Source organism: Coregonus lavaretus (assembly GCF_964263955.1).
Source record: "Coregonus lavaretus genome assembly, chromosome: 6".
NCBI classification, from domain to species: Eukaryota; Metazoa; Chordata; class Actinopteri; order Salmoniformes; family Salmonidae; genus Coregonus; species Coregonus lavaretus.
In genome coordinates, this window is record NC_139993.1 from 34,626,831 (window position 1) to 34,698,919 (window position 72,089).

Genomic DNA, 72,089 nt, shown 5'->3' on the forward strand with positions numbered 1-72,089 from the left:
TAAAACAAAAATCCAGAAAATCACATTGTATGATTTTTAAGTAATTAATTTGCATTTTATTGCATGACATAAGTATTTGATCACCTACCAACCAGTAAGAATTCCGGCTCCTACAGACCTGTTAGTTTTTCTTTAAGATGCCCTCCTGTTCTCCACTCATTTCCTGTATTAACTGCACCTGTTTGAACTCGTTACCTGTATAAAAGACACCTGTCCACACACTCAATCAAACAGACTCCAACCTCTCCACAATGGCCAAGACCAGAGAGCTGTGTAAGGACATCAGGGATAAAATTGTAGACCTGCACAAGGCTAGGATGGGCTACAGGACAGTAGGCAAGCAGCTTGGTGAGAAGGCAACAACTGTTGGCGCAATTATTAGAAAATGGAAGAAGTTCAAGATGACGGTCAATCACCCTCAGTCTGGGGCTCCATGCAAGATCTCACCTCGTGGGGCATCAATGATCATGAGGAAGGTGAGGGATCAGCCCAGAACTACACGGCAGGACCTGGTCAATGACCTGAAGAGAGCTGGGACCACAGTCTCAAAGAAAACCATTAGTAACACATTATGCCGTCATGGATTAAAATCCTGCAGCGCACGCAAGGTCTCCCTGCTCAAGCCAGCGTATGTCCAGGCCTGTCTGAAGTTTGCCAATTACCATCTGGATGATCCAGAGGAGGAATGGGAGAAGGTCATGTGGTTTGATGAGACAAAAATAGAGCTTTTTGGTCTAAACTCCACTCGCCGTGTTTGGAGGAAGAAGAAGGATGAGTACAACCCCAAGAACACCATCCCAACTGTGAAGCATGGAGGTGGAAACATCATTCTTTGGGGATGCTTTTCTGCAAAGGGGACAGGACGACTGCACCGTATTGAGGAGAGGATGGATGGGGCCATGTATCGCGAGATCTTGGCCAACAACCTCCTTCCCTCAGTAAGAGCATTGAAGATGGGTCGTGGCTGGGTCTTCCAGTATGACAACAACCCGAAACACACAGCCAGGGCAACTAAGGAGTGGCTCCGTAAGAAGCATCTCAAGGTCCTGGAGTGGCCTAGCCAGTCTCCAGACCTGAACCCAATAGGAAATCTTTGGAGGGAGCTGAAAGTCCGTATTGCCCAGCGACAGCCCCGAAACCTGAAGGATCTGGAGAAGGTCTGTATGGAGGAGTGGGCCAAAATCCCTGCTGCAGTGTGTGTAAACCTGGTCAAGACGTACAGGAAACGTATGATCTCTTAATTGCAAACAAAGGTTTCTGTACCAAATATTAAGTTATGCTTTTTCGATGTATCAAATACTTATGTCATGCAATAAAATGCAATTTAATTACTTAAAAATCATACAATGTGATTTTCTGGATTTTTGTTTTAGATTCCGTCTCTCACAGTTGAAGTGTACCTATGATAAAAATTACAGACCTCTACATGCTTTGTAAGTAGGAAAACCTGCAAAATCGGCAGTGTATCAAATACTTGTTCTCCCCACTGTATATATATATATATATATATATATATATATATATATATATATATATATATATATGTTTTAACTTAGGAAGAGTTCAGAAATCAATATTTGGTGGAATAACCCTCATTTTCAATCACAGCTTTCATGCGTCTTGGCATGATCTCCACCAGTCTTTCACATTGATGTTGGGTGACTCAGAGTTGGGGAACAATGTCAGAGCAAAAGGAAGCAAGTTTTCTTCCAGGACAACCTTGTACGTGGCTTGAGTCATGCGTCCTTCACAAAGACAAATCTGCCGATTCCAGCCTTGCTGAAGCACCCCCAGATCATCACCGATCCTCCACCAAATTTCACAGTGGGTGCGAGACACTGTGGCTTGTCGGCCTCTCCAGGTCTCCGTCTAACCATTAGACGACCAGGTGTTGGGCAAAGCTGAAAATTGGACTCATCAGAGAAGATGACCTTACTCCAGTCCTCTACGGTCCTTATGGTCTTTTGCAAACCTCAGCCTGGCTCTTCTTTGCTTCTCATTGATGAAGGGCTTTTTTCTAGCTTTGCACGACTTCAGTCTTGCCCCTAGGAGCCTGTTTTGAACTGTCCTCTCCGTGCACTTCACCCCAGCTGCCGTTTGCCATTCTTTTTGTAGGTCAATTGATGTCATCCTACGGTTGTTGAGTAAAATTCGAATGAGTTGGCGGTCATCCCGGTCAGTAGAGAGTCGTTTTCGCCCTCTGCCAGTCTTTTGCTTTGTTGTCCCCAATGTCTGCTGCTTGACCTTGTTCTTATGAAGCGCCGTCTTTGAAATGTTAAGGATGGAAGCAACCTGACGCTCACTGTATCCCTCTGCCAGTAAAGCCAGAATTGAACCCTTTTTTTCCTCACTCAAAACTTTCCTTTTCAACTCTTTTAGCATGGTCAATAGTTATTTTTAGATTAATATTACTTTTGAGGTACATACACTACATGACCAAAAGTATGTGGACACCTGCTAGTCGAACATCTCATTCCAAAATCATGGACATTAATATGGAGTTGGTCCCCCCATTGCTGCTATAACAGCCTCCACTGTTCTGGGAAGGCTTTCCACCAGATGTTGGAATATTGCTACGGCAACTTGCTTCCATTCAGCCACAAGAGCATTAGTGAGGTTGGGCACTGATGTTGGGCGATTAGGCCTGGCTCGCAGTTGGCGTTCCAATTCATCCCAAAGGTGTTCGATGGGGTTGAGGTCAGGGCTCTGTGCAGGCCAGTCACGTTCTTCCACACCGATCTTGACAAACAATTTCTGTATGGACCTCGCTTTGTGCACAGGGGCATTGTCATGCTGAAACAGGAAAGGGCCTTCCCTAAACTGTTGCCACAAATTTGGAAGCACAGAATTGTCTAGAATGTCATTCTATGCTGTAGCGTTAAGATTTCCCTTCACTGGAACTAAGGGGCCTAGCCCGAGCCATGAAAAACAGCCCCAGACCATTATTCCTCCTCCACCAAACGTTACAGTTGGCACTATGCATTCGGGCAGGTAGCGTTCTCCTGGAATCCGCCAAACTCAGATTTGTCCGTTGGACTGCCAGATGGTGAAGCGTGATTCATCACTCCAGAGAACACGTTTCAATTGCTCCAGAGTACAATGGCGGTTAGCTTTACACCACTCCAGCCGACACTTGGCATTGTGCATGGTGATCTTAGGCTTGTGTGCGGCTGCTCAGCCATGGAAACCCATTTCATGAAGCTCCCGATGAACAGTTCTTGTGCTGACGTTGCTTCCAGAGGTAGTTTGGAACTCGTTAGTGAGTGTTGCAACCAAGGACAGACCATTTTTACGCGCTTCAGCACTCGGCGGTCCCGTTCTGTGAGCTTGTGTGGACTACCACTTCGCGGCTAAGCCATTGTTGCTCCTAGACGTTTCCACTTCACAATAACAGCGCTTACAGTTGACCGGGGCAGCTCTAGCAGGGCAGAAATGTGACAAACTGACTTGTTGGAAAGGTGGCATCCTATGACGGTGCCATGTTGAAAGTCACTGAGCTCTTCAGTAAGGCCATTCTACTGCCAATGTTTGTCTATGGAGATTGCATGGCAGTGTGCTCGATTGTATACACCTGTCGCAACAGGTGTGGCTGAAATAGCCGAATCCACTAATTTGAAGGGGTGTCCACATGCTTTTCTATATACCTTCGAAAAGTATGCAGACTTTTTCCACTTTGTTACCTTACAGCCTTATTCTAAAATGTTTTAAATTGTTTTTTTCCTCAATCAACACACAATACCCAATAATGACAAAGAAAAAACAGGTTTTTAGAAATGTTTGCTAATTTATGGAAAAATTGAAACATCACATTTACATAAGTATTCAGACCCTTTACTCAGTACTTTGTTGAAGCACATTTAGCAGCAATTACAGCCTTGAGTCTTCTTGGGTATGACGCTACAAGCTTGGCACACCTGTATTTGGGGAGTTTCTCCCATTCCTTCTCTGCAGATCCTCTCAAGCTCTGTCAGGTTGAATGGGGAGCGTCGCTGCACAGCTATTTTCAGGTCTCTCCAGAGATGTTCGATCGGCTTCAAGTCCGGGCTCTGGCTGGGCCACTCAAGGACATTCAGAGACTTGTCCCGAAGCCACTCCTGCGTAGTCTTGGCTGTGTGCTTAGGGTCGTTGTCCTGTTGGAAGGTGAACCTTCGCCCCAGTTTGAGGTAGTGAGCGCTCTGGAGCAGATTTTCATCAAGGATCTCTCTATACTTTGCTCCGTTCATCTTTGCCTCGATCCGGACTAGTCTCCAAGTCCCTGCCGCTGAAAAACATCCTCACAGCATGATGCTTCACCGTAGGGATGGTGCCAGGTTTCCTCCAGATGTGACGCTTGGCATTCAGGCCAAAGAGTTAAATTTTGGTTTCATCAGACCAGAGAATCTTGTTTCTCATGGTCTGAGAGTCTTTAGGTGCATTTTGGCAAATTCCAAGGGGCCTTTTACTGAGGAGTGGCTTCCATCTGGCCACTACCATAAAGGCCTGATTGGTGGAGTGCTGCAGAGATGGTTGTCCTTCTGGAAGGTTCTCCCATCTCCACAGAGGAACTCTGTAGCTCTGTCAAAGTGACCATCAGGTTCTTGGTCACCTCCCTGACCAAGGCCCTTCTCCCCCGTTTGCTCAGTTTGGCAGGGCAGCCAGTCTTGGTGGAGGCCACTGTGTTCTTGGGGACCTTCAATGCTGCAGAAATGTTTTGGTACCCTTCCCGAGATCTGTGCCTCGCCACAATCCTGTCTCGGAGCTCTACGGATAATTCCTTCGACCTCATGGCTTGGCTTTTGCTCTGACATGCACTGTCAACTGTGAGAACTTATATACACAGGTGTGTGCCTTTCCAAATCACGTCCAATCAATTGAATTTACCACAGGTGGATTCCAATCAAGTTGTAGAAACATCTCAAGGATGATCAATGGAAACAGGATGCATCTGAGCTCAATTTCGAGTCTCATAGCAAAGGGTCTGAATACTTATGTAAATAAGGTATTTCTGTTTTTAATTGTTAATACATTTGAAAAAGAAATGAAAAACCTGTTTTCACTTTGTCATTATGGGGTATTGTGTGTAGATTGCTGAGGAAATTGTATTATTTAATCAGGCTGTAACGTAACAAAATGTGGAAAAAGTCAAGGGGTCTGAATACTTTCCGAAGGCACTGTATAGTGTATTTAGAAAATAGGTTTCTTCTTTTACATGTTTGATTTGGTTGACTTGTAATTATTGGTTTTACTATCTTCACCTGTGTTTAAGTGTCTATTTGACATTGATTTAGTATTTGTTGATTTCTCCGTAAATGCTTTTTGTCCCAAGTTGTTGTTAGTTTTATATTTTGATATTGGTTAAAGTCTATAGAGTTAGAGTTTTTCCAAGGTCCGTGTCCAAAGGTTTCAATGTTTTTGCAAAACAGAAAATAAAAATGTTTTTGGATTCTATGGTTTCCCTATGGTTGTTGCTATTTTAAGGCATATGGTTGAATGAGAGAAGTTACTGACCAGGTCTTTGAGGAAAATATAATAATAAATAATAATAATTAGGTGGATGCTTACATTTGTCCTATTTCACACATGTACAAGTGTGTATTATACACGTGTGAATTGGATATATATTTTTTTGCTGTATCCCACTCCCCGAGACACCCTTGGAGAGTTCGGTCACGGCCAGGGATCAGCCATTATTGACGGCGACCCTGGAGCACTTATGGTTAAGTGCCTTGCTCAAGGGCACATTGACATATTTTTCACCTAGTCGGCTCTGGGATTCGAACCAGCACCCTTTCGGTTATTGGAGAGAGAGAGAGATTAAAGATTCTTATTCTGTCCTCTTACATCCTCCCTTACATTTCATTTCAGTACATAATTCGTAGCTTGAGACTAACTTCACTAAGCTGGTTTTACTCCAATTGACATTAGAAATCCTTTGATAAACCTGTTTCAGAGAATTTGGATTGTCACAGGAGCAATTAAATAAGAGGTGGAAATCCACTTTCTCCTGGTAATCTCATTCACCACCATATGATGTGCTGAGACCTGCATTACCAAATCCACCTCAATCCAATTTATTTTGTGTGGAACCAAGCTTAGAGTGTTTACAAACAGTCCACATGAATCCATCTGATAATGCTCCTGTTATAGCTAATCTCTACACTGACTTAAAATAGTAAAAACACAGACGGAGATATTTACCCAACACACTAAACTAATCCAAACACAACCGTATCACAACTACCATTACAACTCAATTCATTATCCAGCTATTATTTGAACACTTATCCTGTAAGGAAATATCTGTCAAGGAGAAATACAATCTTCATGCAGCATATAAATCCAGCCCGATATGTGTCCACATGACTGTAATCTAATAACTGGGAGCATGTCACTAAGATACAGAGAGCAAAGGATTCTGTAGATTAGAAAAACAAGATCAGCAGAGAGGTGTTTCACAAGACTACACACAGACACACACACACACACACACACACACACACACACACAGACACACACACTCACACACACACACACAGACACACACCTCAGGGGGAAGGAGGGAGGGGTGCACACTCACCCATGCTTTAACACAGCAAATCATTTCACTCATTCTTCCACATCCCAGTTTTCCACTCTGTGACCCTTCCAGCCTAGTGGTCTGTATACTGTTCAGGAATCCTCATCCAAGCCCAACATGAGCATGTCAACCTAAATGGCCTGGGCTGAACTTACATACTGCCTCTGAACACAGCCTGTTACAGACCACTTCAAGACATCATCATCATCATCATCCGCCCAAAGTTATTAATGTCAGTCAGGGTTTGTTAAGTGAAGTGACATTTATTTTCCACTCCTGAATTACCTGAATTGAAATAGAATCGACCCAACCCTGGCGTCACTGTATTCTTTGCTGTGGTAGTTGGTTATTGTTTGGTTATGTGACTTACTGCCAATAGCTTACATTACAATAGCTTCAACATGCCACGCAAGTAACTGCACTGTACAGCACAATCCAGTGAGTGCCTTCACCACATGGTACATTGTTTGGTGATGTGACTGGCTGCCGATACCTCAGAGTTCACTGAGCCCAGTGGCTCCAATATACCACGCAACTAACTGTACTGTACACTATAGCACTATCCAGTTCCTGCCTTCATTCCACCACTACACAGTACAGTAACAAGCTCTGCGGTCAGGGACTTGTGTTGGGTGATAAGCGCTGACTGGGCTGCTTGGGAAGAGACGACCTGAGATAGATGGATCACTTGGAACCACTTGTCCTGATGGATTGCTCATTTGCTTTTTGATGCAGGAATTAATTAGGATGGCCGAAGGGTCCTCTGTCAAGGGGAACCCTCCATACTATAACCCATTCAGGAATAATGGCTCATATTTTCAGCTCATCAGCTTCCTGTGTGAAGAATAGGAAGATGATTTAATGACATAGGGGATGGGGTTAGAGTATTATTTTAGGTATTAGTTGAATGATTCTCGTTTTGTTCTTTTAATGCTGTAGGGAAGGTTTGTGATATATGTGATGTAATTTCCCTCCTACTATACCAAGAGTGTGGGTATGAGGAATTCAGATCAACAATCTGCTATGAGCAACAGGATGTGCCAGCCACTTGAGGACAATGGAGGTTGAATATAAAATGCTTATTTCTAACAGCCTTCACCAGGGTGCTTGAGCAACGGTACTATGTGGTCATAAGATTATAGTCACACCACACACTTATATGGATGGATGAATGCATTACTATGTCCCCACAGTATACCAGTTAATACCACAATCTATGACAGTCACATATAATAATTCCATCAAATTTAGGCCGTGGGGATATATGCTATTCCTTCTTGATTTGTGACAAAAATGTGTATAAAATGACAACTTACACTGAGTATACAAAACATTAAGAACACCTGCTCTTTCCATGACAGACCGAGCAAGTGAATCCAGGTGAAAACTATGATCCCTTATTGACTGGAAGCATTGGAGTCAACATGGGCCAGCAACCCTGTAGAACGCTTTCGACACCTTGTACAGTCCATGCAGCTCAATATTAGGAAGGTGTTCCTAATGTTGGTATAATCAGTGTACATATGGATGCATATTTCATCATTACACCACAGCCTCTCTGATTGATACCCATATGCAACCACTCAATCTTACCTAGAATGTGGGGATATGAAAGGCTATTCCTTGTATATTTTGTTGTGAAAGTGGCTCCAGTACAGAAGCCTAGCTTACAGTAAGACCTCAGAGCCAGTCTGCTGCTGGGCTAACTATACGACAGAAGACAAATGGGCAGTGTCTTGATTTCTAAAAGCCAAATTTTCATTCAGAGCAGTGGCACTTGTCTGGAGGGTTCATCTTTGCATTGGCGAGGGGGGTGCAGGGGGGAGAGGAAGAGAGGTCCATATTATGGGAGGCTAAGGCACCTGGATTGGATTGAAAGTAGAACGGTTTGAACTGCATTCGAATGGAAATGGGGAGGGAGCATCACTTATGGCCCGAGATTGTAATCCATTGAGACAAGATCTCAATTGGATTTGACCAGATTGAGCAGCTGAATAAAGGTGGGACCCAAGAAATCGACTCAGACAATGACTTAGTGGGTGGTGGAGGCAGCCCCAGGAACCCCGCTCCAGGAACCCCCCCAGGTCTCCTGTCCTCTGTCCCCAAATAACCCTCCTCCCACCCCACCTCCACACCCTGGCTATATTATCCGCTTCTGGCTTGGCTCTCCTCTGCTCTCCTCTCCTCTGCATGCAGTCTCCCAATTACAGGGCAGCCTGCCTGTTCTGAAAAGAGATACCCCCCACCATAGAGAGCAAAAAAGAGAGAGAGAGAGAGAGAGAGAGAGAGAGAGAGAGAGAGAGAGAGAGAGAGAGAGAGAGAGAGAGAGAGAGAGAGAATGAGGCAAGTGTCTGGTGCTCCTGTCTGTCACACCATCTACAAGAGTCAGTGCAAATTATCATTAATTCACCTAATTGGGGGTGCTATTTGATTTTATTTGCAGTAAATACAATTTGGCGGGGTAAAGCTTAGTGGCCTTGTTCAGGTGTCTAGACGCAGGCAGAGTGATGTGTCGTCTCCAGCTTGCAGCCCTGAATAAAATAATCGTTCTGAGAATATGGCTATGGTTCCAAAAACAGACATTAAACCAAGCCACTGACCTCTCTCTTTGTCTAGTATTAATATTTCCAAGAATAACGGATCTTTGGAAATGCTATGTGCATTCGGAAAGTATTCAGACCCCTTGACTTTTTCCACTTTGTTACGTTACAGCCTTATTCTAAAATGGATTAAATTGTTTTTTTCTACTCATCAATCTACACAAAGCAAAAACAGGTTTTTAGATTTTTCAGCAAATTTATAAAAAATAAAAAACAGAAATATTACATTTACATAAGTATTCAGACCCTTTACTCAGTACTTTGTTGAAGCACCTTTGGCAGCGATTACAGCCTCGATTCTTCTTGGGTATGACGCTACAAGCTTGGCACACCTGTATTTGGGGAGTTTCCTCCATTCTTCTCTGCAGATCCTCTCAAGCTCCGTCAGGTTGGATGGGGAGCGTTGCTACACAGCAATTGTCAGGTCTCTCCAGAGATGTTCGATCGGGTTCAATTTCGGGCTCTGGCTGGGCCACTCAAGGACATTCAGAGACATGTCCCAAAGCCACTCCTGCGTTGTCTTGGCTGTGCGCTTAGGGTCGTTGTCCTGTTGGAAGCTCTGTGTGACCATCGGGTTCTTGGTCACCTCCCTGACCAAGGCCCTTTTCCCCCAATGGCTCAGTTTGGCCGGGCGGCGAGCTCTAGGGAGAGTCTTGGTGGTTCCAAGCTTCTTCCATTTAAGAATGATGGAGGCCACTGTGTTCTTGGGGACCTTCAATGCTGCAGAAATGTTTTGGTACCCTTCCCCAGATCTGTGCCTCGCCACAATCCTGTCTCGGAGCTCTACGGACAAGCCCTTCGACCTCATGGCTTGGTTTTTGCTTTGATATGCACTGTCATCTGTGGGACCTTATATAGACAGGTGTGTGCCTTTCCAAATTATGTCCAATCAACTGAATTTACCACAGGTGGACTCCAATCAAGTTGTAGAAACATCTCAAGATATGATCAATTGAAACAGGATGCACCTGAGCACAATTTCAAGTCTCATAGCAAAGGGTCTGAATACTTATGTAAATAAGGTATTTCTGTTTTTTATTTTGAATACATTTGCAAAAATGTCTAAAAACCTGTTTTCACTTTGACATTATGGGGTATTGTGTGTAGATTGATGATATTTTTTTTATATTTAATCAATTTTAGAATAAGGCTGTAACGTAACAAAATGTGGAAAAAGGGAAGGGGTCTGAATTCGTTCCGAATGCACTGTATGTGATTAATATTCACAGTCACGCAGTACCTTTCACTGCCTTTGACCCTGGACTACAGAATATGATAAAGTGAAATATACAGCTAATACATGAATAGCCTTTGTAATATCAATGGGTGTATGGTTGTATAACTGAAAGGATGCTCTACAGTCAGTATTAAATCACAATCCTGCGTTCTTCATTGCTAACAATGGCACATACTACTCACTGTTTATATGTGCTTGCCTCGCATAATAACATAATAACACAGGGTGCATAACCTCCATGTATCCATGACTCCACTTCTAGCCCTCTTATAGTACATATCCTCTGTCCTATTTGGCTTACAAAATCTGCATTAAAAAGAAAAAAAACCTGACCCAACTCATTTGCCACTGGATTTTGCAGATTCGCTCATATAAATCCATACGCGTTAGAGAATTTCATGCTTCAGGTGTTTATCTTGCACCTAGCTGTCCCTGGTGTGTGGGCATGATCACGATGCGCCGTCTTTGCAAGCGAGGTTCCACTTCTCAAGGACATGTTGAGCAAATCAAATAAAAATACAATTTTATTTGTCACATGCTTCGTAAACAACAGGTGTACACTAACAATGAAATGCTTACTTACGGGTCATTAATCAACAATGCAGAGTTCAAGATTTTTTTATATATATATATATATATATATATTTATATTGATACGAGGAATAAATACACAGTGAATAACGAATATAAATAACATGGCTATATACAGGGAGTACTAGTACCGAATGGATGTGCAGGGGTACAAGGTAATTGAGGTAGCATATGTACATACTGTAGCTATCAAAACTTTAGGACATCAGAGGCGCACAGAGGAGAGGAGGGGGAGAGAAGGATAGGAGAAGAGAACAGGAAGAAATGAGAGGAGGAGAGGATGTACTAAGACCTGCAGTAGGTATCTCAAGTCACGGTCAATGAGAGGGATTAAAGACATATCTCAGAAGGGATTCAGCTCCTCCCTTCGGGATCAATGTTAGATGCCCTAACTACCCCAGCACAGTAAAGAAACAAGCCCGAGATTGTTTCTGTGATCTCCACCTGTTATGAAACTCTTGTTTTTACCTTGAGAGAGGTCATTGGTACTGAGAGAGAGGGGCTTTGGGTGTCTGGTATCCAAGTCTGGTCCAAAAAAGGCAGTGTGCCTGTGAATAAAGAGAGATAAAGAGATAATGGGGAATAGGGAGGGGATAAACCATGCTACAGAGGTTGTCCCTGTCTGGAATAATAACACAGAGGAAAGGGTTAGTTCTTTAGCACTCTCAATTGGCAGAATTGGCTGTGACAGAGGACACCTTTCGATTGACTTCAAAGAACTGATTGCAAATGCTAAAAACGGCAGGAACAAGCAGTGATCATCATGTTAAATTAGGCTTATATCAAAACTCCTCCAGTTAGTTCCAGATAGATTAATATCCCCATACAATCCAGGTACTATTCACCAAACATGAGATCAAGATTAGATCCCCATGACCACCTCCATGACCTTAACATAAAATGCTATGCTGTACATGTAGGTGTATTTCAGCTAGATCCCCCAGTGAGAGCTTCTGTAGAGCTCCTGGCATTACGACTAGTCCTATTCCTCCCACGGACGTCAGCTGAGGATAAGGTATATCCTGTGGGTATCCAACCACATCATGAACAGGTGGGGATTCTAGCCTGCTGGAGCGTGAAGTTAGAGTTAGAGCAGCCATACTTCATAAATCCTGCACATGCACTGCTTTTATTCAGGGAAAAGGGAATGGAAAGGGAAAGGGGTTACCTAGTCAGTTGCACAACGGAATGCATTCAACCAAAATGTGTCTTCCGAATTTAAACCAACCCCTCTGAATCAGAGAGGTACGGGGGGCTGCCTTATTCGACGTCCACGTCATCGGCGCCGGGGGAGCAGTTGTTGTTAGGGGTTAACCGCCTTGCCCAAGGGCAAAACGGCAGATTTTTCCACCTTGCCAGCTCTGAGATTCGAATCAGCGACCTTTCGGTTTCGACCTTTCGGTTACTGGCCCAACGCTCTTAACCGCTAGCCTAGAGGAATAAAGGCACATTTTTCCACACAAGACTAATCTTTTTCACACCACAGAGTCAAAACATGTCATTGTTAAGGTAAACTGTGAAGAGCCTTGTTGCACGCTTCACAGTAAGCACAGTTTGGTACAAGGTCAGCACTCAAAACTTTCACTTATCCTTACCTCAGCTAATATTGACCTGCAGTTTTTCTTACTGATACATTCTGTGTTGATGTGAGGTAGGCACTTGACAATGACTTGGGATTGACCAAACTGAGTTCATAGATATGTACATACAAAACACAAATAATCTCTAATCAGTCTCTACTCCTGTAATCTTATTGTATGGTTCAGAGAGAATATGAGGTTTTGCATAGAAGGCAGGAACTCAGAATTGCACTCCACTAGCTCTCCAGTAACCATAATGGTCTAAAATTAGCATTTTGTTTTTCATCATTGGGGAAATGAGGCACACGCTCCACTGTCAATTTCAAAATCATATTTTGTCTGACTCATTATCATACAGTTTTTGGTAGAATAATGAGATTTGGATGAATACAAGCGTGTGCAGAACCATAGTATTCAGTTGTTCAAAGTCCTTCAAACATATCCCTGAATATACTTCCAGTTTCAGGTATCATTCTTGATTTAGCCATATTTTGACTCCATTTGGCATTGTACTTTCTTGTATTGTACAGAACAGTCTTTGTAATTTAGAGCAGTGCAGGCATGCATGTCCACCTTGGCCAATAATGGAAGCCTGCTAAGTGCAGATACAGTGCCTTCGGAAAGTATTCAGAGCCCTTGACTTTTTCCACATTTTGTTACGTTACAGCCTTATTCTAAAATTGATTAAATTGTTTTTTTCTCCTTTTCAAGCTTGTAGCGTCATACCCAAGAAGACGCAAGGCTGTAATCACTGCCAAAGGCTTCAACAAAGTACTGAGTAAAGGGTCTGAATACTTATGTAAATGTGCTATTTCTAAAAACCTGCTTTCGCTTTGTCATTATGGGGTATTGTGTGTAGATTGATGAGGAGAAAATACAAAATGTGGAAAAAGTGAAGTGGTCTGAAAACTTTCCAAATGCACTGTATACACAATAAGACAGAGAACGCCTAAAATCCATTGCTTGCAGTTGTAAGCGAATAAATTACAAATGATTACGCTTTGTAATGAAGGCAGCAGAGAATATTGTGCAAATGCTTTGCTTCTTAATGGTTTAATTAAGAACCTCACTCAAATTGGAGCAGAACATTTAGGCGTTGAGATGAGCGAGCAGCTCTGCCAGGAACAGCAGCACTAACTCAGACACACGGCTAATTGCTCCGGCACAAGCAGATGTGTCTTACATTTCTCCCCATTTTCTGCTTTATTAAAAAGGGAAGCCTCAGAGCACACCAAATGTTGTCTAAACCAAATTATTTACGACTACATCAAAACATTGTGTCACTCTCATTCCTTCCCCAATTCAATGAAGACCTTAGTCTGGGCCTCTGAGTAACTGTGCTTTAGTTCATATCATTAACTAAAAGCTTTCACAACTGTCTAACTTAAAACTAGTAGGTAACAGTCTCCCATATAAATGGGAGAAGGTGCGTAACCTATTTGTTTTGTCTCAGAGTGTTTCCAATCCACACAGTCCAGCCTCAACGAATACCCCAATTCCCTCAAAAGCATTCAGGTCTCCCCTCCCAGACAATTTTTATCAAGCAGAACTGCAAAGAAGGTTAGTTCCTTCAACCGGTCAGCTAGTTTGTCATTTAGCCAGGCGCTGCAGACCTAAATCTGTTTCCTGCTGCCAGGCAGCCAGGAAGAGTGTTCTGTCCCTCAGCAAGGAGCTAGGATTAATGACCCTCCTCATCAGGACAATCTGCACAAGTGCCCATAGCTCGTAAACCCTGGCTGGGATAGATCAAACCTCAAACCGGCCCGTAAGGCCAGGCTTATTTACCTCCCCAGTGATGGTTAAACAGACCTCTCTCTCGGTCTCCCACTCTACAACTCCATCTTTCTCACTATCTCCACCCGCCACCCCCCAATAACTGTGTGTATGGTTCAATACACAGGTTGCAGGGAATACCATTTACTATCATAGATTTAGATCTCTCATTCTCTATCTCTGTCTCTTTCTCCCTCCCTCCCTCACACAGCCCCAGGTCTTCTTGGCTTGAGCCAGACCATTGGCATATTATCAAAATCACACCCAACCCGTATCTGGCCAAACCATAACTCTGGCCACTCACTGTTGTTGAATCGTTGTGGTGCAGTGCAAGTGAAGGTGTGAAGGTGAAAGTCCCTGCAGTTTTGCTGGCCAACCCCTATAACCTCCACCCCTCACCAATGGCAATGGTCACACAGACTTGACTCCATCAGGTTTTGTAATTCAGACTTATTGATTATCTGCAGAGTGGAGAGCACCATGACCAAATCTCAGCAGGAGGTCCATCTGGGGTAAGAATTAGCTCATTCGAAAACAGGACCTCCTCTATCACCCCTTCCCCTTCAGGTGTTGTTATATTAACCCTTTACACTTGTGGGAATTGGCGTATATGGATAGGCCTACATTGAAATGTTTCTTACAGAAGAAATATGAAATGCATAACCATGGAAGCAATTGAAAGGGAACATTTTGGCGATTATGGGAAAATTATTGGAACAAAAGGTGACTTCACAACAGTTCACCTGACACAAGACTGAATCCAAACATAACACTGTTGATTTTATGTGCATTTTACATTTACTGAACTTTTTGCCTAATTTGTTGATAACAAAATCTGAAAATACTCTGGATACATTCAGCAACATAAGAATATTCCTGGAAAATGTTTGGTAGGCGCAACATAAGACCAAAAAATGACAAGGGTTTGAGTGAGAGGACTAACTGTTGTCTCCAAGTGGCCACACACCTCTCGAAAGTGTGCGCAGTTCCTAAGCAATTTCAATGCACTTTTATGAATCAAATAAAAGTATTCAACTCTAACCAGGTTTCCATTCAACCTTTTTATGCAAGTAAAGTACATGTCGGGTAAAAAATGTAATTGACAGGCCTGACGAAAATATTTTATTTCCCCAAATGTCGACAATACAAAATACGCTAGACAATGTGGGATCTTTTTGTGTCTGTAAAGTGAATTATGAGAGAAATGTCGGTGGAAATGCTTTTATGCGCAAATATTGATTTATTAACCATCATATCGAAGGAAACTGGGAGTCACACGATGACGTGTGGTGATCCCACTAAGACTCGTCGGGAAAGCATGCAGTTTATTAGGCTACAGCTGAAATAAATTATGATGAACTTTACAGGGTGGTGAAAGTGCAAGGTGATGAGCTTGATGCTCCTTTCCAATATATATCGAGAGTCCTATTCTGGTGACATGATCATCGATGCTTGGCTGCCGTTTGACAAATAAAAATAATCTCTCTTTTGTCCATAGGTCTTTCTTTGCTGCACCTGACCATATTACCGTCCAGTAATCAATATGGGACAATACCAAAGCATGAACAACTACAGTTGATCTTTGTATCAAAAACGCAGAACATCTTTTTATAAACAGACATACCTCTCCTCATCTTCACAACAACTTTGTCAATATAACTTGACCATGATAACTGACCATCAAATGTTACTCCTAGCAGTTCAGCTTCTTCAACTTGTTCTATGGTCAAACCCTTTATGCACAACACCAGTTGAGGTTTAGGTTTTTTTCACCAGTTTATTGTTAATTACCCATTCTGACACTGACTGTAACTCCATGCTAAGCGTCTCAGTGAGCTCACTGGCTGTAGGTGCTGATGTGTAGAGTGTGCAATCATCAGCATACATAGTCATTTTATGGTAAGACAAGTGGCAAATCATTTGTACAAATATAGAAGAATAACGGCCCAAGGCAACTGCCCTGAGGGATACCGCACTGTACATATCTGATGTTAGAGAAGCTTCCATTGAGGAATACTCTGGGAGTTGTATTGGATAAATAACTCCCCAACCATGTGATGGCAGGGGATGTAAAGAGTTTTTTCAATAACAAATTATGATCAATAACATCAAAGGCTGCTCTGAAATCTAACAATAGAGCTCCAACTATCATCTTATTATCCATTTATTTTAGCCAATCATCAGTCATCTGAGTCAGTGCAGTACAAGTTGAGTGCCCTTCCCTACATGCATGCTGAAGGTCAGTAGTTAACTTGTTCTTTAAAAAATAGCATTGTATTTGTTCAAACACAATTCTCTCCATCAGTTTACTAAGAACAGGCAGAAAACTGATTGGGCCAGCAAAGGGTGCTTTAATATTTTTAGGTAGTGGAATTACTTTAGCTTCCTTCCACACCTGTGGACACACTCCTTTAGGCTTTGGTTAAAGACATGGCAAATAGGGGTGGCAATACAGTCTGCTACCATTCTCAATAGTTTCCCCATCTAGGTTGTCTATACCTGGTGGCTTATCATTGTTGATAGATAACAACCGTTTTTCCACCTCTTCCACACAAAATGGCAATCCTTCTCTTTTTGTCCACTTTACTGGTGAAAAAGTCATTGAAATGATTCGCTATTTCAAAAGGTTTTGTTATAAATGACCCATCAACTTCAATGAACAATGGAGATGAATTGGGTTTTCTGTCCATAATATCATTTAAGGTGCTTTAAAGTATTTTCCCTTGTTTTTTATGTAATTTATCTTGTTTTGGTAATATTATTTATTATTTTTATTGTTAAGTTTAGTCAATTGACAGTATGTCACCAATCAGCTGAGCAGCCGGACTTGTTTCTCACCTTTTTTGCATCATTTCTTTGAACCATACAATAGTATGTCTACATGGATCCCTACACACAGGCTGCTTTCAAACAGGCAGCCCAATTCTGATCTATTTTTTTCACTTTTGACCAATCAGATCAGCTTTGAAAAATATATGATGTGAAAAGATATGTGATTGGTCAAAAGACCAATTAGTGGAAAAATATCAGAATTTGATCTAAATTGAACCTTGCGTAATACCCTAGATGCAGTCGCACCCCTAAAAACTAAAAACATTTGTCACAAGAAATTATCTCCCTGGTATACAGAAAATACCCAAGCAAGCTTCCAGAAAATCGGAACGGAAATGGCACTCCACCAAACTGTAAGTCTTCCGACTAGCTTGGAAAGACAGTACCGTGCAATTTCAAATTGCAAAGAGCCCTCACTGCTGCTCGATCAGCCTACTTTTACAACCTAATTGAGGAGAATAAGAACAATCCCCCAAAAAGTTTTGATTCTATCGTAAAGCTAATTAAAAAGCAGCATTCCCCAAGAGAGGATGGCTTTCACTTCAGCAGTGATGAATTTATGAACTTCTTCAACGAAAAGATCATGATCATTAGAAAGCAAATTACGGACTCCTCTTTGAATCTGCGTATTTCTCCAAAGCTCAATTGTCCTGAGTCTGCACAGAACTGCCAGGACCTAGGATCAATAGAGACACTCATGATTTTTAATCCTGTGTCTCTCGACACATTCACGAAAATAGTCATGGCCTCCAAACCTTCCAGCTGCATACTGGACCTTATTCCAACTAAACTACTGAAAGAGCTACTTCCTGTGCTTGGCCCTCCTATGTTGAACATAATAAACAGCTCCCTATCTTCCAGATGTGTACCAAACTCACTAAAAGTGGCAGTAATAAAGCATCTCTTGAAAAAGCCAAACCTTGACCCGGAAAATGTAAAAAACTATTGGCCTATATTGAATCTCCCATTCCTCTCCCAAAAAAATTAAAAAGCTATTGCGCAGCAACTCACTGCCTTCCTGAAGACAAATAATGTATACAAAACGCTTCAGTCTGGTTTTAGACCCCATCATAGTCCCGAGACTGCACTCGTGAAGGTGGTAAATGACCTTTTAATGGCATCAGACCAAGGCTCTGCATCTGTCCTCGTGCTCCTAGACCTTAGTGCCGCTTTTGACACCATCGATCACCACATTATTTTGGAGAGAATGGAAACCCTAATTACATTTTACATTTTACATTTTAGTCATTTAGCAGACGCTCTTATCCAGAGCGACTTACAGGAGCAATTAGGGTTAAGTGCCTTGCTCAAGGGCACATTTACGTCATTTAGCAGACGCTCTTATCCAGAGCGACTACAAATTGGTGCATTCACCCTATAGCCAGTGGGATAACCACTTTACAATTATACTTTTTTTTTTTTTTTTTGGGGGGGGGGGGGGGGGGGGGAGGGGTAGAAGGATTACTTTATCCTATCCCAGGTGTTCCTTAAAGAGGTGGGGTTTCAAATGTCTCCGGAAGGTGGTGAGTGACTCCGCTGTCCTGGCGTCGTGAGGGAGCTTGTTCCACCATTGGGGTGCCAGAGCAGCGAACAGTTTTGACTGGGCTGAGCGGGAACTATGCTTCCGCAGAGGAAGGGGAGCCAGCAGGCCAGAGGTGGATGAACGCAATGCCCTCTCGTTTGGGTGTAGGGACTGATCAGAGCCTGAAGGTACGGAGGTGCCGTTCCCCTCACTGCTCCATAGGCAAGCACCATGGTCTTGTAACGGATGCGAGCTTCAACTGGAAGCCAGTGGAGTGTGCGGAGGAGGGGGGTGACGTGAGAGAACTTGGGAAGGTTGAACACCAGACGGGCTGCGGCATTCTGGATGAGTTGTAGGGGTTTAATGGCACAGGCAGGGAGCCCAGCCAACAGCGAGTTGCAGTAATCCAGACGGGAGATGACAAGTGCCTGGATTAGGACCTGTGCCGCTTCTTGTGTAAGGCAGGGTCGTACTCTCCGAATGTTGTAGAGCATGAACCTGCAGGATCGGGTCACCGCCTTGATGTTAGCGGAGAACGACAGGGTGTTGTCCAGGGTCACGCCAAGGCTCTTCGCACTCTGGGAGGAGGACACAACGGAGTTGTCAACCGTGATGGCGAGATCATGGAACGGGCAGTCCTTCCCCGGGAGGAAGAGCAGCTCCGTCTTGCCAGGGTTCAGCTTGAGGTGGTGATCCGTCATCCATACTGATATGTCGGCCAGACATGCAGAGATGCGATTCGCCACCTGGTTATCAGAAGGGGGAAAGGAGAAGATTAGTTGTGTATCGTCAGCGTAGCAATGATAGGAGAGGCCATGTGAGGATATGACAGAGCCAAGTGACTTGGTGTATAGGGAGAAAAGGAGAGGGCCTAGAACTGAGCCCTGGGGGACACCAGTGGTGAGAGCACGTGGTGCGGAGACAGCTTCTCGCCACGCCACTTGGTAGGAGCGACCGGTCAGGTAGGACGCAATCCAGGAGTGAGCCGCGCCGGAGATGCCCAGCTCGGAGAGGGTGGAGAGGAGGATCTGATGGTTCACTGTATCAAAGGCAGCAGACAGGTCTAGAAGGACAAGAGCAGAGGAGAGAGAGTTAGCTTTAGCAGTGCGGAGAGCCTCCGTGACACAGAGAAGAGCAGTCTCAGTTGAATGACCAGTCCTGAAACCTGACTGGTTTGGATCAAGAAGGTCATTCTGAGAGAGATAGCAAGAGAGTTGGCTAAAGACGGCACGCTCAATAGTTTTGGAAAGAAAAGAAAGAAGGGATACTGGTCTGTAGTTGTTGACATCAGTGGGATCGAGTGTTGGTTTTTTGAGAAGGGGTGCAACTCTCGCTCTCTTGAAGACGGAAGGGACATGGCCAGCGGTCAAGGATGAGTTGATCAGCGAGGTGAGGTAGGGGAGAAGGTCACCGGAGATGGTCTGGAGAAGAGAGGAGGGGATGGGGTCAAGCGGGCAGGTTGTTGTGTGGCCTGCAGTCACTAGTCGCAAGATTTTATCTGGAGAGAGAGGGGAGAAAGAAGTCAAAGCATAGGGTAGGGCAGTGTGAGCAGGACCAGCAGTGTCATTAGACTTAACAAACGAGGATCGGATGTCGTCAACCTTCTTTTCAAAGTGGTTGACGAAGTCATCCACAGAGAGGGAGGGGGGGGGGGATTCAGCAGTGAGGAGAATGTGGCAAAGAGCTTCCTAGGGTTAGAGGCAGATGCTTGGAATTTAGAGTGGTAGAAAGTGGCCTTAGCAGCAGAAACAGATGAAGAAAATGTAGAGAGGAGGGAGTGAAAAGATGCCAGGTCGGCAGGGAGTTTAGTTTTCTTCCATTTCCGCTCAGCTGCCCGGAGCTCTGTTCTGTGAGCTTGCAATGAGTCATCAAGCCACGGAGCTGGAGGGGAGGACCGAGCCGGCCGGGAGGATAGGGGACACAGGGAGTCAAAGGATGCAGAAAGGGAGGAGAGGAGGGTTGAGGAGGCAGAATCAGGAGATTGGAGGGAGAAGGATTGAGCAGAGGGAAGAGATGATAGGATGGAAGAGGAGAGAGTAGTGGGAGAGAGAGAGCGAAGGTTGCGGCGGCGCGTTACCATCTGTGTAGGGGCAGAGTGAGTAGTGTTGGAGGAGAGCGAGAGAGAAAAGAATACAAAGTAGTGGTCGGAGACATGGAGGGGAGTTGCAGTGAGATTAGTAGAAGAGCAACATCTAGTAAAGATGAAGTCAAGCGTATTGCCTGCCTTGTGAGTGGGGGGGATGGTGAGAGGGTGAGGTCAAAAGAGGAGAGGAGTGGAAAGAAGGAGGCAGAGAGAAATGAGTCAAATGTAGACGTAGGGAGGTTGAAATCCCCCAAAACTGTGAAGGGTGAGCCATCCTCAGGAAAGGAACTTATCAAGGCGTCAAGCTCATTGATGAACTCTCCAAGGGAACCTGGAGGGCGATAGATGACAAGGATATTAAGCTTAAATGGGCTAGTGACTGTGACAGCGTGGAATTCAAATGAGGAGATAGACAGATGGGTTAGGGGAAAAATTGAGAATGACCACTTGGGAGAGATGAGGATTCCTGTGCCACCACCCCTCTGACCAGATGCTCTCGGGGTATGCGAGAACACATGGTCAGACGAGGAGAGAGCAGTAGGAGTAGCAGTGTTTTCAGTGGTAATCCATTTTTCCGTCAGCGCCAGGAAGTCGAGGGACTGGAGGGTAGCATAGGCTGGGATGAAGTCAGCCTTGTTGGCGGCAGAACGGCAGTTCCAGAGGCTGCCTGAGACCTGGAACTCCAGGTGTGTGGTGCGTGCAGGGACCACCAGGTTAGAGAGGCAGCAGCCACGCGGTGTGAGGCATTTGTGTAGCCTGTGCGGATAGGAGAGAACAGGGATAGGCAGAGGCATAGTTGACAGGCTGCAGCAGATGGCTACAATAATGCAGAGGAGATCGGAATGAAATGAACTAAACATCTGGGAAAGGAGAGAGCAGGCCTCCCTCACCAAAAAAAAAAATATATAACTCTCCCAACTTCCACCTCAGAAACTATAATTGTTTCACTGAACCACCCGAATAAAACTCTCCCAACTTCCACTTTAGAAATTAGAATTGTTGTAAACTACAGCAGACTGTTATCAGTAGCTGTAATTAAGTACAGCAGCTACCAACCACATAACGTTAATGCCTCGGATGAGGTTAGAAAAACAGCTGAATGGTAGCAGCTAGCTGGCTCAATCACAGGTACTCTTAAGCATGAAATAACATTGGAAACAACTAACCACAGTTGCTAAAAGTTACCAGTAGCTACCCGCTAGCTAGCTAGCTAGCTTTGTTGGTCCAAGTAGTGGGTAAGCTAGCCTCGTGCTTCGCCGGGGTCTGCCGAATACAATACTTACCTACAATAATTACCTACAATAACCTTCAATAACTACCTGAGTAAGCTACCTATAATACCAAACTACAATACCTACCTACAATCTAAATACATGGTTTAAGCTTAACTCAACACCATATAAGAAGCCAAGCTTACCTTTCATAACGCAGCAATGATTAAACGTTGGGTAGCTAGCACAAAGATATTGTATTTAGCTACTACAGTACAGCCAGCTGGTAGTGTTGGCTAGCTAGCAATGGCTGCTGTGTTGACTTTGTTTGAAAAACGGCGTCGCTGCGAACGAATGTAGCTGGCTAAAAGGATATTGTTTTTAGTTGCTACCGTTCCTAATAGCTACTCGCCAGCTAATCCAGGAGGTGAGTTAGCTAGCTAGCTTCGTGCTACACCCGGCACCGCCGAATACAAAAGTAACCTACAATAACTACACAACAGCTACCCACAACAGCCCACGATGCCTACCTATACTACTTAATAATATACAGCCCACGATGCCTACCTATAATACCTAACTACAATCTAAATACATAGTTTAAGCCTTACTCGACAAAGCCCAAGCTATGTATAAAGCCAAACTGGCAGACTGCAATCAGTAGCCGTAATTAAGTACAGCAGCTACCAACCACCTAACGTTAATGATAATGAGGTTAGAAAAACAGCTGAATGGTGGCGGCTAGCTGGCTCAATCACAGGTACTCTTAAGCGTGAAATAACATTGGAAACAACTAACCACTGTTGCTAAAAGTTACCAGTAGCTACCCGCTAGCTAGCTAGCTAGCTTTGTTGGTCCAAGTAGTGGGTAAGCTAGCCTCGTGCTTCGCCGGGGTCCGCCGAATACAGTCCTTACCTACAATAATTACCTACAATAACCTACAATAACTACCTGAGTAAACTACCTATAATACCTAACTACAATACCTACCTACAATCTAAATACATGGTTTAAGCTTTACTCAACACCATATAAGAAGCCAAGCTTACCTCCTGCTAGAGAAAACACAACCTCTCCCGACCACCGTCCACCGGAGCGCTAATAGGTCTACACGGACAAGTTCTTGCCTGGTTAAGATCTTATCTGTCAGAAATATATCAGTTCGTCTCTGTGGATGGTTTGTCCTCTGACAAATCAATTGTAAGTTACTCTGGACCCTGATCTCTCTTTTGACGAACATTTCAAGAATAATTAAAAGGCAGCTTTTTTCCATCTTCGTAACGTTGCAAAAACCGGATAAAGCACTAAATAAACTTCAGTTAGTGCTAAATACGGCTGCTAGAATCTTGTCTAGAACCAAAAAATTTGATCATATTACTCCAGTGCTAGCCTCTTTGCCATTAAAATGAACTTAATCCCCAAAAAACATTTCCACTGCATTTCAGCCCTGCCACTAAAGAACCAGCTGACATCATGTCAGTGATTCTCTCGTTAACACAGGTGAGAGTGTTGACGAGGACAAGGCTGGAGATCACTCTGTCATGTTGATTGAGTCAGAATAACAGACTGGAAGCTTTAAAAGGAGGGTGGTGCTTGAAATCATTGTTCTTCCTCTGTTAACCATGGTTACCTGCAAGGAAACACATGCCGTCATCATTGCTTTGCACAAAAATGGCTTCAGAGGCAAGGATATTGCTGCTAGTAAGATTGCACCTAAATCAACCATTTATCGGATCATCAAGAACTTCAAGGAGAGAGGTTCAATTGTTGTGAAGAAGGCTTCAGGGCACCCAAGAAAGTCCAGCAAGCGCCAGGACCGTCTCCTAAAGTTGATTCAGCTGCGGGATCGGGGCACCACCAGTGCAGAGCTTGCTCAGAAATGGCAGCAGGCAGGTGTGAGTGCATCTGCACGCACAGTGAGGCGAAGACTTTTGGAGGATGGCCTGGTGTCAAGAAGGGCAGCGAGGAAGCCACTTCACTCCAGGAAAAACATCAGGGACAGACTGATATTCTGCAAAAGGTACAGGGATTGGACTGCTGAGGACTGGGGTAAAGTAATTTTCTCTGATGAATCCCCTTTCCGATTGTTTGGGGCATCCGGAAAAAAGCTTGTCCAGAGAAAACAAGGTGAGCGCTACCATCAGTCCTGTGTCATGCCAACAGTAAAGCATCCTGAGACCATTCATGTGTGGGATTGCTTCTCAGCCAAGGGAGTGGGCTCACTCACAATTTTGGCTAAGAACACAGCCATGAATAAAGAATGGTACCAACACATCCTCAGAGAGCAACTTCTCCCAACCATCCAAGAACAGTTTGGTGACGAACAATGCCTTTTCCAGCATGATATAGCACCTTGCCATAAGGCAAAGATGATAACTAAGTGGCTCGGGGAACAAAACATCGACATTTTGGGTCCATGGCCAGAAAACTCCCCAGACCATTGAGAACTTGTGGTCAATCCTCAAGAGGCGGGTGGACAGACAAAAACCCACAAATTCTAACAAACTCCAAGCATTGATTATGCAAGAATGGGCTGCCATCAGTCAGGATGTGGCCCAGAAGTTAATTGACAGCATGCCAGGGCGGATTGCAGAGGTCTTGGAAAAAGAAGGGTCAACACTGCAAATATTGACTCTTTGCATAAACTTAATGTAATTGTCAATAAAAGCCTTTGACACTTATGGAATGCTTGTAATTATACTTCAGTATACCATAGTAACATCTGACAAAAATATCTAAAAACACTGAAGCAGCAAACTTTGTGAAGACCAATGCTTGTGTCATTCTCTAAACTTTTGACCACTTTTGACCACTGGCTTCCTGTTAAGGCTAGGGCTGATTTCAAGGTTTTACTGCTAACCTACAAAGCATTACATGGACTTGCTCCTACCTATCTCTCCGATTTGGTCCTGCCGTATATACCTACTTGTACGCTACGGTCACAAGACGCAGGCCTCCTTATTGTTCCTAGAATTGCAAAGCAAACAGCTGGAGGCAGGGCTTTCTCTTATAGTGCTCCATTTTTATGGAATGGTCTGCCAATCCATGTGAGAGTCGCAAACTCGTTCTCAACCTTTAAGTCTTTATTGAAGACTCAACTCTGCAGTAGGTCCTTTGATTGAGTGTAGTCTGGCCCAGGGATGCGAAGGTGAACGGCAAGGCACTGGAATGACGAACCGCCCTTGCTGCCTCTGCCTGGCCAGCTCCCCTCTCTCCACTGAGATTCTCTGCCTCTGACCCTACTACGGGGCCTCGTCACTAGCTTACTAGTGCTCTTCCATGCCGTTTCTAGGAGGGATGCGTCACGTCGTGCCAGGCTTTTTTGCGCTATACTCGACTTGAGTGGGTTGAGTCACTGACGTGATCTTCCTGTCAGGTCTTACGCCCCCTCGGGCTCGTGAGGTGGAGGAGATCTTTGTGGGCTATACTCAGGCTTGTCTTAGGGTAGTAAGTTGGTGGTCTGTTGATATCCCTCTAGTGGTGTGGGGGCTGTGCTTTCGCAAAGTGGGTGGGGTTATATCCTGCCTGGTTGGCCCTGTCTGGGGGTATCGTCAGACGGGGCCACAGTGTCCCCCAATCCCCCACGTCTCAGCCTCCAGTATCTATGCTGCAATAGTCTATGTGCCGGGAGGCTAGGGTCAGTCTGTTATATCTGGTGTAATTATCCTGTCTTTATCTGTTGTCCTGTGTGAATTTAAGTATGTTCCCTCTAATTCTCTCTATCACTCCCCTCCCGGAGGACCTGAGCCCTAGAACCATGCCTCAGGACTACCTGGCCTGATGACTCCTTGCTGTCCCCAGTCCACCTGGTCGTGCTGCTGCTGCAGTTTCAACTGTTCTGCCTGCGGCTATGGAACCCTGACCTGTTCACCGGACGTGCTACATTGTCCCGGACCTGCTGTTTTCGACTCTCCCTCTCTCCCGCACCTGCTGTCTCGACCTCTGAATGCTCGGCTATGAAAAGCGAACTGATATTTACTGAACTGTTGCACCCTCTACAACCACTGTGATTATTATTTGACCCTGCTGGTCATCTACGAACGTTTGAACATCTTGAAGAACAATCTGGCCTTAATTGCCACATACTCTTATAACCTCCACCTGGCACAGCCAGAAGAGGACTGACCACCCCTCAGAGCCTGGTTCCTCTCCAGGTTTCTTCCTAGGTTCCTGCCTTTCTAGGGAGTTTTTCCTAGCCACTGTGCTTCTACATCTGCATTAGGCTGTGTTTCTTTATAAGCACTTTGTGACATCTGCTGATGTAAAAAGGGCTTTATAAATACATTTCATTTGATTTGAACTGCCTGTGTAAACGCAGCCTTTAATATTATTTGGAGCTGGGCCTGCAAGTTTGCAATAGATGCAGTGGCAAACTGAAATGCTTGTGTAGCAACCTAGGGTTTAGAAACTTTAGATTACTTTACGGGCTTGCAGATTTGTTTAAAAAGGAGGATGTCCTTTAGCGCTGAGTTTGTAACATATTTTGCACAGAGTTCATAAACCCAGTTGCAACGTCGCAAGACTTTCGGGAACGCTTGCAAAACAGACCAAACAGACCAGGCCATGGTTTGGGGTTTGAGAAGTCATTGAGAGAAGTGAACAACTCTTCCTTAGTTGTTCATTTTCTCGACATATGAAGGCACAGCCTAGATTCGAGACAATGTCTTAAGTAGTTGAACATGTTATTACTCCAACCTCGTTAAAGTGACAAACTGACACGTTTTCATTTTCGTCAAAAATAACTTTATATCGAAGGAGTGCCTTTGATTTGACGGCCTGCACATGCGCAGTTTGGCGCGAGACGACCGTTTCTACGCATGAGCTTTGCTAGCCAACGTCGCCATGGCATGACATCGCCTAAAAGTGTGATCGGGGATTTCTATTGGAGAAGCAGTTTTAGCCTATCTTCATACTGTACTGTCTTTGATATAAATACCATGGATGAGATATGAAAAAAAGTAAAGGCCCACGATTGCCATCTAGTGGAGAACGGGTTAATCGTGTTGAAGTCCTTTGCCAGTACCGTCGTATATAGAAGTGCTTCATCTCTATTACAATACGGCAACTTGCCCTTACTTGTGAAATCAGACATGGCGTCCTCATTGATTTGCAGTAAAACACAGAGCAGGTAAGAAAACGTGTTAGTTTGGCATTTTAACACACGGTGTGCGAGTTAGATATCTAACGTTATACCTTTAGATGTTGCCACATTTGATTAAGAGTTCAAAATAAACGTTTGTGTTAGCCCCCCAAATAAGCGTCTGACATTATGCTCAACTCCGTTCTGTTATATTGAGGCGAATTGAGTTTTGATAACAAGTTGCGGGATTTACTAGCAACAACGTTGAGTCACCATCAGTCGATTCTTGTTAAAAATGTACATTCTGAATACGCTTACCTGTACCTATTTTTGTACTGTACAGCTGTGGTTCTTCCGCGGGGTGCTCAAATTCATACTTAATACAAACCTATCGAATAGAACCACCGACATTTTCCTCATTTGTGGCACTCAACTCGTGTGCCAATTGAATCTGTTTATAGTAAGTAGTACGAGCAACACAAATTAGGAAAAAGTCGGACTTTTTTATTAAAAGTATAAATTAACACAGTTGTACAGGTAAACGTTTTCAGAATCGACTGATGGTGACACAATGTTGTTGCTAGCCCTTGATCATGCCTCTTATTTCCATCACATTACATAGTCATCCGATGAAGGCGTCTTCTGTATGGAGGAGTTTTGTTAAGAGCTCTGACGTTTGGTCTGAACATTAACACGCATCGCTTGCGGTACGTTTTTGGAAGCATAAAGACCTTATCTTTCATATCGAAAGCATAAAGACCTTATCTTTCATATCAGTGAGAAATAATTTTCAAAAAAGAAAGGTAAATTGATACACACCGTTTTTAGGGTTAGTGTTCCCACACGGCCATATCTCCATGATACAGCGCGCGTATTTACGGAAAACAGAGTGGATTACCTGTGCTAATTAGCTATCTATGTCTCCTAACACCTGTGTGAAGACGGACGCCACAAAGGCGTTGTCACTGAGAAATACTGTCGGCTGCAACTGTTAAAAACAATCATTATTTTGATGTGATATGAAAGTAGAGGGGTTTATTTTTCTTGGACCATACCGCAATTGAGAATTGATTCACGTTTAGATTGAGTATTTGGCTGTTTTGGCTTCCAGAGCCAAATCTCCTTTAAACAGAACATGTAAGGTCCTTGGACCAACTTCGCCTCGATATAAGAGAATGGAATTGAGCATTCCTTTGCTATGCTGAAATCTCTCTTGAACATCCCAGAATGTAGCAGTCCTGCTGCAGCATGATGATGTCATGACTGTAAAATTGCCATGTGTCTATTTTTGTTTTTACAGAGTAAGCTCGGTTTTAAACAGAGATGTCAAGCAATTTGGGAAGAAGTACATGTTTGACTCAAATGAAGAAACTTGCTGGAACTCTGACCAGGTAACTACAATCACAATATAGCCGCGCATACCTCAAAAGGGCCACCATCGGCACATGCGTGTGCGTCTCTATTGCCTCTCCTTCCCCATGAAGTGTGCACTTGTTCACTTCCCTTCATGAATTTGAAAGTAAATGACAGGGATATGGATCTAGCCCAGGCCAATATTAATCCAATTCAATTTGTGGGGAGTAGTGAATGAGTGCACACCTGGAGGAGAGATCATTGGGATGCACTATGTGGTTATGATATTAATACTAGTATTATTGTTAGGCTACCCCTCTGCTCCCAGGCTTCACTCACAAAGGTGAGGTTAAAAGCCTGTTGCTGAGGCTAGCTAGTAGCTACCCCATGATATAGGATAGCCAGAATTGTTTCGACCTAAGCTCAACAATGTACATCTTTCCCTACAGGTCGAAACGCTCAGATGTCATAGTATGGGCACCGCGGAGCCGGTGTGGGATATGGCTCAAAAACGTACCTCAATCCAGGGATGGAAGATATTGCTGTACTCCTAATTATCCCAACTGACAAACCGAGAAAATTGAAATACTGCTAGTTTTTAATTAAACTGCCTTTTTCATCCTCATGCTAGGCTAAAGCAGCCCATTGGATTCCATGAAATTGCGATGCCTAGTTTTGGGGTGAGTAGCTATGGAATCCAATGGGTTGCTTTAGCCTAGCTAGCCTAGCATGAGGACGAAAAAGGCAGTTTAATTAAATACGAGCAGTATTTCAATGTTCTTGATTTGTCAGTTGGGATAATGGGATAATTAGGAGTACAGCAACATCTTCATCCTTGGATTGAGGTATATTTTCGAGCCATATGCTGTGCCAGCTCTGCAGTGTCCACATTATGGCAGCCAAGCGTTTCGAGTTGTGGGGAAAATTTTACTTATTGCTGAGCTCAGGTCGAAACAATTAATATCATAATAATAATATATGCCATTTTATCTAAAGTGACATACAGTCATGCTCTACCAACTGAGCTACATAGGACCATATTCTGGCTACCCTATGACACTGTCACTACATTCCCTTTTTACAGGGTGATTCTCAGTGGGTTACTCTGGAATTCCCACAGCCCGTCAGAGTGTCAGAATTAAAGGTGCAGTTCCAAGGAGGCTTTTCAGGAAAAACATGCAGATTGGAAGGTAACACACACACTCTTTTGGTCAGTGTATCACAATGAAGTTGTGATTTGAAATGATTTATTATAACATTGTCATACTATGCTTTAATAACGTATCATATGTTTAAAAAGAGACAAACTCTGTCCATGTCAAAGATCCTGAAAAGTTTTCCACTTGTTTTCCCCTCAGGAAGCCCAAAAGATGGAGACTTGGCAAAAATCACACATTTTTACCCCGAAGACAACAGCTCACTACAAATATCCTTCAATGTATTATTAAATGTCTCTAAAATCATACCAGTTCAAATTAGTTGGTAATAAGCCTTGTCCAAGCCAGAATGGCCCGTAGGGCAGGAGCGTATCTCCTGTTTCTGTAGCGTGAGTAGGGTGACCACATGTCCCGGATTGTGCTGGACAATCCCGCATTTTGGCCATTTGTCCCACCTCCCGCAACCAAACAATTATGTCCCGCATTTTATCAATAAATTCGAACAAAACAAATTTACAAATAAGGTTGATTTGTCCAGTATTTCAGTTAGACATTCCAACCTGTCTCTTTTGCAGTCACGTTGCACATTTGATAAATTACAGTGCCTTGCAAAAGTATTCAGACCCCTATTATTTCTTCACATTTTATTGGTACAAAGTGGGATTAAAATTGATTTAATTGTCTTTTTTTTTTTGTCAACAATCTACACAAAATACTTGTCAGTGGAAGAAAAATGTCATAATACAAAAAAAGTAATATTTCTATAACTCCAATATAGCCGTTGCATCAGTATTCAGCCCCTTTGTTTAGGCAAGCCTAAATTAGTTCAGGAGTAACATTTTGCTTAACAAATCACAAAATAAATTACAAATCCAAATCAAATATTGTAAAGTGGTTATCCCACTGGCTATAAGGTGAATGCACCTATTTGTAAGTCGCTCTGGATAAGAGCGTCTGCTAAATGACGTAAATGTAAATTGTATTTGTCACATGCGCCAAATACATCAGGTGTAGACCTTACTGTGAAATGCTTACTTACAAGACCTTAACCAACAATGCAGTTCAAGAGATGGTTAAGAAATATTTACTAAATAAAATACTGGGCCGTACACACTACCCTCTGTAGCGCTTTACGGTCGAATGCCGAGTAGTTGCCATACCAGGCGGTGATGCAACCGGTCAGGATGCTCTCGATGGTTCAGCTATAGAACCTTTTGAGGATCTGGGGACCCATGCCAAATATTTTCAGTGTCCTGAGGGGGAAACGGTGTTGTCGTGCCCTCTTCAACTGTCTTGGTGTGTTTGGACCATGATAGTTAGTTGGTGATGTGGACTCCAAGGAACTTGAAACGCTCAACCCGCTCCACTACAGCCCCGTCGATGTTAATGGGGGCCTGTTCGGCCCTCCTTTTCCTGTAGTCCACGATCAACTCCTTTGTCTTGCTCACATTGAGGGATAGGTTGTTGACCTGGCACCACACTGCCAGGTCTCTGACCTCATCCCTATAGGCTGTCTCATTGTGTCATCAGCAAACTTAATGATGGTGTTGGAGTCGTGCTTGGCCACACAGTCATGGGTGAACAGGGAGTACAGGAGGGGACTAAGCACACACCCCTGAGGGGCCCCAGTGTTGAGGATCAGCGTGGCAGATGTGTTGTTGCCTACCCTTACCACCTGGGGGTGGCCCGTCAGGATGTCCAGGATCCAGTTGCAGAGGGAGGTGTTTAGTCCCAGGGTCCTCAGCTTAGTGATGAGCTTTGTGGGCACTATGGTGTTGAACGCTGAGCTGTAGTCAATGAACAGCATTCTCACATACAGTGGGGAGAATAAGTATTTGATACACTGCCGATTTTGCAGGTTTTCCTACTTACAAAGCATGTAGAGGTCTGTAATTTTTATCATAGGTACACTTCAACTGTGAGAGACGGAATCTAAAACTAAAATCCAGAAAATCACATTGTATGATTTTTAAGTAATTCATTTGAATTTTATTGCATGACATAAGTATTTGATCACCTACCAACCAGTAAGAATTCCGGCTCTCACAGACCTGTTAGTTTTTCTTTAAGAAGCCCTCCTGTTCTCTACTCATTACCTGTATTAACTGCATCTGTTTGAACTCATTACCTGTATAAAAGACACCTGTCCACACACTCAATCAAACAGACTCCAACCTCTCCACAATGGTAAGAGCGTTGAAGATGGGTCGTGGCTGGGTCTTCCAGCATGACAATGACCCGAAACACACAGCCAGGGCAACTAAGGAGTGGCTCCGTAAGAAGCATCTCAAGGTCCTGGAGTGGCCTAGCCAGTCTCCAGACCTGAACCCAATAGAAAATCTTTGGAGGGAGCTGAAAGTCCGTATTGCCCAGCGACAGCCCCGAAACCTGAAGGATCTGGAGAAGGTCTGTATGGAGGAGTGGGCCAAAATCCCTGCTGCAGTGTGTGCAAACCTGGTCAAGACCTACAGGAAACGTATGATCTCTGTAATTGCAAACAGGTTTCTGTACCAAATATTAAGTTCTGCTTTTCTGATGTATCAAATACTTATGTCATGCAATAAAATGCAAATGAATTACTTAAAAATCATACAATGTGATTTTCTGGATTTTTGTTTGAGATTCCGTCTCTCACAGTTGAAGTGTACCTATGATAAAAATTACAGACCTCTACATGCTTTGTAAGTAGGAAAACCTGCAAAATCGGCAGTGTATCAAATACTTGTTCTCCACACTGTAGGTGTTCCTTTTGTCAAGGTGGGAAAGGGCAGCCTTTCGAAGCACTTCATGGCTACTGACGTGAGTGCTATTGGGCGGTAGTCATTTAGGGAGGTTACCTTCGCTTTCTTGGGCACGGACTATGGTGGTCTGCTTGAAATATGTAGGTATTGCAGCCTCGGTCAGGGAGAGGTTGAAAATGTCAGTGAAGACACTTGCCAGTTGGTCTGCACATGCTCTGAGTACGCATCCTGGTAATCCGTCTGGCCCCGCATCCTTGTGAATGTTGACCTGTTTAAAGGTCTTGCTCACATCGGCTACGTAGAGCGTGATCACACAGTCGTCTGAAACAGCTGGCGCTCTCATGCATGCTTCAGTGTTGCTTGCCTCGAAACGAGCATAAAAGGCATTTAGCAAGTTTTAGAACACCTACTCATTCAAGGGTGTATTTTTACTATTTTCTACATTGTAGAATAATAGTGAAAACATCAAAACTATGAAATAACACATGGAATCATGTAGTAACCAAAAAAAGTGTTCAACAAATTAAAATATACTTGATGACAGCTTTGCACACTCTTGGCATTCTCTCAACCAGCTTCATGAGGTAGTCACCTGGAATGCATTTCAATTAACAGGTGTGCCTTCTTAAAAGTTACATTTGTGGAATTTCTTTCCTTCTTAATGCGTTTGAGCCAATCAGTTGTGTTGTGACAAGGTTGGGGGGGTCAATACGGAAAATTTCAAGAACTTTTCAAGTTTCTTCAAGTGCAGTCGCAAAAACCATCAAGCACTATGATGAAACTGTCTCTCATGAGGACCGCCACAGGAATGGAAGACCCAAAGTTACCTCTGCTTCAAAGGATAAGTTCATTAGAGTTACCAGCCTCAGAAATTGCAGCCCAAATAAATGCTTCACAGAGTTCAAGTCACAGACACATCTCAACATCAACTGTTCAGAGGAGACTGTGTGAATCAGGCCTTCATGGTCAAATTGCTGCAAAGAAACCACTACTAAAGGACACCAATAAGAAGAAGAGACTTGCTTGGGCCAAGAAACAAGAGCGATGGACATTAGACCGGTGGAAATGTGTCCTTTGGTCTGGAGTCCAAATTTGAGATTTTTGGTTCCAACCGCCATGTCTTTGAGAGACGCGGTGTGGGCGAACGGATTATCTCTGCATGTGTATTTCCCACCGTAAAGCATGGAGGAGGAGGTGTTATGATGTGGGGGGGGCTTTGCTGATGACACTGTCTGTGATTTATTTAGAATTCAAGACACACTTAACCAGCATGGCTATCACAGCATTCTGCAGCGATACGCCATCCCATCTGGTTTGGGCTTAGTGGGACTATCATTTGTTTTTCAACAGGACAATGACCCAACACACCTACAGACTGTGTAAGGGCTATTTTACCAAGAAGGAGAGCAATGGAGTGCTGCATCAGATGACCTGGTCTCCACAATCCCCCGACCTCAACTAAATTGAGATGGTTTGGGATGAGTCGGACTGCAGAGTGAAGGAAAAGCAGCCAACAAGTGCTCAGCATATGTGGGAACTCCTTCAAGACTGTTGGAAAAGCATTCCAGGTGAAGCTGGTTGAGAGAATGCCAAGAGTGTGCAAAGCTGTCATCAAGGCAAAGGGTGGCTACTTTGAAGAATCTGAAATATAAAATATTTGGATTCGTTTAACACTTTTTTGGTTACTAACATGATTCCATATGTGTTATTTCATAGTTTTGATGTCTTCACTATTATTCTACAATATAGAAAATAGTCAAAATTAAGAAAAAACATAGAATGAGTAGGTGTTCTAAAACTTTTGACCGGTAGTGTAGTAGGATTAAATCTTAATCCTGTATTGATGCTTTTTTTGCCTGTTTGATGGTTCGTCTGAGGGCGTAGCGGGATTTCTTATAAGCGTCTGGATTAGTGTCCCGCTCCTTGAAAGCGGCAGCTCTAGCCTTTAGCTCGTGCGGATGTTGCCTGTAATCCATGGCTTCTGGTTGGGATATGTACATACGGTCACTGTGGGGACGACGTCGTCGATGCACTTATTGATGAAACCGGTGACTGAGGTGGTATACTCCTCAATGCCATTGGATGAATCCCGGAACGTGGAGTCAGTATAAATAATAGGGGTTGACATGATTTTTGAATGACTAACCCTTCCTCTGTCCCCCATACATACATCTGTAAGGTCCCTCAGTCAAGTATTGAATTTCAAGCACAGATTCAACTACAAAGACCAGGTGGCTTTTCGAAAGCCTCATAAAGAAGGGCATTGATTGGTAGATGGGTAACGATAACAAATCAGACATTGAATATCTCTTTAAGCATGGTCAAGTTAATAATTATGCTGTGGATTATTTATTGAACTACCCAGACACATCAAAGATAATCGTCCTTCTGAACTGAGCTGCAGGACAGGAATGAAACTGCTCATGGATGTTTCCATGAGGCCATTGGGGATTTTAAAACAGCTACAGAGTTCAATGGCTGTGATGAGGGAGAACTGAGGATGGATCAACAACATTGTAGTGACTCCACAACATTTACCAAAATGGCAGAGTGAAAAGAAGAATACAAATATACATTAATCTTGTATGCAACTAGGCAATACTGCAAAAAAACACGGCAAAGGAATACACTTTTTGGCCTAAATGCAAAGCCTTATGTTTGGGGCAAATCCAACACAACAGATCACTGAATAACTGCCTCCTTATTTTCAAGCATGGTGGTGGCTGCATCATGGTATGGGTATGCTTGACATCGGCAAATACTGGGGAGTTTTTCCAGATAAAAAGAAATGGGATGGATCTAAGCACAGGCAAAATCCTAGAAGAAAACCTGCTTCAGTCTGCTTTACACCAGACACTGGGAGAGGAATTCACCTTTCAGTAGGACAATAACCTACAACAAGGCCAGATCTACAGTGGAGTTGCTTACCAACAAGACAGTGAATGTTCCTGAATGGCCAAGTTACCGTTTTGACGTAAAACTGCATGGAAATCTATGGCAAGACTTGAAAATAGCTGTCTAGCCATGATCCCCAACATCTTGACAGAGCTTTTAAAAAGAATAATAGGCAAATATTGCACAATCCAGGTGTGCAAACAGCCTTTAGAGACTTACTGAAGAAGACTCACAGCTGTAATCACTGCCAAAGGTGTTTCTAACACTGAATACTTATGCTGAATACTTATGCTATGACTATATTTGAGTTATTACAAAAAATATGAAAAAATGTTCTTCCACTTTGACAGAGTATTTTGTGTAGATTGTTGACAAAAAATGACAATTCAATTAATTTTAATCCCACTTTGTAACACAAAAAAATGTTAGGAAATCCAAGGGGTCTGAATACTTTTGCAAGGCAATATTAAAGTGCCTTTGAACGGGGTATGGTAGTAGGTTCCAGGTGCACCTGCTTGTATCAAGAACTGCAACACTGCTGGGTTTTCACGCTCAACAGTTTCCCGTGTATACTGGTGATGTTAAACACTTCTCCAATCGTTGTTGAGCTCTGAAATTATGCGCACCGCAAGACGTATGCCAGTGTCATCCTTTCGGTCTAAATTCCAGCTAAACTGAGAAGGGTGTAGCTGCATCCCATTATGGCGACTGGAGAGTGGGTGTGTTGAAAGGAGAGTAGTGGGCGTGTTGAAAGCAGTCTGTTATAGGTTAGGCAGTTTTTTATTTCTTACCACGCAACTACCGTACATTGAGCTACGGTACCGCGAGAGTCTGAGTCGTATTTCACTGTTAGTTTTGCACCAATAATTGTACATTTTCAGTTATAAAACTGACAATGTTTTATTTTTTATTAAAAGTATTGATGATTGGTGTACTGTTGCTTCATGCATTGTATGTGTGTGCTTACTGTGACTGTCACCCTGATATTGGCTACAAAGTAGGTAGTACCCAGGCCGTTGCCGCAGAACAGCGCTTGTCAAGTGCGAGCGAAGGGCACTGTTTCCCGGTGTTGCTGTTCATGCCCTCCCCATTGAGTAGTAGACTATACAGTGGGGGAAAAAAGTATTTAGTCAGCCACCAATTGTGCAAGTTCTCCCACTTAAAAAGATGAGAGAGGCCTGTAATTTTCATCATAGGTACACGTCAACTATGACAGACAAATTGAGGAAAAAAAATCCAGAAAATCCCATTGTAGGATTTTTAATGAATTTATTTGCAAATTATGGTGGAAAATAAGTATTTGGTCACCTACAAACAAGCAAGATTTCTGGCTCTCACAGACCTGTAACTTCTTCTTTCAGAGGCTCCTCTGTCCTCCACTCGTTACCTGTATTAATGGCACCTGTTTGAACTTGTTATCAGTATAAAATACACCTGTCCACAACCTCAAACAGTCACACTCCAAACTTCACAATGGCCAAGACCAAAGAGCTGTCAAAGGACACCAAAAACAAAATTGTAGACCTGCACCAGGCTGGGAAGACTGAATCTGCAATAGGTAAGCAGCTTGGTTTGAAGAAATCAACTGTGGGAGCAATTATTAGGAAATGGAAGACATACAAGACCACTGATAATCTCCCTCGATCTGGGGCTCCACGCAAGATCTCACCCCGTGGGGTCAAAATGATCACAAGAACGGTGAGCAAAAATCCCAGAACCACACGGGGGGACCTAGTGAATGACCTGCAGAGAGCTGGGACCAAAGTAACAAAGCCAACCATCAGTAACACACTACGCCGCCAGGGACTCAAATCCTGCAGTGCGAGACGTGTCCCCATGCTTAAGCCAGTACATGTCCAGGCCCGTCTGAAGTGCATTTGGATGATCCAGAAGAGGATTGGGAGAATGTCATATGGTCAGATGAAACCAAAATATAACTTTTTGGTAAAAACTCAACTCGTCATGTTTGGAGGACAAAGAATGCTGAGTTGCATCCAAAGAACACCATACCTACTGTGAAGCATGGGGTTGGAAACATCATGCTTTGGGGCTGTTTTTCTGCAAAGGGACCAGGACGACTGATCCGTGTAAAGGAAAGAATGAATGGGGCCATGTATCGTGAGATTTTGAGTGAAACCCTCCTTCCATCAGCAAGGGCATTGAAGATGAAATGTGGCTGGGTCTTTCAGCATGACAATGATCCCAAACACACCGCCCGGGCAACGAAGGAGTGGCTTCGTAAGAAGCATTTCAAGGTCCTGGAGTGGCCTAGCCAGTCTCCAGATCTCAACCCCATAGAAAATCTTTGGAGGGAGTTGAAAGTCTGTGTTGCCCAGCGACAGCCCCAAAACATCACTGCTCTAGAGGAGATCTGCATGGAGGAATGGGCCAAAATACCAGCAACAGTGTGTGAAAACCTTGTGAAGACTTACAGAAAACGTTTGACCTGTGTCATTGCCAACAAAGGGTATATAACAAAGTATTGAGAAACTTTTGTTATTGACCAAATACTTATTTTCCACCATCATATGCCAATAAATTCATAAAAAATCCTACAATGTGATTTTCTGGAATTTTTTTCCTCATTTTGTCTGTCTGTTGACGTGTACCTATGATGAAAATTACAGGCCTCTCTCATCTTTTTAAGTGGGAGAACTTGCACAATTGGTGGCTGACTAAATACTTTTTTTCCCCACTGTATGTATGTATCAAGGTGACATCTAGATGGTTATCAATATTTGTTATTTCTTGTGTAGGCTGCTATCCTACTTGGAAAAAAATGGCCACGTTAGCTACCGCCAGCGACATGGCCGTGATACCCAGTAGGAAGCATTTGAAGTTGGCAGGCACATCCATACAACACCGGTGCACTGGTCGACGGCTTATCAACTCGTGCAGCCCAAACAGCCACGCAAAACGGTCTTGAGTGGCAACAAATCTGCCCAATTAGTTGATTCGCTTTCCATACACCCACTCCTTTCGACACACCCACTCAAAATGTATTCATGTAGGTTACAGTGTGCCGCGAATGTTACGCAAAATCATCCCATTGTCCCACATTTGGTATTTTAAATGTGGTCACCCTAAGCGTGAGGTAGCTTGATGTACAAGTACATCCCCTGGGGAGGACACTAGTCTTAGTTGTAATAGTTGCTCAAATTTAAGTTGTAATAGTACAGAAAAGTTATGCCTGGCACTGGACACTAATACAGAAATGTTGATTTTAATGCTACATAGAGTACACAAAGCAGCTTTCAAACAATATTGTTCACTGCAGTGCTCCTACTTATCTGGTTCTTAACTCCACACCCACAGCTTTCCCATTCAGGAGGCCCCCATGGTGCACAGGCTAAAAATAGTGTTTGAGAACAGTGCCGACTTTTTTGGGCGAATAATAGTTTACTCCTTGGATGTCCTGGGAGAAAGAGCTTTGTGACGTTTTTGTTTCTGCATGAGAGAGAGAGAGACCTATAGGGAAAGAGGGTGTAGTGCCATTGAATAACATGACTGCTGGAAGACTCTACCACCCACATGAACTGTTTGGAATGGGAACCAGACTGACTATTTTTGGTGAGGACATTTTTTAGTTGGTCACCTGCTTGCATCACAGAAACAACAAGGGGAAAAATGAGGACTTGGCTCAAACTCTAAATCAGGATTTTTATTGCAGCTTTACAGGCTTTAAGGTCACGCAACCACATGCCTATTCAAATTTGCTTGTGCCTTATTTGATTTGCCATTCCAAATGAACATCAGAAAATGTGTATGCATTTTGTTTTTGTTTATTTGTTTACAATCCACTTTTTTATAGATATTTTAACTTAGTATGATTGTCGTAAGAAAAATCAATATAAACATTTCCTTAATATACAAAACATTTTGAATAAATGTTCAAGATAGGAACCGCAGTGGCCCTTAACGTTGGAGCTTCTGTTCCAAGTGTCTTCGCTACCAACCTCCTTTTGTGGCTTCAGTCTTTTGGTCAACCATCTCATCACGGATGCCAACAGGGGGTCCTCTGTTCAGCACTAAGTGCTTGACAATGTCCTCTCCAACCACATCCTGGTGTCCTTAACTGGTGTCATGCTTTTTTCTTCAGGAGTTTCTGAAACAAAACATGATTTACAAAACTGTGGTTTATTTTTGCCAGGGGAAAAAAAGAAAGAGGGTGCTTACCTTTTTTGTGTCCGAGGGCGACAGCTAGTGCCATTGGACTATACCCAGAATCTGCCTCAATGTTAATGTCTGCCCTTTTATCTGAATTAAAATCACATGACCATATTTATTTGTGCCATTGAGATGACTACGGTACTTTGGTTTTAATTGATTTATTGTGTGCAGGGGTATGAAGCATCGTACCTAAGTGGGCTTCGGCATACCTTATGTGGTTCCTTCAAACAGCGTAGAGGAGAAGAGTACCACCGTTCTTAAACACGAACAAACATCCAATTAATAAAATGATGTGTGTTATTTCTGAAGGAATCAAAAGTCCTGGGGCAGTTATTTACACAATTTAATTATATAATTTACAACCTTACACAGTCATAAGCATTCATATCTACTGCATGTTCGAGAAGACGTTTCACTATGACTGCATAGCCTCCAGAGCTGGCCAGGGTCAAGGCACTCTCCCACTCCCATGCTATAGTATTAGGATCTGCCCCCCTAAGACACACCACACAAGGACATAACCGACAGGTTACAATCAACCACCACCCTGTATGTGAATAACCATTGAATTCAATGAACATGGGGCTAGAAAGGTCACTAATGTTTTCCAGGAGGCAATCCACCATGGCTTTCTCTCCAAACGCTGCTGACGAGAGACCTCAGGCCCAATGTCGTGCCATTCATCCGCCGCCATCTCCTCATGTTTCAGTATGATAATGCACGGCCCCATGTTACAAGGATCTGTATACAATTACTGGAAGCTGAAAATGTACCAGTTCTTCCTTGGCCTGCATACTCACTAGACATGTCACCCATCGAGCATGTTTGGGATGCTCTGGATAAACGTGTACGACAGCATGTTCCAGTTCCCGCCAATATCCAGCAACTTTGCACAGCCATTAAAGAGGAGTGGGACAACAGGCCACAATCAACAGCCTGATCAACTCTATGCGAAGGAGATGTGTCGCGCTGCATGAGGCAAATGGTGTTTACACCACATACTGACTGGTTTTCCACGGCCCTACTTTTTTTTAAAGGTATCTGTATTCCCAGTCATGTGAAATCCATAGATTAGGGCCTAATTAATTTATTTCAATTGACTGATTTCCTTAAATGAACTGTAACTCAGTAAAATCTTTGAAATTGTTGCATGTTGCGTTTATATTTTTGTTCAGTTTATTACACAGGACACAGCACACAAGCCATAGCGATCATGCTGGTTCCACCAGGCTACACAAGTCAGGCAAATTCTAGTCTTTGTACCATTGGTCAGTGGACATTTCTCACCTTTGCTCAGGTTTGTAGCCACCTGTGAGACCTCCCCCTGAGCAGCTAGCTGGTGGATGGACAGAGCTGATGAGACATCAGAATAAAGGGTCAGTGTTATGTACATTTTAATTGTCCATATATTATACCAAGTACTATGCATAATATTTCATAATCTCTCTGTTATATACTAATACAGTAAGCCTACAGTACAGACATAGAACTACAGAGGGGTAATTTTGGGCCATTCCTGTAACACAGTGCATTACCTAATGGATTATGAATGAGTGCGTATACACAGCAGTGTTTAAGGTATTTTGCCATGAACGAAGAGTGGATTGTTTTTTTTCTGAGTTCAAACAGCCATACTTAGTCTAAAGTTGAATTGTCAGATACTACTGCACTGTTGGCGCTAGGAACACAAGCATTTCGCTACACCCGTAATAACATCTGCTAAATATGTGTATGTGACCAATAACTTTTTATTTGAAGTAACTGGTCAGACTGTGACCTCGTTCCCATGCTCCCTATTAGTGAGAGTGGTGGAGTATTTTAACAAACTCTCATCCAAATCCATGTTCTCTGTCGTCACCATCACACCTGGTAGCAAGGAGCAATACAGACATTTCATGATGCCTATAATCATTTGAGAATGGTGTGACACTTTCATTGTAGACATGTTGACAAGTGTGATTACTGTATGAGAAATCCTATAGAGCGTTTAAAACCAACATATGTTGATGTTGTAGGACTGACAGTCATACCATTTAACACCTACTCTGGACTCCACTGGTAGACGTAGTGGACTCCACTGCTAGGCCATCATCTGAGACCATGTGTATACTGGCTGTAAGATCTGGTATCTCATCACCACCTGTACCATCCATGGTCACTTGAATCAACATCGAAATAGATATTACCATATAGAGTAAGCTTTGGCCAACAGAAGTAATGAGAACAAATATGGAACAAATGCACTATGTCTATGATTATCTCACTGTCTGGCTTACCTTTCAAAACTGAAATGATGGAAAACCATTTCACATCAGCTCATGCAAAATAGTAAAGTCTCAATGGCATAGTATAAAAATATTCATTGTTACCTTTATGTCGCAAGCAATGATTTTATATGTCCAGTTCACACTATGTATCGGATTAAATAGCATCATCAACGTTGTATGCTTCACTCCAATTTCCTGATACCAAAACTGAAAGTGAGTTTATTTTTAAAATCCCATGATGCAATTGATAGAGGTAAGCCGCCCGAACTGTCGACCAAAAAATGTAAATTACTTTATCAATTTAGTATTTTTGAATGGGTGCATGTGTAATGTAGGAGATGATGTTTGACTGATCTACAATAGGGAGACAAGAAGGGAAAGGAGGGGGAAAATTGAGTCCTTTGAGAAGGCAAGAAACCGATGGTGGTTAGGAGAAATGCAGTGTTATCATAAGGAGACGTATACTTGGATGAATGAGGAGGAATGGAGGGAAAAGGAGAAGCAGAGGAGGTCTAAGTGAGAGGGAGGAAGACTGAGTTTGAGTCGGGGAAAAAATGGCGGGGAAAAGGGAGAAGGTTTGTTAAAGAAGAGTGGTAGGAAATGTAAGCAAAGTAAGCTGAAGACAGGAGTAGAAATGGAAGAGGGTGAAGTATCGGAGGTGGTAGGTGTGGTGAAGTGCTCGGAGCCAGAGGCTTGCGCAGAGGGTCAGGATAAAGATGAGTCTGTGACAGTAGGAGTGAAGTTTGTGGAAAAAGTGGATCCTTGCCTTTTGCCTGATCCATTTGTGGTTTCAAGATGGGTGAAAAAAGCATTGGGTATAGTGGAATCGGTGAGGGTAACCAGAAGTGGTCTAGTGATAATTGTTTGTGTTTCTGTTGGGCAGAGGGAGAAGGCACTCAGAGTTAAACAAATGGGATAAAGAATTGTGAATTGTTTCGCTCTCAAGAAAAGGGCACCATTGAAAGGAGTGATTACTGGGGTAGCAGTAAATGTAAAAGTGGATCAACTGAAGGAGAAGATTCCCAGTGTGTGTGATGCTCGTCGTTTGGTGCGACGCAAACAGGGTGGCGAGAGTGGGGAAACAGAAGAGTCATTGTCTGTTCTTTTGAGTTTTGAAGTTGAGTCTTTGCCTGACAAAGTGAAATTAGGATATATAAGTTATCCTGTGCAAGCTTATGTGCCTAGTACATTACGATGTTACAGGTGTCATATTTATGGGCATGTGGCAGCAGTATGTAGGAGGGAGATTCCAAGGTGTGAGAAGTGTGCAGAAGGGCATGAGACAAAGGAGTGTGAAGCAGTGGGGAAAGTGGTGGTATGTCCTAATTGTAGGGGTGGCCATGGGGCTGGGGATCAGACATGTCCAGTGCGAGAGAAGCAGGTTGAGGTTTCCAGGGTAAGAGTAGAGAAGAAATTGTCATATGCGAAGGTAGTGAAGAAAGTAGAGGAAGAGGGGTCAAGGGGGGGAGTGGTGAGAGTAGGAGATACAGTGGGGAGAACAAGTATTTGATACACTGCCGATTTTGCAGGTTTTCCTACTTACAAAGCATGTAGAGGTCTGTAATTTTTATCATAGGTACACTTCAACTGCGAGAGACGGAATCTAAAACAAAAATCCAGAAAATCACATTGTATGATTTTTAAGTAATTCATTTGCATTTTATTGCATGACATAAGTATTTGATCACCTACCAACCAGTAAGAATTCCGGCTCTCACAGACCTGTTAGTTTTTCTTTAAGAAGCCGTCCTATTCTCCACTCATTACCTGTATTAACTGCACCTGTTTGAACTCGTTACCTGTATAAAAGACACCTGTCCACACACTCAATCAAACAGACTCCAACCTCTCCACAATGGCCAAGACCAGAGAGCTGTGTAAGGACATCAGGGATAAAATTGTAGACCTGCACAAGGCTGGGATGGGCTACAGGACAATAGGCAAGCAGCTTGGTGAGAAGGCAACAACTGTTGGCGCAATTATTAGAAAATGGAAGAAGTTCAAGATGACGGTCAATCACCCTCGGTCTGGGGCGCCATGCAAGATCTCACCTCGTGGGGCATCAATGATCATGAGGAAGGTGAGGGGTCAGCCCAGAACTACACGGCAGGACCTGGTCAATGACCTGAAGAGAGCTGGGACCACAGTCTGAATGAAAACCATTAGTAACACACTATGCCGTCATGGATAAAAATCCTGCAGTGCACACAAGGTCCCCCTGCTCAAGCCAGCGCATGTCCAGGCCCGTCTGAAGTTTGCCAATGACCATCTGGATGATCCAGAGGAGGAATGGGAGAAGGTAATGTGGTCTGATGAGACAAAAATAGAGCTTTTTGGTCTAAACTCCACTTGCCGTGTTTGGCGGAAGAAGAAGGATGAGTACAACCCCAAGAACACCATCCCAACCGTGAAGCATGGAGGTGGAAACATCATTCTTTGGGGATGCTTTTCTGCAAAGGGGACAGGACGACTGCACCGTATTGAGGGGAGGATGGATGGGGCCATGTATCGCGAGATCTTGGCCAACAACCTCCTTCCCCTCAGTAAGAGCATTAAAGATGGGTCGTGGCTGGGTCTTCCAGCATGACAACGACCCGAAACACACAGCCAGGGCAACTAAGGAGTGGCTCCGTAAGAAGCATCTCAAGGTCCTGAAGTGGCCTAGCCAGTCTCCAGACCTGAACCCAATAGAAAATCTTTGGAGGGAGCTGAAAGTCCATAATGCCCAGGGACAGCCCCGAAACCTGAAGGATCTGGAGAAGGTCTGAATGAAGGAGTGGGCCAAAATCCCTGCTGCAGTGTGTGCAAACCTGGTCAAGACCTACAGGAAACGTATGATCTCTGTAATTGCAAACAAAGGTTTCTGTACCAAATATTAAGTTCTGCTTTTCTGATGTATCAAATACTTATGTCATGCAATAAAATGCAAATTAATTACTTAAAAATCATACAATGTGATTTTCTGGATTTTTGTTTTAGATTCCGTCTCTCACAGTTGAAGTGTACCTATGATAAAAATTACAGACCTCTACATACTTTGTAAGTAGGAAAACCTGCAAAATCGGCAGTGTATCAAATACTTGTTCTCCCCACTGTATGTACCAGTACAGTGGGATAGGCAAGCAAGTGATATATGTTTCAGTAAGATTGGATTTTTAGCGTTTATAGCAATGGTTATTAATTGTACTGCAGGGATGGAACGTAAGTCGAAGAAAATTGAGGTTGTGGTGGCAGCTGCAGAGAGATATTTGGGTGTGCGAGACTTGACAGCAGAAGAGTTACAGAGAGTGTTAAGTGGTGATGTCCCATCATTTCAGGTTGAGGGCATGAGGTAGGAGTGAGTATATAATTATTAGTAATAGTTTTGAATTTGTGAGTGTAGTGTTATAAGAGCGTCTGCTAAATGACTAAAAATGTAAATGTTAGATGGTAGGGTATTTCTTTGCTTTGTTTTATTTTATTTTTCAAGGAAAAGAAAAGGGAGTTGTACTCCAGTCTAGTATGTGGCGGTAATGCAACAAATTGGATGCCAACCACCGTTAAACCTCATTGAAGAAGAAGACGTGATCTACAGTGAGGGAAAAAAGTATTTGATCCCCTGCTGATTTTGTACGTTTGCCCACTGACAAAGACATGATCAGTCTATAATTTTAATGATAGGTTTATTTGAACAGTGACAGACAGAATAACAACAAAAAAATCCAGAAAACGCATGTCAAAAATGTTATAAATTGATTTGCATTTTAATGAGGGAAATAAGTATTTGACCCCTCTGCAAAACATGACTTAATACTTGGTGGCAAAACCCTTGTTGGCAATCACAGAGGTCAGACGTTTCTTGTAGTTGGCCACCAGGTTTGCACACATCTCAGGAGGGATTTTGTCCCACTCCTCTTTGCAGATCTTCTCCAAGTCATTAAGGTTTCGAGGCTGATGTTTGGCAACTCGAACCTTCAGCTCCCTCCACAGATTTTCTATGGGATTAAGGTCTGGAGACTGGCTAGGCCTCTCCAGGACCTTAATGTTCCTCTTCTTGAGCCACTCCTTTGTTGCCTTGGCCGTGTGTTTTGGGTCATTGTCATGCTGAAATACCCATCCACGACCCATTTTCAATGCCCTGGCTGAGGGAAGGAGGTTCTCACCCAAGATTTGACGGTACATGGCCCTGTCCATCATCCCTTTGATGCGGTGAAGTTGTCCTGTCCCCTTAGCAGAAATACACCCCCAAAACATAATGTTTCCACCTCCATGTTTGACGTGGGGATGGTGTTCTTGGGGTCATAGGTAGCATTCCTCCTCCTCCAAACTTGGCAAGTTGAGTTGATGCCAAAGAGCTCGATTTTGGTCTCATCTGACCACAACACTTTCACCCAGTTCTCCTCTGAATCATTCAGATGTTCATTGGCAAACTTCAGACGGGCCTGTATATGTGCTTTCTTGAGCAGGGGGACCTTGCGGGCGCTGCAGGATTTCAGTCCTTCGCGGCGTAGTGTGTTACCAATTGTTTTCTTGGTGACTATAGTCCCAGCTGCCTTGAGATCATTGACAAGATCCTCCCGTGTAGTTCTGGGCTGATTCCTCACCGTTCTCATGATCATTGCAACTCCACGAGGTGAGATCTTGCATGGATCCCCAGGCCGAGGGAGATTGACAGTTCTTTTGTGTTTCTTCCATTTGTGAATAATCCCACCAACTGTTGTCACCTTCTCACCAAGCTGCTTGTCGATGGTCTTGTAGCCCATTCCAGCCTTGTGTAGGTCTACAATCTTGTCCCTGACATCCTTGGAGAGCTCTTTGGTCTTGGCCATGGTGGAGAGTTTGTAATCTGATTGATTGATTGCTTCTGTGGACAGGTGTCTTTTATACCCGTAAGAGTGTGCTCCTAATCTCAGCTCATTACCTGTATAAAAGACACCTGGGAGCCAGAAATCTTTCTGATTGAGAGTGGGTCAAATACTTATTTCCCTCATTAAAATGCAAATCAATTTATAACATTTTTGACATGCGTTTTTCTGGATTTTTTTGTTGTTATTCTGTCTCTCACTGTTCAAATAAACGTACCATTAAAATTATAGACTGATCATTTCTTTGTCAGTGGGCAAACGTACAAAATCAGCAGGAGATCAAATACTTTTTTCCCTCACTATACGATACTTTCTCAGTCCGCCACTTAACGCGCGTTACGTCGAGAGGGAATATCTAGGAAAAAATGTCCGGCTCATGTTGCAACCCGAACATGATGTGTGGTGCCAATGACAAAAACACGGAAACTTCCTCTGACTATATATTTACGCTAACGCTTTTACACGAATTAAACCATTGCAACTAAATAATTATGTATTGCGTATAAGATGGAGGACCAGGAGATTCAACTGAAAGTTAAGAGGTAATTAGTGAATACTTTAACTAACCTTAGCAAGCCAGCTCGCTAGTAACGTTAGCTAGCTAAACAGCTAACGTTAAGTAGGTAGCTAGCTACCTGTCTTAACCATGGATAGCTTTGGTAAACCTAGCTATGTTATTGTATGGTTATCGCTGCAGGGTCTGAAAAATTCACTGATAGCATGTACGTGTTGGCTAACGAGTCATCAGTGGCTCTTTATCGACTGCAAGAGCACGTTAGAGAGTCCCTTCCAGAACTAGTGTTACACAAAGTAAGTGTTGATTTCAAAGCAAAAGCTTACACATACTACTGTAGCTTGCTAAGGATAATAAATGTAGATAGACATTTGTTACTTTACAGTAGATATATTACTGGGCTGTCCAAAAACGCACGTCTGAAAAATCATAGCTATTTTTGCAGTAACAACATTAATTTATCTCTGCTCATCTCTCCCAGACAGATATGCAGCTCTGGGAGGAGCAAAGCCAAGGAGCAATCTACACTGTAGAATATGCATGCAGGTAACCTATAGTTAGGTCTAAGATCTACTGTATAGGTTTTTAATTATATTGAAAACATTTATTGGCAACTTAATGTGGCCGATTCCACGTCAGCTAAATATATTTTTGGTATCTCAGATTGTTCTGGCAATTCTCACATAGAAACGTAATTTAGAGGAAGAATGTTTGACATGCTTTTGACATTTGTATTATAAATCATTTTTGAGAAAATCATGTTGAAAGTGGCCATTTTAGGCCCTTTTAGACCTATACAGTGCCTTCGGAGGGTATTCATACCCCTTGACTTATTCCACATTTTGTTGCGTTACAGCTTGAATTCAAAATTGATTCAATTGATTGTTTTCTTACCCATCTACACACAATACCCCATAATGACAAAGTGAAAACATGTTTTTAGACATTTTTTGAAATGTATTGAAAATGAAATACAGAAATATCTCATCTTACATAAGTATTCACACCTCTGAGTCAATACATGGTAGAATCACCTTTGGCAGCGACTACAGCTGTGAGTCTTTCTGGGTAAGTCTCTAAGAGCTTTGCACACCTGGATTGTACAATATTAGCCAATTTATTATTTTCAAAATTCTTCAAGCTCTGTCAAGTTGCTTGTAGATCATTGCTAGACAATCATTTTCAAGTCTTGCCAGAGATTTTCAAGCAGATTTAAGTCAAAACTGTAACTCGGCCACTCAGGAACATTCACTGTCTTCTTGGTAAATAACTCCAGTGTAGATTTGGCCTTGTGTTTTAGGTTATTGTCCTGCTGAAAGGTGAATTAATCTCCCAGTGTCTGGTGGAAAGCAGACTCTGAACCAGGTTTTCCTCTAGGATTTTGCCTGTGCTTAGCTCCAGTACATTATTTTTTATCCTAAAATACTCCCCAGTCCTTAACGACTACAAGCATACCCATAACATGATGAAGCCACCAGTATGCTTGAAAGTATGAAGAGTGGTACTCCAAAATGTGGTTTATTGGATTTGCCCCAAACATAACACTTTGTTTTCAGAACAAAAAGGTAATAGCTTTGCCAATTTTTTTACAATATTACTTTAGTGCAGGGGTGTCAAACTCATTCCATGGAGGGCTGTTTTTTTTTTCTTCCTTTCAATTAAGACCTAGACAACCAGTTGAGGGGAGTTCCTTACTAATCAGTGACCTTAATTCATCAATAAAGTACAAGGGTGGAGCGAAAACCCGCAGACACTCGGCCCTCTGTGTTGCAAACCGGATGCATGTATTTCTATTCTGTACAGGCTTCCTTCTTTTCACTCTGTCAATTAGGTTAGTATTGGCCTTATGCTGAAGTCCCTGAGGGGTTTCCTTCCTCTCTACGGCAACTGAGTTAGGAAGGAAGCCTGTATCTTTGTAGTGACTGGGTGTATTGATACACCATCCAAAGTGTAATTGATAACTTCACCATGCTCAAAGGGATATTCAGTGTCTGCTTTTTTTTATTTTTACCCATCAACCAATAGGTGCCCGTCTTTGCGAGGCATAGGAAAAACCTCCCTGGTCCTTGCTCGACTGAGAGACCTTACAGGTAATTGAATGTGGGGTACAGAGATGAGGTAGTCATTCAAAAATCATGTTAAACACTATTATTGACATAGAGTGAGTCCATGCAACTAATTTTTACTCCTGAACTTATTTAGGCTTGCCATAACCAAGGGGTTAAATACTTATTGATCAAAACAGGCTGACATTTCAGGCGGTCTTTTCAAAGAGCTCTTACACTAAAAGGGCATTGTCATCATTTTCAAAATGGCACAGTATTATTCCAACCTCATAGTGTGGAAATATATAATCTTGAATAAATGACATTAATGACATTTTTTATTTCAGAATCCAGACATACTCCATATTTTAGAGCACACTATATTAGGAGTATGACACCAAGATGTTGTCTGTATCATGTACGGTTCACGGCTCATACGTTCTTATATTAGGCATATGTAAGACTAAAAAGGGCCTAAATGATTTGTGATACAAATGTAAAAAGCATGTCAAACATCGTTCTTCCTAATCAAGTTTCTATGTGAGAATTGGGCAAAATAGTTTTAGCTGGCATGGAATCGCCCTTGTATTTGTTTAACACATATTAATCTTTTCATTTCCAGTGCAGTGAAAAGCATGACAAACAGCAGCCTGCACTTCAAAAGCATCGATGGGCTCCTCCGTCAAGCCATCAGCATGAAGGAACAGATCAGCATCTCCCAGAGGCGCAGGTAGGAGGCAGTAAACAACCAATTCCACTCACTTTGACTCAGGGATACAGTAACAATACTGTGTATCTTTCATTTGTCTGATTGCCCACAGACCACCATTATTCACCACAGCTGAGGAGAAAAAAATGAAATTTCCCTGCTCAAGGGTGGAGTCGACGAGGCTAATAAACTCATTTTGAGTGAAAGCCAAGATAACTTTTTCATAGACATGGGCCACCATTTCTTGTGTTTGTCGTTATTTTTCGTTGCCATCGTCTTTTCTTTCATTCTTTCATCACCTGTCCTTTGCATTATTATTTGCCATCATTTTTATGTTTCTCTAAGTTTTACGTTTTATTCCTTATTCCCCCACATGCACGCAGCTCACATGAAGCAACACCCCCCATCTCCCATTCCCCCTGACACTCCACCACATCCCCCATCCACTTCCTCCTGACTTCTGGAAGACAGTCCAAGGTTAGTAGTTCCTCAGGCATCACACTCAAAGCTATACTTAGCTTTAACTCGGCCACAAGGACTTCTAGGCACTCACTTCAAAATCAAGAAAAGTGCACTAGAATGAACCTGAATGTGCTATTAGGCTACTGGTTTACTTAAACTGTTCCACTTTATTTTTAGGACAGGGTGTTTTGTAACAACATACTCATCTTTTGAAATGATTTTTAAAAACGTGTTTATTCACTGTTATGGAAAATGTTTTGTTTACAGTATGCAGACTAGACTACAAATTGTATCTATACATTGTGCAATATACAGTTTTGGCAATATATTCCATAGACCATCCTTGGTCTTTACCAAACACTTGAAAATGAAAGCATTTATTGGCAAATCTTTAAATTGTATAATCACATAGCAACAAAAGCATTAGCTGTAGCTAGTAAGTCACTAACATTTTCCATTGGAATACCAGTAAGTAAACATTCTACAGAGAGCTTAATAGTGATGGAATCCAACATGGCTTGTGTTTAAAAAGTCAATACAAAGGCAATAAGGGAGAGGGATGTTAAGAAAGGTGTATTAAAATGACAATTCCATGTCTCTATTGAAATGTACATTAATGGTAGTAGTGGTTCTTGGATCATGGAGGGATAGCTCAGAGCTTTTATATAGCTTCAGCTATTTTCTATCCATACTGTATTCTTCGGAACGGTAGATAGTTTGGGCAGAATTAACTAGTCTTGTGCTAACTGCGATGACTTGTGCAGTGTATCTCACACTAGAGTAGAGTCTTTACTGGAGGCTCCTGACTTGCGGGCCAGCACGCTCCTCATCTCATTGTTAATGCCATTCCATGGCGTAGACGGAGACTGCAGCGGCCCTGACTCTGTCGACAGGGTCCTGTGCATTCTCGAGCCACCCCCACTCCCACCACTACTGTAGCCCTCCTTGTCACTGCCGTGGCTCTGTGGGCCGTGGGATGGGGAATGATGCTGGTGATGCTGCTTTGGGTCAGTACATGGAGGGTAGGACAACTGTCGGTGGAGTTGGGAATTGTTGCGGTGCCTCCTGGGTTTGTCCCCGTCTTGGAGCTCGCCGTGGCGGACGGCGGGGGTGCACCCGCTGTGCTGGTTCTGATACAGGGTGTCAGTGTACTCCCCACCGTGGTAGTGTTGGGCGGTGCGGGCAGCTTTGACCAGTGAGTGAATCACGATCACCAGCAGAATCAGGATGCCTGAGGCCAGTACGCATGCGCTGGCGATGCCTGTCTCTACCTCAAACACCAGCAGCATGTAGATGGACATAGCTGCAGGAGAGAAAGGGACAAAGAGAAAGAGAGAGAGAGACGAACAGGAAGAGAGAGAGAGAGAGACGAACAGGAAGAGAGAGAGAGAGAGAGGGAGACGAACAGGAAGAGAGAGGGAGATGAACAGGAAGAGAGAGGGAGAGAGAGAGAGAGGGAGACGAACAGGAAGAGAGAGGGAGATGAACAGGAAGAGAGAGGGAGACGAACAGGAAGAGAGAGGGAGACGAACAGGAAGAGAGAGGGAGACCGCCACAGAGCGACAGGTACAGAAAGATTTGTTTATTACACTGTAAGAAAGATCACTTTTCCGGTCCCTTTCCTTCCAGAGATGAATAACTCTAAATATTGTAGTGCATTGCCATTGTTGTGTTTTTTGTGTGTATTTTCCTCTATTTGACTAATGTTTGGTCATCTTTCAGCGGGAGAAGAACAACAGATCCAGGAGTGCTAAAGGAGGGAGGAGAGAAGCACACCTCTGGGATATGATGATAATGACGTTGTGGCATTGCAGTGAGGCTCAGTTCCCTCTGAAAGGGAGCTGTGGGGTCAGGGGGTCATCTACGGTCCATTACAATGTTGCACTGCCTCTCACCTCAACTAGGCACTCACCTGAATGGAAAGCCAACGGCTTTGACTTGCCAGGACCTGCCTTAAGACACGTCAGTAATGCACTTCTGTCAAAGACGCCATTGTTATGGGCCTTGTGTATCAATCAGCTGAAGGGACTCTGAAAGCAGTGACTTTTGTCTCGGCTGCAAATTAACTGGAATATATCTGTAGAAATCTGAATGAAGTTGTCTTTTCTAGGTTCACGCAAAGCTCTATTTGGTACAAGCTGTTGTTGTTTTGCAGTTGGTCTGAACGGATGTAATGTCTAATAAATTAATCTGATTTAGCTAAATTAAAAGTGCTTTCACATGATGTTATGTGGGGTGACTACTGTGTTCATAACACTACCAAATATAAATTCCAGACTTGGAATTGTATCAAATCGCTACCCAAGGCTTTTACTTGCGACATATAGTTAAATACACTAAAGAGGAACAATGGGTACATATTGAAGATATGCATGCTCATCCCCAGAATCTTTGTACGTGTCTATTTTCAAAGGATAAAGCTAAGAACATGAACAACTTCATAGTTAATGAAACGTATTCTAAAAGCACAACCTTATGGAACAATCCTTGGATAGCTTTTCAGAATTCACCGATAAATGTGTCTACATGGAAAACTAAAGGCATAGAAACCGTAAATGACTTGGTAACAGGAAATACTTTTTAATTCCGTCATGGAAATAAATGTAATTTTGGACTGACTAATGTAGATAGTTTCAAATACATGCAACTTAAAAGTTACATACCACGAAATTTCGATTTGAAATCATTTGGACATCAGAGCAACCTTGAGGGAATCTTATTTGAGTCAGAAAATGTTGTTCATATGATAGGGAAGATATACAAAAGCTTGCAGAGAGCATATCCAACTGACAATCTCTTAGAAAAAAATATAATCTGTTGGAACCAAGATTTAAGAATTGATGTTGGCACAAGATAGAGGGAAAGTTGGAGCATGATTTAAAGAAATTACAGTTAACGAAAATGGAAGCTAATGTGTAGAATTTATTATACAAGAGACAAAATTCACAAATTCTACAGCACAAAACAGGGTAATGTCTTAAGTCTTAAACAAATAATGAATCAATAATCCATGCTTTCTGGGAACGCTTTAAAGTCTGGAAGTTGTGGGCGGAGCTAGAAAGTTGGTTGTCAGAAGTATTACAATGTAAATTTACTTTTAATCCGTCTGTTTGCATATTTCAAGACATGGCATATACCCGATTTGTTGGAAGATTATTTTCTCATCACTCATTTTGAAAAAACGTATACTAAAAACTTGGAAATCGGCCATCATTAGTACAACAGAAAAATCTAAAGATGTATTTTTTAAATAGTGAAAGTGTGTGGGCGAGAAACAAAATAGTGCAGTTTCAGCCGTGTTGCGGAAAATTATGTGGGCGCAGGAGATGGGGGTGTGTTGCTAGTGGGTCTGGGCAGGTGTGATGTAGTTGATATTTGTAGGATGTTTGTATGTATTGTTTATAAAATCTTACAACAACAAAAAATACTAAATATGTTGCAGTTTGTTACTGTTGATATAGCCAATGAGTTTGTGATGCCACTTGTAACACATGTTTGTAAGATTCCTTTAGTACACTATGTTCTTGTCATTTCATTCAAACAGTTAATTATGGGCCTTACTGTTTACATTTTTTGTCATTCTTACCTGCTAAGTATACTGAAACCCCAAGGCAAAATAATCCAATGGCCACATGTCGGACAGCTTGGCTATGCAATAGGAACCAGTCTGCTCTATGGGAGGAAATGAAGAAAATGCAATCAGTGACGATGATGACATGATCATATGTTGATGGGTATTGTTCAATTAGTTCACAATTATTTATTTGCACCAAAATAAAGAAATCATTTCAAGGTTCAAATTAGGCCTTTTCTTCTGTCCATTCTTTTTCTGTCATGTGATACCTTTCTGCTCAAAATGAGTTTCATTATAGAATGCTTTGTCATTACTTGCACTGGAGTGCACAGAAGCTATGCCTTTATTTATATGAAAGTCATCAAAAGCACAGGCACAATTCTAACCCAATGTGGGAAAGTGCCAGGCCTCTGAGGCCAGAGGCCATGCACTGGGTGCATAATGAGGGAACACTATTGTTTGTTCAGGATTCATACTGAGTTCAGATATGGGGGGTGGGGTCGGTCAAGCAGCCTCTGTCGGCACCTGGCACACACTGAAAGTTATGAATTTATAAGAATGTAATATTCTTACTTTAATTTCTGTCAATCTCAAACTTTAATATAATTGAAGCATGTTATTCAAAAAAGTAAACTGCAGGTGCATCAGTGATACAATTATTGCCTACAACAAATAAAATATCCTTAAAGTATGTTGATGGATGTGTACCTTTCTGTATCTTCTTCTCCTCTGCATATCTCGGTTGTAAAGTAGCTATGCAGAAGGCAGACCATGACGGAGCTCAAATTGAGCGTGAGAGAGAGAGTAGAGAGCACTGTAGACACTGGCATCAGCACTTCCCAAACATTAGTTGGCATGATGGAGATTTTGGGGGGAGATTCCTTCACAGCAATCTGTTGTGATTGTATCTGGAAAATCAGAATGACTGATAGCAGAGACATAATCCCAGACAGGATCCCTAATGAAGACAGGACCATCAAAGACCGCTGGCTATAAACGTACGTCATATTTGGCCTATAAATCACAGACTGCCGTGGATGCACCTATTTTTGGAAAAAGTTATCCGGGTGGGAATCTCCTTTATCCTCGTCGTACTCGCGTTGTCTTTTGCGAACTCTTCAATCTGCCATATAATGTACTTGTAACGAGTAGAAACAATTTTGAATAGGAAAAAGTAAGAAACCTGGGATTGAGAGTACGATCATGGAATTTGCAGTTTATTTGCGTGTTGTGCACAAGCACCCGATCCCCCGACCGAGCATGTGATGTTTTTTAAATCCCCGGATTAAAAATTTCGCGACAACAATGGATTTTTCAATTGGAATCTCCAAAACAATGCGTTGAGATGCTCGTCCGAAGCAGTCCACTGCCGGTGGAAAAACTGTTTTCAAACTTTTACATGTTAGAAAACTTCACTTTACTTTCCAAAACATGAATTAGCACCGCATGAATTCATTTTTGGAATGTTAAAACAATTGCAGTAGTGCACCTGGAATTTAAACTTCAGATACATTTGAAATGTGAAAAAAATCGGCCGCGATTTGATTGTGACCAGGCCTATGGTTTTTATTTATATTTGTTAGCCCTGGCTACAGTTATATATTTGGTGCAGTTTAATGCTATTGAAAATTAATAAGGATCCATCAAATGGCATTCATCAGTTCTCGATACCTTTAACCTCTATAATTAGGCATTACCTGTAAATCAAGCAATAGAAGCCTCCTGGAAAATAATCCCACTAAACAGCTGGCTGCAACCTGGTCACAGAGCAAAACGTATTATATGTTACTAAAATCTATGCCACTCCATTTAGTATGATATGTTACATTAGGTTACATAACATTGGCCTACCAATGTAATAGTGGTCATAGGAATTGTAGGACGTATAGTATGTTACGAATTACAATTTGTATGATATGTTACGAATTGCAATTCGTGCAATATTCGTACAATTCGTTAGCTAGGTTGCTAATGTTAGCTATGCTAGGGGTTAAGGTTAGGGTTAGGAGTTAGGTTAAACGGTTAAGTTTAGGGTTAGTGTTAGGGGAAGGGTTAGCTAACATGCTAAGTAGTTGCATGCTAAGATAAAATGCTAAGTAGGAGCTTAAAAGTAGTAAGTAGTTGCACAGTTACTAATTAGTTAAAATGCTCAAGTTGTCCGTGATGAGATTTGAACATGCAACCTTTCCCTTATAAAAAAAGATTGCAGTTTTGAAACTGCACACTAACTACAGTTATACTACAGTGTACTGCAGTTATACTGCACTCTGACTGCACATTTTTTTCGTAAGGGTTGGGTTGCTAGATGTTCGCGTTATATGCCCACCCATCCACCCCAACCAACCACCCTTCTTTCGTTTTTGCCACTGTCTTAGTGTAATATAGCATACTAAATGGCTCAAATAATGTAGCTTAATGTAGCATATCATACTGAACAGTCAAACGTATTTTAGTAACATATAATATGTTTTGCTCTGAGACCAGGCTGAACTAAATAGTGTCTATGTTGGTTATTGTTTTGTGTGTCATGCAAGAGCTTCTTAAGGGTTTATCATAGTCCAAAACATGTACATGTATGCACAGCAGTGTTCTAGAATATTGGACCGTTGGCTTTCATAGCCTACTTTTCGAACTCTCAGCACAGCTCAAGCAATTTCTCCAAATGTCAACACATTTCAAATTAATAGAGGGATGTGTACCAGAGAGGCATTGGTTGGGAATTGTGGGGAGGTGCTTGTTCCGGCTGTGTGTCCCCCACTGATGGTGGTCTCAGAGCCTTGTAGCTACTGTATGTCAAAATGGGACGCTGGACTATCGCATCCTAAAAGTGGTGGAAAAAGTAGCCAATTGTCATACTTGAGTAAAAGTAAAGATACCTTAATAGAAAATGACTCAAGTGAAAGTCACCCAGTAAAATACTACTTGAGTAAAAGTCTAAAAGTATTTAGTTTTAAATATACTTAAGTATCAAAAGTAAATTGAATTGCTAAAATATACTTAAGTATCAAAAGTAAAAGTATAAATCATTTCAAATTCCTTACAATAAGCAAACCAGATGGCACCATTTTCTTGTTTTTTTAATTTTGGGAGAGTCGGGCACACTCCAACACTCAGACATAATTTACAAATGAAGCATTCATGTTTAGTGAGTCCTCCAGATCAGCGGCAGTAGGGATGACCAGGGATGTTCTCTTAATAAGTGCGTGAATTGGACCATTTTCCTGTTCTGCTAAGCATTCAAAATGTAACGAGTACTTTTGGGTGTCAGGGAAAATGTATGGAGTAAAAAGTACATTATTTTCTTTAGGAATGTAGTGAAGTAAAAATCGTCAAAAATATAAATAGTAAAGTATTTTTACTTAAGTACTTTACACCACTGCGTCCTAGCGTCTGTGGACTATGATTTAAGCTTAAAGTGTAAATCATAGTCCACAGATGATGAGACACGATAGTCCGGTGTCCCATTGTGACATTGCTAAGTGGCTCTGAGACCACCATCCACGGGGGACGCACAGCTTACTGTATAATGACAAGATGGTCTTGTCTCCGCCCTAATGATGGGAGTCGTTGTCCCAAAGGCGGAAAGCAGGCGGTCTGCTTATCGGTCTGCTTATCATGGACAGATTTTTACAGGAGTGAACCCTCTCCCATCGCCTCTTCCAAAGAGTTCCTGGGAATTTGAAATGAAGTGGCCTGCCCTCTCATCCTTGAAATCTCCCCCTTTGAATCCAATTAACTTTTCAATGGTTGCCTTGGAAACAAACACTGCAATACCCAGAGAGCACACCGCTGTTGGTCTGTTGGTTTGAGGCTACTGCACTGTGCACACACCCACCTTTCCTTTTTGGCCCCTATAGGAAACTTAATCAATTTCACCTTTGAAACCATTATTGTATATTGAAACAGAGAGTGTGACTTGAATGACAGTGAATGTGTCTTATTGGTGATCATTGGGACCTCCATGGATTGCATCACCAAACAGTTTGATGAATAAATAGGACTACTATTTATGTCCATCATCCTGATAGACTATGGCTATGCCACTTTGAGCCATTCAATTCGCTTCCATTCTCTGAAGTTTCTTGAAGTACATGGATGGTCTTTTTGATATAGTAAACAAATAGAATACCTTTTTGATTTCATGCAAAGAAACCCTTTTTGATGTCATGCAACAAAACTTTGTTGTTGTATTTGATCTATTCTGAAGTGTAGGCTGTAGCACATGAAAAATCCCACAACACCAAAAGCTTTAAAAACCAAAGCTTATTTCAGGTATAGTTTTTTAAATGCATATGTACTGATGCAGGTCTCTCTAGCAATGAGGGGTAAGGGAAATGAATGTGTCTGCATGTGACTGTCTGACTCTGTCTTGAAGACAGCAGGACACCTGTAGAGCAGCTAAAGGTTGGGGGTTTGGGGTAAAGGTCTGCCTCAATGCTGTTCTGATGGAGATAAGCTTGCAGCTATGAAAGTACACACAACGAAGAATTGCTCTCACACATGCACACTGACCATGGAGTCTATTTCTGAATTCGACAGCCCCACCACACACTAAAATGGCAGCCGCTGATGTTGTCGAAAGCAGAAGTGAGCAGTTTCAGGAAAACAAAAAATACGTCTAAATGTTTCCAAAAGCTCCTTCATCTGACTTAGAATGCACTCTCTTTTTAATGTGATTCATAATGCTTTTGGGGATACATGCTATGGTCACGACACTGAAATGTAAACTCTGTTACGGCATCGAAATGACTAATATACAGTATATCCTACATAATTAATAACCTTTAGACAAAGGGTCAACACTGCTTTTATGATTCTTAGCAGGTGGTTTTCCTTTTATTTACAGGTGATGGTTGTGTGTATTCTCCACTGAATTGGGTGAATCCAGCTGCACACAGGGATGTAGCCTATAGCAGGGGTGGAAGCGGCCCTCTGGGATGTTGCTAACTCTTGCATCATAAAGGGCCTCCTTTAAGATCATCAAGTATGTGTGTTGGGGTGTATGCGTGCAAGCATGTGCTTGTGTGAGTGCACATTGGTATGTTTGTGTGTGTCTCTGAGTGACGTTTGTGTGCATAGTGCCTGTGTGTGTTAGGAGTGTCTCTGTGTGATTATTCAATGTTAATATCACTTGTGCTTAAATTATCGTTAGGAGTGTCGAAAGCAATCTGCCACCTCCCAAAAATAGTCAAGAATAGTTGTTATAGGTTATATAAATGATTGAGTTATTACCTCTAAATATATCTATTAAGATAGTCCACATACTATCTTTTGGCATCTTTGAAGTGACAAATGGATACTGTATATAATAAACCATGACAGTACTATGTTTGTCCTAAGGGATGTGGCTATATTATTGAAGAGTCAAAGCCTTGATTAGCTGTGTGATATCAGTCAAATGGTTATTATAGATCTAACAAAAGCAGGCAGAACCAATACAAGTAATACTGGTAGGACTAGTAGGCAGTGAGAGTCAATGCAGTGTTTTCAGATTGTACCACAGTAGAGTAAGTACAGAGCTATTGGATATTGGATCCTCTTATTGCCAGTATATTCACTCACCTATTGAAATGGACCTAAATGGAAACAGGACAAAGCGAAGGATGAATCAAAGTTACCTATCAATAGAAAACTTTTAGAAAATCCCATGCATCATCACATCGTTTAAAGTTCAGTAGCCTACCTCTCTTTTGATCATTTTATTTCTGTTTTTGTATTTTTATCCACCACTATTCCCTTCTATTAGGCTGCACTATTGATCATTTACCTTGAATTATCTATCAACTGACACACAGCCAATGTAAGTGAGTCAACAAGCAAGTCAGCAAATAGGGGGCTCCTAGGATGTGCTGTGAAACAAAATGAAAGGATTAGTAGCTTATTTTTCATGTAAAGAAAATAGGTTATTTTTATACACAATCCAACTCATGGCATACCAATGATTGGCCTTCATTAGAACATATTTGACCAAGCACATTTTGTTTTGAAAACCCAAGACAGTTTTCTTCAGAACAAGGCACAGAAAGCACAATAGTCAAAAATAGCACAGACCAAGACCAGGCTTACAGTGTATCTTATCTTGTGTCTGATCTCTATTTGTGTGTGTGTGTGTGTGTGTGTGTGTGTGTGTGTGTGTGTGTGTGTGTGTGTGTGTGTGTGTGTGTGTGTGTGTGTGTGCCTCTACCCCCTCCGCTCCACTCCTTCATCCCTCCATCCCACTCCTCCAGCCTGCTACCTCTCCTGCAGTCAGAGCTGCCCGCATGACAGTAGATTAAACTACTGTGTGTGTGTGTGTGTGTGTGTGTGTGTGTGTGTGTGTGTGTGTGTTTGTGTTCACCTAACACAAAGATGGGCAAGTTGCAATAGAAGATCTTCAAGTGGTATGAAGTTCAAGAGTAACTGTATATGAGAGTATCACTGGCCTACAGTAAAATCCTGTATTATAAGTGTTTTCAAAGTGAAGTACAGTGGGTATCATAAGTATTCACCCCCTTGGATTTCTTCACATTTTATTGTGTTACAAAGTGGGATTCAAATGGATTGAATGGTCATTTTTTGTCAACGATCTACACAAAATACTCTGTAATGTCAAAGTGGAAGAAAATGTGTATTTAAAAAAATAAAGATTAATGAAAAATAAAACACTAACATAACTTGATTAGATAAGTATTCACCCCCCTGAGTCAATACATGTTAGAAACACCTTTGGCAGCATTACAGCTGTGGTCTTCTTGGGTAAGTTTCTAAGAGCTTTGCACACTGGTAAAGATGGTGCCGTACTGTATGGCCACCATTTGGCGAACTCCGACCCAACTTTTATGTGTTTATTTGTACTTTATTTTCATGGAATGTAACCAACAAGAACTTTTGAACATCAGATCGGCAGTTACTTACCTCAATTCTGGCTTCAATTTCGACTCATCTGCCCTGGGCTCTTTCCGTAATTCTGACCCAATTGTCAGGGTATCTAAGAGGAAACACTGGTGTTACAGAGGCAAGAGAGGGGGAGTCCTGGCGAGATTAAGGCAAAGGGAAAACCGGCCACCTCTTCCCTCCATTCTATTGGTCACTTGATAATAAGATGGATGACCTCTGATCGCGGATTTTCTACCAACGGGACTCTCGTAACTGCAATATTCTCTGCTCTTCTGAAACATGGCTTTTGGACAAGATACGCCCCATGGCTATCCAACTAGATGGATTCTCCATTCACTGAGCGGACAGGACAGTGGAGTCAGGGAAATTGAGAGTGGGAGGGGTTTGCCTTTTCATCAACAACAAATGGTGTGCTTACTCGTGCACAGTGGAAGTCTCGACCCATTGTTCACCCGTCTTGGAATATCTGATGGTCAAATGCCGACCCTTCTACCTTCGAGGGAGTTTTCAGCTGTTATCGTGACTGTTGTATGCATTCCATCTCAGGACAAGAAATATAACAAGCTGGCACTCAACAAAATGTACGAGACTATAAACAAACAGGAAAACTTGCACCTGGAGGCTGCTTTTCTGGTTGCCAGCGATTTTAATTCCGCGTCATTAAGACATGTGATGCCCAACTTCCATCAACACGTCTCCTTCGCCGCTAGAGGCGATAAAGTCCTAGACCACTGTTACTCTACCCACAAGCAAGCATACAAGGCCCTCTTTCGTCTCCCATTCGGCATATCTGATCATGACTACGTACTCCTGCTTCCTGTTTACAAGCAGAAGCTCAAACAGGAAGTACCCGGGACTCCAACGGCTCCGTTGAGAAATGGTCATCAGAATCAGAGATAATTCTACAGGACTTCTTTGCTAGCGCTGATTGGAATATGTTCCGATACTCCGGCAATAACATTGACGAGCTAACCACCTCCGTCACTGGATTCATTTGGAAATGCATAGGCGATGTTGTCACCACAGTGAAGGTTTAACACAGAGGTTGGCGCTAAGCTAAAGGACAGGGCTACTGCACACAGGGCTATCGCAGACAACGTTGAGGCTACGGCTGAGGACAGGAACAAGTACAAGAAGTCCCGCTACGAACTCCGCAGAGGCATCAAACCGAGCAAAAGGACAATATAGGAATAAGGTGGAATCATATTAGACAGGCTCCGACGCCCGCCACATGTGGCAGGGGCTACCGTCCATTACGGATTACAAAGGAAGACCCAGCCATGATCTGCCCAACGATGCCTCTCTACCAGACGAACTCAATCCATTTTATGCACTCTTCGATAATAACAACACCGTGCCGTGTGTGAGGGCCCCCACCGACCCAGAGGACTGGGTGATCTCGCTCTCCGAGGCCGACGTGAGTAAGGTCTTTAATCAGGTCAACACTCGGAAGGCCGTCGGGCCAGACGATATTCCAGGGCGCGTTCTTAGAGCATGGAGTGAACAGCTGGCAGGCATATTCACTGTCATTTTCAACCTCTCCTTGTCCCAGTCTGTAATCCCCACGTCTTAAACTGACCACCATCATTCCTGTGACTACCGCCCTCTAGCACTCACATCTGTAATCATGAAGTGCTTTGAAGGGCTGGTTATGGCACATATCAACTCCATCATCCCAGACACCATAGACCCACTCCAATATTAATACCGCCCTAACAGATCAGTAGATGACGCAATCTCAATTGCACTCCACACTGCCCTCACCCACCTAGATAAAAATAATACCTACAGTGTATTCGGAAAGTATTCAGACCCCTTGACCTTTTCCACATTTTGTTACATTACAGCGTTATTCTAAAATATATACATTTATTTTTAAGTCCCTTATCAATCTACACAAAATATGCCATAATGACAAAGCAAAAACAGGTTTTTAGATTTTTTTGCAAACAAAACAAAACCAAAAAATGGTTTTCTTGGCTGTGTGCTTAGGGTCATTGTCCTGTTGGAAGGTGAACCTTCACCCCAGTCTGAGGTCCTGAGCGCTCTAGAGCAGGTTTTCATCAAGGAACTCTCTGTAGTTTGCTCTGTTCATCTTTCCCTCGATCCTGACTAATCTCCCAGTCCCTGCCACTGAAAAACATCCCCACAGCATGATGCTGCCACCACCATGCTTCACTGTAGGGATGGTGCCAGGTTTCCTCCAGACGTGACGCTTGGCATTAAGGCCAAAGAGTTAAATCTTGGTTTCATCAGACCAGAGAATCTTGTTTCTCATGGTCTGAGAGTCCTTTAGGTGCCTTTTAACAAAGTCCAAGCAGGCTGTCATGTGGACACTCACAGGACTACACACTCAAGCACACTGACACTCCAACACACACACACACACACACACACACACACACACGCACGCACGCACACTCACTTCATTTGCTCACTCACACATAACATGCACACACATTTGTACTGACTTTACACACATGCACACGCACTCACATTCAACCATCATATACGCTGCTGCTACTCTGTTTGTCATACAGTGGGGGAAAAAAGTATTTAGTCAGCCACCAATTGTGCAAATTCTCCCACTTAAAAAGATGAGAGAGGCCTGTAATTTTCATCATAGGTACACGTCAACTATGACAGACAAATTGAGGAAAGAAAATCCAGAAAATCACATTGTAGGATTTTTAATGAATTTATTTGCAAATTATGGTGGAAAATAAGTATTTGGTCACCTACAAACAAGCAAGATTTCTGGCTCTCACAGACCTGTAACTTCTTATTTAAGAGGCTCCTCTGTCCTCCACTCGTTACCTGTATTAATGGCACCTGTTTGAACTTGTTATCAGTATAAAAGACACCTGTCCACAACCTCAAACAGTCACACTCCAAACTCCACTATGGCCAAGACCAAAGAGCTGTCAAAGGACACCAGAAACAAAATTGTAGACCTGCACCAGGCTGGGAAGACTGAATCTGCAATAGGTAAGCAGCTTGGTTTGAAGAAATCAACTGAGGGAGCAATTATTAGGAAATGGAAGACATACAAGACCACTGATAATCTCCCTCGATCTGGGGCTCCACGCAAGATCTCACCCCGTGGGGTCAAAATGATCACAAGAACGGTGAGCAAAAATCCCAGAACCACACGGGGGGACCTAGTGAATGACCTGCAGAGAGCTGGGACCAAAGTAACAAAGCCTACCATCAGTAACACACTACGCCGCCAGGGACTCAAATCCTGCAGTGCCAGACGTGTCCCCCTGCTTAAGCCAGTACATGTCCAGGCCCGTCTGAAGTTTGCTAGAGTGCATTTGGATGATCCAGAAGAGGATTGGGAGAATGTCATATGGTCAGATGAAACCAAAATATAACTTTTTGGTAAAAACTCAACTCGTCGTGTTTGGAGGACAAAGAATGCCGAGTTGCATCCAAAGAACACTGTACCTACTGTGAAGCATGGGGGTGGAAGCATCATGCTTTGGGGCTGTTTTTCTGCAAAGGGACCAGGACGACTGATCTGTGTAAAGGAAAGAATGAATGGGGCCATGTATCGTGAGATTTTGAGTGAAAACCTCCTTCCATCAGCAAGGGCATTGAAGATGAAATGTGGCTGGGTCTTTCAGCATGACAATGATCCCAAACACACCGCCCGGGCAACGAAGGAGTGGCTTCGTAAGAAGCATTTCAAGGTCCTGGAGTGGCCTAGCCAGTCTCCAGATCTCAACCCCATAGAAAATCTTTGGAGGGAGTTGAAAGTCCGTGTTGCCCAGCGACAGCCCCAAAACATCACTGCTCTAGAGGAGATCTGCATGGAGGAATGGGCCAAAATACCAGCAACAGTGTGTGAAAACCTTGTGAAGACTTACAGAAAACGTTTGTCCCTTTTTCATTGCCAACAAAGGGTATATAACAAAGTATTGAGAAACTTTTGTTATTGACCAAATACTTATTTTCCACCATAATTTGCAAATAAATTCATTAAAAATCCTACAATGTGATTTTCTGGAATTTTTTTTCTCATTTTGTCTGTCATAGTTGACGTGTACCTATGATGAAAATTACAGGCCTCTCTCATCTGTTTAAGTGGGAGAACTTGCACAATTGGTGGCTAACTAAATACTTTTTTTCCCCACTGTATATCCTGATGCCTAGTCACCTTAACCTTATACATATCTACCTCTATCACTCCAGTATCCCTGCAAATTGTAAATATGGTATTGGAACTGACCCTGTATATACTGTAGCTTACTTACTTTCTTGTGTTGTTCTTATTTTTATTTATTGTGTGTTTTTATGTTATTTTTAGTTTGAGTTTATATTTATTTTTACAGGAACAGTGCACATTAATCAACGTTTCAATAAAAGTGCCGGTTTTAGCCAGCCGGCTAATTTTCAACCGTAGTCCCTGGGGTACTACATTTATTTATTTTTATTTTTTTATTTTTTTTCACCTTTATTTAACCAGGTAGGCCAGTTGAGAACAAGTTCTCATTTACAACTGCGACCTGGCCAAGATAAAGCAAAGCAGTGCGATAAAAACAACACAGAGTTACATATGGGGTAAAAAACATAAAGTCAAAAATACAACAGAAAATATATATACAGTGTGTGCAAATGTAGCAAGTTATGGAGGTAAGGCAATAAATAGGCTATAGTGCAAAATAATTACAATAGTATTAACACTGGAATGCTAGATGTGCAAGAGATTATGTGCAAATAGAGATACTGGGGTGCAAAAGAGCAAAATAAATAACAATATAGGGATGAGGTAGTTGGGTGGGCTAATTTCAGATGGGCTGTGTACAGGTGCAGTGATCGGTAAGGTGCTCTGACAACTGATGCTTAAAGTTAGCTTCAGAGATTTTTGCAATTCGTTCAAGTCATTGGCAGCAGAGAACTGGAAGGAATGGCGGCCAAAGGAGGTGTTGGCTTTGGGAATGACCAGTGAGATATACCTGCTGGAGCGCAGACTACGGGTGGGTGCTGCTATGGTGACCAATGAGCTAAGATAAGGCGAGGATTTGCCTAGCAGTGATTTATAGATGGCCTGGAGCCAGTGGGTTTGACGACGAACATGTAGTGAGGACCAGCCAACAAGAGCGTACAGGTCACAGTGGTGGGTAGCGTATGGGACTTTGGAGACAAAACGGATGGCACTGTGATAGACTACATCCAATTTGCTGAGTAGAGTGTTGGAGGCTATTTTGTAAATGACATCGCCGAAGTCAAGGATCGGTAGGATAGTCAGTTTTACGAGGGCATGTTTGGCAGCATGAGTGAAGGAGGCTTTGTTGCGAAATAGGAAGCCGATTCTAGATTTACCTTTGGATTGGAGATTCTTTATGTGAGTCTGGAAGGAGAGTTTACAGTCTAACCAGACACCTAGGTATTTGTAGTTGTCCACATACTCTAGGTCAGACCCGTCAAGAGTGGTGATTCTAGTCGGGTGGGCGGGTGCCAGCAGCGTTCGATTGAAAAGCATGCATTTAGTTTTACTAGTGTTTAAGAGCAGTTGGAGGCTACTGAAGGAGTGTTGTATGGCATTGAAGCTCGCTTGGAGGTTTGTTAACACAGTGTCCAATGAAGGGCCAGATGTATACAAAATGGTGTCGTCTGCGTAGAGGTGGATCTGAGAGTCACCAGCAGCAAGAGCGACATCATTGATATACACGGAGAAAAGTGTCGGCCCAAGAATTGAACCCTGTGGCACCCCCATAGAGACTGCCATAGGTCCAGACAACAGGCCCTCCGATTTGACACACTGAACTCTATCTGAGAAGTAGTTGGTGAACCAGGCGAGGCAGTCATTTGAGAAACCAAGGCTATTTAGTCTGCCAATAAGAATGCGGTGGTTGACAGAGTCGAAAGCCTTGGCCAGGTCGATGAAGACGGCTGCACAGTACTGTCTATTATCAATCGCGGTTATAATATAGTTTAGGACCTTGAGCGTGGCTGAAGTGCACCCATGACCAGCTCGGAAACCGGATTACATAGCGGAGAAGGTACGGTGGTATTCGAAATGGTCGGTGATCTGTTTGTTAACTTGGCTTTCAAATACTTTCGAAAGGCAGGGCAGGATGGATATAGGTCTGTAGCAGTTTGGATCTAGAGTGTCACCCCCTTTGAAGAGGGGGATGACCGCGGCAGCTTTCCAATCTCTGGGGATCTCAGACGTTATGAAAGAGAGGTTGAACAGACTAGTAATAGGGGTTGCGACAATTTCGGCGGCTAGTTTTAGAAAGAAAGGGTCCAGATTGTCTAGCCCAGCTGATTTGTAGGGGTCCAGATTTTGCAGCTCTTTCAAAACGTCAGCTGTCTGAATTTGTGTGAAGGAGAAGCGAGGGGGGCATGGGCAAGTTTCAGCGGAGGGTGCAGAGTTGGTGGCCGGGGTAGTGGTAGCCAGATGGAAAGCATGGCCAGCTGTAGCAAAATGCTTGTTGAAATTCTCGATTATTGTAGATTTATCAGTGGTGATAGTGTTTCCTAGCCTCAGTGCAGTGGGCAACTGGGAGGAAGTGCTCTTATTCTCCATGGACTTTACAGTGTCCCAAAACTTTTTGGAGTTAGTGCTACAGGATGCAAATTTCTGTTAGAAAAAGTTTGCCTTTGCTTTCCTGACTGCTTGTGTATATTGGTTCCTAACTTCCCTGAAAAGTTGCATATCGCGGGGGCTATTTGATGCTAATGCAGTACGCCACAGGATGTTTTTGTGCTGGTCAAGGGCAGTCAAGTCTGAGGAGAACCAGGGGCTATATCGGTTCTTAGTTCTGTATTTTTTGAATGGGGCATGTTTATTTAAGATTGAGAGGAAATTACTTTTAAGGAACAACCAGGCATCCTCTACTGACGGAATGAGATATATATCCATCCAGGATACCTGGGACAGGTCAATTAGGAAGGCCTGCTCGCTAAAGTGTTTTAGGGAGCATTTGACAGTGATGAGGGGTGGTCGTTTGAGCATCTAGTTTGGATTGTAGGATGGCCGGGGTATTAAGCATATCCCAATTTAGGTCACCAAGCAGTACGAACTCTGAGGATAAATGGGGGGCAATCAATTCACATATGGTGTCCAGGGCACATCTGGGGGCTGAGGGGGGTCTGTAGCAAGCGGCAACAGTGAGAGACTTATTTCTGGAAAGGTGGATTTTTAGAAGTAGAAGCTCAAACTGTTTGGGCACAGACCTGGATAGTATGATAGAGCTCGGCAGGCTATCTCTACAGTAGATTGCAACTCCACCCCCTTTGGCAGTTCTATCTAGACGGAAAATGTTATAGTTGGGGATGGAAATTTCAGAATTTTTGGTGGCCTTCCTGAGCCAGGATTCAGACACTGCTAGAACATCAGGGTTGGCGGAGTGTGCTAACGCAGTGAATAACTCAAACTTAGGAAGTAGACTTCTGATGTTTACGTGCAAGAAACCAAGACTTTTGCGATTACAGAAGTCAGCAAATGATAGCGCCTGGGGAGTAGGAGTGATACTGAGGGCTGCAGGGCCTGGGTTAGCCTCTACATCACCAGAGGAACAGAGGAGGACTAGAATAAGGATACGGCTAAAGGCTTTAAGAACTGGTCTTCTAGTGCGTTGGGTACATAGAATAAAGGGGGCAGATTTCCGGGTGTTGTAGAAAAGATTCAGGGCATTATGTACAGACAAGGATATGGAAGGATATGAGTAAAGTGGGGGTAAACCTAAGCGTTGGGTAACAATGAAAGAGATAGTATCTCTAGAGGCACCAATTGAGTCGGTCTCTGCGTGTATGGGGGGTGGGACAAAGGAGCTATCTAAGGCAGGTTTAGCTGGGCTGGGGGATCTACAGTGAAATAGTACAATTAGAAATAACCGAAACAACAATAAGCTAACCATGTTTGGGCTGAGGCTAAACATAAACAGTATGTAGTACCGTAAAAAGGAACAGTCCAGCAGACATCAGCTGTATAGCTGAGTTATCATAAGGTCCGGTGAACAGCAATAGGATAGTTCGGAGGCTGCTAAAGCACTAGCAGGTAAGAGGCCACGGCTAGCGTGTGCTAGCGGGCCGGGGCTAGCAGATGGAATCTTCGTGGTCGACGTCGTCGTAACCACATCAGACGATTTCGTCGGCAGACCAGTCGTGTAGGATCGGCGGGGCTCCGTGTCAACACTGGGTGTTCCCGTCCGGTTGACAGAGAGGTAGATAGCCGGGAGATGGGCCTAGCTCAGGATGATTAGCCAGACCACAGCGTCCATTTAGTTGAAGCTAGCTGGTAGCGATGAATCCGGAGTTAAAGATCCAGTGATTCAGTGATTCCGGCAGAAAAACTGATATGTTCTGGGTCGATAACGCGCTGTGCAGACTGGCCGAATATCCGGTGATTAATATCCAGTGATTAAATTCATCCCGCAGAAAAAAAATCCAATGTTCTGGGTGAAATACCGCTAACTGTGGCTAATAGCAAGTAGCTAGTTAGCTGGCTAGCTAGTTTCAACTGGAGATTCTATATAAAAGGTAAGTCAATAATAGAATCCGTTCCACATTGAGTGAGGCGGGTTGCAGGAAAGTATATTTTGTAGAAGGATGAAAAGTCTGATAGGGAAATATGTACGAAAAATACAAAAAAACAGGGTATTTACAGGCTATTTACAGACACACGACAAAAACAGAACTGCACTACTTCGCCATCTTGATATTGATTACTGCTTTGTTGGGTTTAAAGCTTGAAGAAAGGCATTTCACTATACTTGTGCACATGACACTAAAACTCGAAACACCTGTATTGTGTAATATTTGCCCATAATTCTTTTCAAAATTCTTCAAGCTCTGTTAAGGTGTTGGTGATCATAGCTAGACAGCAATTTTTAAGTCTTGCCATAGATTTTCATGCAGATTGAAGTCAAAACTGTAACTTGGCCAATCAGGAACATTCACTATCTTCTTGGTAAGCAACTCCAATGTAAATGTGGCCTTATGTTGTAGGTTATTGTCCTGCTGAAAAGTGAATTCCTCTCCCAGTTTCTGGTGTAAAGCAGACGGAAGCAGGTTTTCTTGCCTGTGCTTAGATCCATCCCATTTCTTTTTATTCCGAAAAACTCCCCAATCTTTGCTGATGTTAAGCATACCCATACCATGATGCAGCCACCACCATGCTTGAAAATAAGGAGGCAGTTACTCAGTGATGTGTTGGATTTGCCCCAAACATAAGGCTTTGCATTTAGGCCAAAAAGTGTATTCCTTTGCTGTGTTTCTTTTTTTCCAGTATTACTTTAGTGACTTGTTGCATACAGGATGCATGTTTTGTAATATCTTTTCCTGTATATTTGTATTCTTCTTTTCACTCTGTCATTTAGGTCATTATTGTGGAGTCACTACAATGTTGTTGATCCATCCTCAGTTTTCCCTCATCACAGCCATTGAACTCCATAGCTGTTTTAAAATCACCAATTGTGTCATCCTTGAGCAGTTTCCTTCCTATCCTGCAGCAAAGTTCAGAAGGACAATTGCAGGGGGGCTTTCAACTTACTTAAGTTTTAATAGTGGAATGCACAAGGTGCAATTTTGAAATTGGGTAGTCACTTCAGTCATTGCATACCTTAGAGAGCTATTTATAATTTGTCAAAAACAAGCCCATGTCATCTAAAAAAATGTAGCTAGGTTTTTTTAGCCCATAGATTTTGTTGTAATTTTTGAGTCACTCAAATATCACATGAATACACATTAGACATGGCAAAATGTATAGAATTGCAAGAAAATGTGCATTTAAACTGCAAAATGTTATCTGCACCCCATGACAAAATGTGTGGAATTGCAGGAAATAAGCTTTAAAACTGCAACATTTTCTCTCTGCCAACAAGAGGGGTGTGAACAGTTTGTGTCATGAACATTGCTTGTGTCCATAGAAATAGACGTGGCGGTGCGGGGTGGGGGGGCCTGAGTGAAAAGGTTTGGGAACCCCTGGTTTAATACATCATCCACAGTATAATTATTAACTTGACCATGCTTAAAGAGATATTCAATGTCTGATTTGTTATTGTTACCCATCTACCAATTACTGCCCTTCTTTATGAGGCTTTTGAAAAGCCCCCTGGTCTTTGTAGTTGAATCTGTGCTTGAAATTCAATACTTGACTGAGGGACCTTACAGATGTTGTATATATGGGGGACAGAGGAAGGGGTAGTCATTCAAAAATCATGTCAACCGCTATTATTTCACACAGAGTGAGTCCATGTGACTAATTATGTGATTTTTACTCCTGAACTAATTTAGGCTTGCCTAAACAAAAGGGGTGAATACTATATTTTAGTAATTACATTTTTGTTAATTTGTTAACATTTGTATAATTTTCTTTTCACTTTGACATTTTGAAGTATTTTGTGTAGATCAATAACAAAAAATCACAAATAAATGTATTTTAATCCAAGGGGGGTGAATACTTATGATACCCACTGTATATTGTGCACAATAGATATTCTTAATCTGTTACAGTGTCCACATCTAGAATCTCTCTGATGTCACCCTTCCATCACCAAACTTTTGGCAGAGAAATTGCTTCATATCATTGCATCATTTGGTATGAGAGAAAAACTGAATAAAGCCTTTTTACACGTGAGTGAAAATAGAGGAAATATTATTTCATAATTGACGATTTTAATCTGCTAATACGGCAGGTAGCTTAGTGGTTAAGAGCGTTGTACCAGTAACCGAAAGGTCGCTGGTTCTAATCCCCGAGCCGACTAGGTGAAAAATCTGTCGATGTGCCCTTGAGCAAGGCACTTAACCCTAATTGCTCCTGTAAGTCGCTCTGGATAAGAGCGTCTGCTAAATGACCAATTTATTTATTTATAATGTATTAATAATAATGTATTAATAATGTCATAATCACAATGTCTTGTCATGTACAGTAATGTGTATAATGAAACTATCACATTTAACAATAACATAAAAACTAAGAAGCAAGCATGTCACATTGAAATGCTATTTGGCTGCAGTGTAAAATACTTAAGTAAAAATACTTTAAAGTACTACTTAAGTAGTTTTTTGGGGTATCTGTACTTTACTATTTCTATTTTTGACAACTTTTACTTCACTACATTCCTAAAGAAAATAATGTATTTTTTACTCCATACATTTTCCCTGACATCCAAAAGTACTCGTTACATTTTGAATGCTTAGCAGGACAGGAAAATGGTCCAATTCACGCAACTTATCAAGAGAACATCCCTGGTCATTCCTACTGCCTCTGATCTGGCGGACTCACTAAACATGAATGCTTCGTTTGTAAATTATGTCTGAGTTTTGGAGAGTGCCCCTGGCTATCCATAAATAAAAAAAGTCATTTTCTATGAAGGTATATTTTACTCAAGTATGACATTTGGGTACTTTTTCCACCACTGGTATTTGGTGCATCAATTGTGACAGCCTTCATTGAACCGCCC

General features: G+C 42.6%; 3 protein-coding genes and 1 pseudogene across 4 annotated transcripts; 2 read left to right on the top strand and 2 right to left on the bottom strand.

Annotated features, from left to right (window-relative positions):
- Positions 1-27,037: 27,037 nt before the first annotated feature.
- LOC311130814 (nuclear receptor 2C2-associated protein-like) lies at positions 27,038-39,485 on the top strand. Its single transcript, XM_084163612.1, has 5 exons — positions 27,038-27,113; positions 28,366-28,456; positions 29,503-29,608; positions 29,777-29,844; positions 38,525-39,485. Exons 1-5 carry the CDS (start codon positions 27,076-27,078, stop codon positions 38,645-38,647), a joined length of 426 nt encoding a protein of 141 aa, XP_084019738.1. The 5' UTR covers positions 27,038-27,075; the 3' UTR covers positions 38,648-39,485.
- A 169-nt stretch (positions 39,486-39,654) lies between these two features.
- Positions 39,655-41,534, bottom strand: LOC311131029 (DNA-binding protein RFXANK-like; the record flags this gene model as incomplete). Its single annotated transcript, XM_084163854.1, has 3 exons — positions 39,655-40,024; positions 40,669-40,734; positions 41,426-41,534. The coding sequence occupies 3 exons, from the start codon at positions 41,532-41,534 to the stop codon at positions 39,738-39,740; spliced, it is 462 nt and encodes a 153-aa protein (XP_084019980.1). The 3' UTR covers positions 39,655-39,737.
- Positions 41,535-46,984: 5,450 nt separating this feature from the next.
- LOC311130554 (BLOC-1-related complex subunit 8-like) lies at positions 46,985-50,217 on the top strand (annotated as a pseudogene). Its single transcript, XR_014615338.1, has 5 exons — positions 46,985-47,034; positions 47,190-47,302; positions 47,488-47,552; positions 49,674-49,781; positions 50,144-50,217. The product of XR_014615338.1 is annotated as a BLOC-1-related complex subunit 8-like (transcript).
- Positions 50,218-50,992: 775 nt separating this feature from the next.
- On the bottom strand, positions 50,993-54,803 carry LOC311130553 (transmembrane protein 221-like; the record flags this gene model as incomplete). The annotated part of the gene is made up of 3 exons (XM_084163316.1): positions 50,993-51,525; positions 53,809-53,894; positions 54,505-54,803. The coding sequence occupies 3 exons, from the start codon at positions 54,801-54,803 to the stop codon at positions 50,993-50,995; spliced, it is 918 nt and encodes a 305-aa protein (XP_084019442.1).
- Between the last annotated feature and the right edge of the window lie 17,286 nt (positions 54,804-72,089).

Excerpts from the sequence above, each read along its gene's own strand:
- LOC311130814 (XM_084163612.1), top strand. The coding sequence starts at position 27,076 with ATGGCGTCCTCATTGATTTGCAGTAAAACACAGAGCAG. Across the intron at positions 28,457-29,502 it reads CTTGCTGGAACTCTGACCAG|GGTGATTCTCAGTGGGTTAC; the intron begins GTAACTACAATC and ends CCCTTTTTACAG. Across the intron at positions 29,609-29,776 it reads AAAAACATGCAGATTGGAAG|GAAGCCCAAAAGATGGAGAC; the intron begins GTAACACACACA and ends TTTTCCCCTCAG.